This window comes from Lampris incognitus, chromosome 2 (genome assembly GCF_029633865.1).
Source record: "Lampris incognitus isolate fLamInc1 chromosome 2, fLamInc1.hap2, whole genome shotgun sequence".
In the NCBI taxonomy this organism is placed as follows: domain Eukaryota; kingdom Metazoa; phylum Chordata; class Actinopteri; order Lampriformes; family Lampridae; genus Lampris; species Lampris incognitus.
Window position 1 is genome coordinate 40002576 of NC_079212.1, and position 71512 is coordinate 40074087.

Here is a 71512-nt window from a genome sequence, read left to right on the forward strand (position 1 = left end):
TCATGTATTCTGTGTTTACGGGTTTCCGGAGAGAATACATTCTGACCAGGGCACAAACTTTGAGAGCAACCTGATTGCAGAGCTTCTCAGGTTGGCGGGTGTAGCGAAGTCCCACACGACGGCCTACCATCCTATGGGTAATGGCGGGACAGAGCGGTTTAATCGCACGATGGGGAATATGCTCCGTTCCCTTCCGCTTCAGCAGAAGCAACAGTGGCCTCAGCAGATCCATTCTCTCACGCTCGCGTACAATGCCACTGTTCACGAGACCACGGGTTACGCGCCTTTCTTCCTGATGTATGGGCGTGTCCCAAGACTGCCGGTGGATGTTATGTTCAGGCAGGTTTTGCATGACCCTCACGTTGTTGATTATGACTCTTATGCTCAGTCTCTGCTTTCCTGTCTAAGGAGTGCAATGGAGATCGCTCAGAAGCACTCCACGGCTGAGCAGCAGCATCAGGCGCGACAGTACAACAGACATGCCAAGGGCACTGTCCTGTCTGTCGGGGATCGTGTTTTGGTTGCGAACCAGAGTGAGCGAGGGAAGAGAAAGTTGGCTGACAAATGGGAGAACGGAGTGTACACGGTTGTCGGTGTCAACCCCAATATCCACGTCTACAAGATTCAGGATGCAGAGGGGCACACCAGGGTGGTGCACAGGAACCGTTTGTTGGAGGTCAACTTCTTGCCCCTCCCTGAGTTAGATCAGGGTGAGGAGTCCAGTACAACCAGTCAGTTGCTTGACTGCGCAGGGTCCAATGAGGAGGACAGTGCAGATGGCCTGACGGTCTCAGGGGATGCAGTGGGGCTAGCAGTCTCATCACTTGGAGACTCACCTAGATCTGAGTGGGCAGAAGCGGAAGAGTTCATTCCGTCTAGTCTGGTAGTCAGTCCTGTGGGGGCCACTGCTCAGTCTCCACCCAAAACACACGCACCACACAACACACATGCACCACACATAGAGGCATCACACTCACTCGATGTAGGTGTTATATCTCACACTGATTCGCACACAGGGGCACCACCCTCACTCGATACAGATGTTGCAGCTCGCACTGTCTCACGCACACAAGTAGAGAGCGATGGTCGGGTTAGGACACGCACAGGGAGGGTGGTGAGGTCAGTGAACAGGTTAATAGAATCTATGGCTCAGATGCCATTTCTACGGAGTGTGAGGGTTTGAACTTTGATGGAGGTTGGAGTCATTCAAACTAGTTTAATGTGAGTTATTAGGTGTCTATCAGACAGGGTTGTTTTGGGCCAAGTGCATGGTGTGGCGTATCAGGCGTCACATTGATCTAAGGGAATTCTGAGACTTGATCAACCTCATTATTTTCTGGACCTCGTAACCGAGGTAGCTCCTAAGTTGACTGGAGGACTAGGTCCTTCTTTTCACTTGTGCCAGTAGTCAGTGATGGGCTTTTCCTTTCCTCTTTCTCTTTTTATCCTGCTGTCAGGATGTTGGTGAATTTCAGGAGGGGTGAATGTAACCAGGTTAAAATTAATGTTTTTATTTTATTTTGTTTGAGTATGAAATATCACCAAATCCTGTCTGTGTGCTGTTATTTGTGTTTACTACATTTTATTTTATGTCATTATTTACTTTTATGTGTTTTACAACGACCGTCATATACGTGTACTGTCGTTTTAAGAGAGAGGTCTTATGGGTACACGGAAGACGGAACGCGGGAGAGGCCATTTTTGTTTTGTGGGAGGAGTCTCAAGCAGCAATCGAGCCGAGCCACGCGTGTTTCTTACCGTGGGACAGTTTTGCGGGTTGAGGAGAACGTAACCTTGAGTATCCCTGTAAGAAGATACTGCAAGCTGTGGGATAAAATAATTGTTTATCCTTTCTTACATCGGAGTCCCGTGGACGGTTTCTACTTCTAACGCACACGAGTGGAGTCCGGGCAGTGGTTGAACTTCGACCCCCACGTCCGTAAGAAACACCGCTCCTGCTGGAGGACTGGACGGTTGTCGAAGGGTTTGAAACCAAAATAAATGGCAAGGTGAGCCAAATAGAGTCCTGTGTGTCCCCCCTCCTTCCTTGATTATGATGATGATGATGATGATGAGAGACTGAGGGCCCCCCATAACACCTGGGACCCCACCGAAAATAGAACACAACGCAGAGCTGATGATGGAAGTGACGGGCGTGCAGCAGGCTGACCAGCATAGAACAGCATAGGACTGCCCCCGTTACATATATATTGAAGGACTCGTGTGAATAATCTATTGATGTAAACTACAAGACATGTGCATATGTGATTAATCTATTGGTGAATTTGTTGATTGTATGTGATTGTTTCAATCTCTTAGTGCTTTCTAGATTCAATTATTTAAATTAATTGAGCTTTTCACTTTTTTATTTTATTTTTTATTTTATCTGAGTGTTAGAGGTAGGAACATGGCAGAGGGTGGTTCGTACGTAGGTGGGGGTAACATTGCTGATCAGGATCTTTTGGATCGCCAGTGTGCTATGGAGAGGGGGTACCAGTTAGATGTGGGTGGGGGTTTACGGCTAGGTGTAGGTAGGAGTTTCGGGCAGCTCTTAGAGGGCGGGGAACCAGACACCAGAGCACCAGGACCTAGAGACCCGACCACATTTGGCACTCCTCAGTTCACCTCCACACGCTACGTAGAACGGGCCAGGCCAGGTATCAGCGAAGGGGCTGTGCTAGGTAACAGCGAGCAGCCAGTGGGTGAGTTAGCCATGCTCATTACTCAGTTAGCAGAGAAGATAGGAGAGTCAATCACTGCTAAGCTACAGGAAACACAAATGCTTAGAAACACACACACACAGACAGTGCTAGGTCTGCTGAACAGTGTTCGGAGACAGTGCCTAGTGTTAGAGTAGTAATGCAGACAGACGCTAGGAAGCCTCCTATTTTCAGGGGCGATAGCTCTGATAAGTTTACAGTTCATGAGTGGGAGAGCCTTATGACTTTGTATTTGAGGAAGCGAGCCATTCCAGTTAGTGAGCAGTCACATGAGATTCTAGCTAAGTTTATGGGGAAAGCAGGGGACGTGGTGAGGACAAAGCTGCGCAACACATCTGTCGACCACATAGCGAACCCCCACATTATTTTTGATGTACTGAAGCAACACTTTGGTGACCTCACATACTCGAGCATGCCCCTGGCGGACTTTTACAGTACGCTGCCCAAGCCAGGTGGGGACGCTATGGAGTATTGGATTAGGCTTAATAAGACAGTGGAGGTGGCTGACGAATGCTTGAAGTGGCAGGGCCGTAGTACTGAAGAGCCAAGCCACGAGGTAAGCATGATGTTTATCAAACACTGTCCAGATCAGTCTCTTGCCAATGTTTTTAAGTTCAAGTCCGCAGGGAAATGGTCTGCTAGCGAGATCCAAGAGAGGCTTGATGAGCACATGCTGGAGAGGAAGTCCCGTGTTGCTGCAGGTGGACAACGTGAAGCAGGCGCGGTAGAGCGTAGGTTCCATTCACAGGTTCATGTCCCTGTAGTCGACGTGGCTCCCGACTTGAACACGACCGTGCCGGTGGTGCCATCTCCCGTCCCGGCTCATGTGTCATCTCCTACACCATTTTGTGCAAGGTCTCCTACACCGTCTCCTGCACCGTCTCCCGCACCTGTCTCTGGCGGTGATGACTATATGAGGAGTTTGGTGAGCTTGCTAGACCGTTTGGTCACAATGCAGACTCAGGTTCCAGTTAGCGCTGCAGTCCGGACACCGACGCAGACTCAACCGCCAGCTAGCGCCGCAGGGCAGGTGCCAGACGCACCGCAGCGGTTGTGCAGGGTTTGTAAGTCTCCGGATCACTCCACATTTTCCCACTGCAGCCGGGAGAACCGATGTATAAACTGTTTGTCTCCTGGTCATTGGAAGACGGACTGTCCTCACCCTCAGCCGCCCAACCAGCTCCGTTCTCAGCCTGGTGGAAGAGCTGGTCATCTGTCTCGTCCGTTAAACTACTAAACCCACACCTAGAGAGGGATGGTGTGGGTAAAGTAGATGTATCCCTCACTGGTGTCTCCGACCTGGCTCACTTGTATGAAGACAAGTGTGCCAAAGCACCTCAGGGTTCGCGTATGGTCATTCAGGCGACACAGAGGATTCAGGCTTTCAGTGACTTGTTCTATGCTCCTGTTCTTGTCAACCAGAGTGTGCAGCTTAATGGCATGTTGGATACTGGCTCTATGTCATGCAGTATCAGTGAAAATGCAGTGGAGAAGCTCCGCTCTGGGGGTGTTTTACCTGAGAAGCAGCAGCCTGAAGAGAACATTGTCTTGATTGGCTGCAGTGGTCTGGAGACTAGGCCTGATGGTTTTTATGACCTCAACATGCAGCTTTATGGTGTTTCCTTTGTCATACCCACTCTGGTCGTGCCCGGTCAGCATGATGATCTGATAGTCGGCACAAACGTCATTAAACATGTGGCCCATGTACTCAAGAGTGGTACTGAGTACTGGGACATCGCGTCCAGACAGGAACATCCGTCTAGCCCTGACGTTGAACAGTTCTTGTCCGTGTTCACGAATGTAGAGCGCTGGAGGGGTGGTGCAGTTCCTGAGAAGATAGGTACTGTAAAGCTCACCCAGGCCGTGACACTCTTACCGAGGCACGAGCACTTAGTCTGGAGCAGACTTCCTGCTAAGGTGCCTATGTCAGCTGGAAGCACTGTTGTTGTGGAGCCGACAGACTCCAAGGCCATGCCACGCGGTGTCCTCGTAGGTCGACTTGTCACACCGCTCTGGGGTGATAGGTGGGTACCCATGACTGTTGTCAATCCATCTGACAAAGCCATCACACTGAAAAGGAACTGCAAGTTGGCTGATGTGTTTCCATGCTTGGCGATTGAGGACTTTAATGTTTTCCAGGGACTGCAATCAGTTGCAGGGAGGCATGAGTCCAACGCCACAGGCAGTGCCTGTCCCCCTGTCCAGCCGGCTAGGAGTTTGTCAGAGCTCGGACTCAGTGACATTGACCTCAGCTCCTGTCAGGTTAGTGAGGCATGCAAGTCCCAGCTCACTCAGCTGCTCACCGAGTACCATGACATCTTCTCCAGGGACTCTCTGGACTGTGGCGAGGTCACAGGATACACACATCGCATCCATCTGGTGGATGAGCGCCCCTTTCGCTTGCCCTACAGGAGGGTTCCCCCAGCCCACTATCAGAAGTTGAGACAGGTTCTCACTGATATGGAGGAGAAAGGGATTATCCGGAAGTCCTCGAGCGCATACGCTTCACCGCTGGTTATGGTATGGAAGAAGGATGGCGGGCTTCAGATCTGCACTGATTTCAGATGGCTGAATGCTCGGACCTTGAAAGACGCTCATCCCTTGCCACACCAGTCGGACTGTCTTGCCGCGCTGGGTGGTAACTGCCTCTTTAGTACGATGGACCTCACCTCTGGCTTCTTCAACATCCCAATGCATGAAGATGACAAGAAGTACACTGCTTTCACGACTCCCCTTGGGTTGCATGAATACAATCGCATGCCACAGGGCCTTTGTAATAGCCCTGCAGCCTTCATGAGAATGATGATTGGAATCTTTGGGGAGCTGAACTTCACGAAGCTTTTGTGCTATCTTGATGATCTTCTTGTCTTCGCGCCATCAGAGGTTGGGGCTCTGTCGAGGCTCCGCACTGTGTTTCAGAGGTTGAGGGAGAACAACTTGAAACTGGCTCCAAAAAAGTGTCATCTGCTGCAGAAGCAGGTGCGGTTTTTGGGCCACGTGGTTGATGGCGGAGGTGTGTCTGTCGATCCCTCCAAAGTAGAGGTAATCTCCAACATGACAGTGCAGGATCTCATGGAAGGTGATGGGTGCACGCCTTCTGTTCGTAGGATCAAATCTTTCCTTGGTATGGTATTTTACTACCAGCATTTCCTCCCGAACTGCTCCTCCGTGGCTAAGCCCCTGTTCGCCCTTACAGCTGGACAAAGAGGAGGGGGAGGTCAGCTAAGCATAAGAAGCCCCATGGCAGCTTCCATAAGCTTACCTCCGCAGACTGGACGGCGGAATGTGGGGAAGCATTTGATCTGTTGAAGACGATGTTACTGGAGTGTGTGGTGCTTGCCCATCCAGACTTTGAGGTGCCTTTCATTTTGTCGGTCGATGCATCTTTGGACGGACTCGGCGCGGTGCTGTCTCAAGTGCCCCGAGGAGAGTCCAAGGCCAGACCTGTTGGTTTTGCAAGCAAGTCCCTCAGTGCCTCACAGTGGAAGTATCCAGCTCATAGACTGGAGTTCATGGTGCTGAAGTGGAGTGTTTGTGAAAGGTTCAGCCACTGGCTGAAGGGTCAAAGCTTCACCGTTTGGACAGATAATAATCCGCTGACTTATCTCCTAACGAAGCCGAAGCTTGACGCGTGTGAGATCCGCTGGGTGTCTAAGTTGGCGTCTTACACCTTCGATCTCAAACACCTGCCAGGGAAGAAAAACGTGGTGGCGGATGCCTTGAGTCGCGACCCTTTTTCCAAGCCCGTCAGTCAGAGGCTACTTAGGGAGCCCTACCCAGCCCTTGTTCAGGAAGCCGACGGGGTTGAAGGGGACTCCGTGCAGGATGTTTTCAGACTCAGCTGCCAGTCCCAAACAGTGAGTAGTGCGCGATCTGGGTTTGCTTGTGATGCAGCTGAGGTCAGGGCTTTTTGTCAAGCCAAATGTGACTGGCCTGATGCATCAGTATTCACAGCACTCAGTTTGGTCCAGCACGTTCAGCATCTGTCGGGTGGTCAGGATACACTGCCAATGTTATCCACCGAGGAGCTCAGGTTGAGTCAGGAGCAGGACCCCTGCATCTCCAAGGTGTTGCCCTTTGTCGCTGTTCGGAAGCGGCCATCGAGACGTGAGAGGCATGGTGCTGACCAGAAGGTCCTCAGGCTGTTGAAACAGTGGGAGAAGTTGGAAGTCAATGATGGTGTCTTGTACAGGGTGACAAAGGACCCAGTGTCCAAGCAGACGAGGTCTCAGTATGTTTTACCTCTGAGTCTGAAAGACAAGGCACTGTCTGGAATCCACGATCACGCTGGTCATCAGGGCCAGGACCGTACTCTCTCTCTTGCAAGGCAGCGTTTTTATTGGCCTGACATGGAGAGGGATATCAGAGCATATGTCAGATGCTGTCGGAGATGTGTGGTTGGGAAGACCCCAGAGCCAGCTGCTTGCGCGCCCCTGGAGAGCATTAAAACCTCCGCACCGATGCAGCTTGTGTGTGTGGATTTCTGGTCCGCTGAGGACAGTAAGCAGCGATCGGTCGATGTCCTAGTGGTTACTGACCACTTCACTAAGCTTGCTCACGCGTTCCCCTGCGCCAATCAGACAGCGAAGCAGGTCGCCAAGAAACTCTGGGATCATGTATTCTGTGTTTACGGGTTTCCGGAGAGAATACATTCTGACCAGGGCACAAACTTTGAGAGCAACCTGATTGCAGAGCTTCTCAGGTTGGAGGGCGTAGCGAAGTCCCACACGACGGCCTACCATCCTATGGGTAATGGCGGGACAGAGCGGTTTAATCACACGATGGGGAATATGCTCCGTTCCCTTCCGCTTCAGCAGAAGCAACAGTGGCCTCAGCAGATCCATTCTCTCACGCTCGCGTACAATGCCACTGTTCACGAGACCACGGGTTACACGCCTTTCTTCCTGATGTATGGGCGTGTCCCAAGACTGCCGGTGGATGTTATGTTCAGGCAGGTTTTGCATGACCCTCACGTTGTTGACTATGACTCTTATGCTCAGTCTCTGCTTTCCTGTCTAAGGAGTGCAATGGAGATCGCTCAGAAGCACTCCACGGCTGAGCAGCAGAATCAGGCGCAACAGTACAACAGACACGCCAAGGGCACTGTCCTGTCTGTCGGGGATCGTGTTTTGGTTGCGAACCAGAGTGAGCGAGGGAAGAGAAAGTTGGCTGACAAATGGGAGAACGGAGTGTACACGGTTGTCGGTGTCAACCCCAATATCCACGTCTACAAGATTCAGGATGCAGAGGGGCACACCAGGGTGGTGCACAGGAACCGTTTGTTGGAGGTCAACTTCTTGCCCCTTCCTGAGTTAGATCAGGGTAAGGAGTCCAGTACAACCAGTCAGTTGCTTGACTGCGCAGAGTCCGATGAGGAGGACAGTGCAGATGGCCTGACGGTCTCAGGGGATGCAGTGGGGCTAGCAGTCTCATCACTTGGAGACTCGCCTAGATCTGAGTGGGCAGAAGCGGAAGAGTTCATTCCGTCTAGTCTGGTAGTCAGTCCTGTGGGGGCCACTGCTCAGTCTCCACCCAACACACACGCACCACACAACACACATGCACCACACATAGAGGCATCACACTCACTCGATGTAGGTGTTATATCTCACACTGATTCGCACACAGGGGCACCACCCTCACTCGATACAGATGTTGCAGCTCGCACTGTCTCACGCACACAAGTAGAGAGCGATGGTCGGGTTAGGACACGCACAGGGAGGGTGGTGAGGTCAGTGAACAGGTTAATAGAATCTATGGCTCAGATGCCATTTCTACGGAGTGTGAGGGTTTGAACTTTGATGGAGGTTGGAGTCATTCAAACTAGTTTAATGTGAGTTATTAGGTGTCTATCAGACAGGGTTGTTTTGGGCCAAGTGCATGGTGTGGCGTATCAGGCGTCACATTGATCTAAGGGAATTCTGAGACTTGATCAACCTCATTATTTTCTGGACCTCGTAACCGAGGTAGCTCCTAAGTTGACTGGAGGACTAGGTCCTTCTTTTCACTTGTGCCAGTAGTCAGTGATGGGCTTTTCCTTTCCTCTTTCTCTTTTTATCCTGCTGTCAGGATGTTGGTGAATTTCAGGAGGGGTGAATGTAACCAGGTTAAAATTAATGGTTTTATTTTATTGTTTGAGTATGAAATATCACCAAATCCTGTCTGTGTGCTGTTATTTGTGTTTACTACATTTTATTTTATGTCATTATTTACTTTTATGTATGTTTTATAACGACCGTCATATACTTGTACTGTCGCCTTAAGAGAGAGGTCTTGTGGGTACACGGAGGAGGGAACGCGGGAGAGGCCATTTTTGTTTTGTGGGAGGAGTCTCAAGCAGCGATCGAGCCAAGCCACGCGTGTTTCTTACCGTAGCACAGCTTTGCTGATTGAGGAGAACGTAACCTTGAGTATCCCTGTAAGAAGATACTGCAAGCTGTGGGATAAAATACTTGTTTATCCTTTCTTACATCGGAGTCCCGTGGACGGTTTCTCCTTCTAACGCACACGAGTGAAGTCCGGGCAGTGGTTGAGCTTCGACCCCCACGTCCGTAAGAAACACCGCTCCAGCTGGAGGACCGGACGTTTGTCGAAGGGTTTGAAACCAAAATAAATGGCAAGGTGGGCCAAATAGAGTCCTGTGTGTCCCCCCTCCTTCCTTGATCATGATGGTGATGATGATGATGAGAGACTGAGGGCCCCCCACAACAACTGGGGCCCCACCCAAAATAGAACACAACGCAGAGCTAATGATGAGAGTGACGGGCGTGCAGCAGGCTGACCAGCATAGGACTGCCCCGTTACACTTACCAAGCCCGTGTGTTATCCCAGCATCAACGGAGCCCCATCGGTGACCACGGACACCAATTTGGTCACATCCAAGCCATTCTTCTCGAAGAACTGTGTTATTTCATTAAAGGTGATTTCCCAGGGCGCCCCGGTAGTGTGGCGGCCTATTCCGTTGCCTACCAACACGGGGATCACTGGCTCGAAACCCAGTGTTACGCCTCCTCTGGTTGGCCGGTCGATCGGTCGGTCGGGGCACCTGTTCATGGGAGGGGGGACTGGGGGGGGGGATAGCGTGATCCTCCCACACGCTGCGTCCCCCTGGCGAAACTCCTCACTGTCAGGTGAAAAGAAGCAGCTGGCGACTCGACATTGCAGCCCTCCCCTGATGTTATGACAGGTGCATTTGTGCCAATGGGTCGGCACGGACCAGGCATTTTGCTCTAGCGGGACGGACTTCGTCCGCGGGCCGCTTATTGGCGTTCAGCAATCTATGGTAAAGTCCACCTAATAACCTGTTGATGTATGGGACTCATTGGGTCAAGGTTTATAAAATTCTTCAATTTGTGGATAGATCAGAAAATAACCGGGAAAGGGAAGGAGCAAGAAAATAAATTCGCCAGATATGCATTTAAACAGGACAGAGCAGAGGTGGAGGTGTAAATAAGTAAATGTAATGCAAAGTCTTTTATTTAGAAGGTAAGATAGAGAGACGGAAGGAGAGGCGGGAAGGTGAGAAGAATGGCAAGTATTTAACATTCAAAGGAGGATTTGAAAAGGAAGAATAGCAGAAAGGAAGAAAAGGGAAGAAATATTTGATACAAGATTATGATGAACGGAGCACAGTGGGTTGAATAAAACACCTTTTACGATAGGGGACCATGATACAAGGAGATGTGAACGGTGTTAAGAGATGAAGACCGACCGTGGAGCATAAGATAATGCACTATGTAATAAAGGGGGAGAGAGACTTAAAAGCAATCTGAGGGAAAAGAGATGAGATTAAGGTTTTATTACAAAAGGAGTTCATATGGATTTGCAAAGACAAACATGTGTTTGAAATAAGCCTCCAGTACACACCGAGTCAGTGAGTGGCGGTAATGCACCTTTTATGATAGATGCGAACATAAGACTCCTGCAGGAAGCAGAGGAGGAGGAGGATTTTTTTGTTATTATTAACAAGACCACAGATGATACAGGATATATCATCAGACCATTCAACTAACCTTACACCTTTACATTCGATGGTCATAACAAAAGTAAATAAAATGGATCAACTGCAGTACTAACAATAATAATGATAATGTTGATCAAAAACAAAGCACTCTTGCCAGGGGGTAAATGTACAGTGTACATTAAGTGAACGTTTTATTATGTAAGCAAGCATTATATGTTTTGACTGCTTTTCTGTTTGTGCTTCTGGAAATGGTAGCGATATAGTTCTCAATTTCTGTATAAAAGCGGGAAAGACTGGTTTATTTAAAATTTTACTTTTGTGGATGTGAAATTTTGCGAAAAAACAAAAACAAGATTTATTAAGTAAAACGTAGTTACTTTCACTGTTTGTGTCATGGAAACCAAACAATATATATTCCCATTTAAGGGAAAATTTGTCACGGACTTGGACCTAATAGGAGGAGGAAAAGAAGAAGAAGAAGAAGAAGAAGAAGAAGAAGAAGAAGAAGAAGAAGAAGAAGAAGAAGAAGAAGCGGAAGCGGAAGCGCATTATGTTGGTTGCGCAAGCAAGCTAGAGTACGCCATGTCAATGTGTAGTCAGTGCACACGAGCCTCGGTTTTAATGTACAATTACTGCCCTCGTTTACTCGCTCGGACACAGTCAAATGTCTGAATTACAAAACTCCTACGCTTTCAAACAACAATTTATTTTTACTTCAAATGGCTAACGCTTCTTGGTCAGATAAAATGCTCCAACTCCTCCGCCGAATGAATAATTTCCATTCACCAGGTATACAGAAGCTGCTTTCTGCCATTTCATCGCACCTGCTGGGTGTCTTTCGGGCTCAGTTTTACCGTTGATATACATTTGCGCCAGTGTAGGACATCTCGACAAAACTGTCAAAAGACAGGAGGTGGTAATGACTGCGCCAACGTGAGGAGGGGTTTAACTCCTTATGTTGGACACCAGCGCTTTTGTCCCTGTTGTGATTGCTTTCACCAATCTCCCGCAGGCTCGAGCAGGGCGACGTGTCTTCGATTTGAAATCGCCGGAGCCCAAATTGGGTGGATCCCTCCCCACGTTGCTTCGGTCTTGAAGGGCTATCCCGGTGTGTTCAACCGACCACACGGCGGCGCAATTTCACTTTGCCATAATTTGGACTCCTACGGGAGCAGATCGGAGGCTGTGGATAATGTCCTGCAAACTCTTAGAAAAGGCAGGTCTCTGGCTTGTTTAAAGGGATGGAGAGATGAGGTGAGCGCCAAAGAGCAGACCCACATTGCCATTTTTAAGATACGCTTTTTTTTCATATTTATTAGTGTCCGAATACCATTGCCAGTTAAAGATGAATCGACAAGTCCACAGCTGTGCAGGGCTTCCCATGATAACTCAACAAATGTATCTTTTTCAGAAGTATGAGGTGATGGCAAAGTTCTGTGACACTCCTTTAATGAGTATGGAAAGAGCAGCCACAAGTAAGTTTTCCTGCATGTGCTCAGTGCCATATCAACATGTTTCTGCAGCTGTTTTTAACAACAGTGACATTGAGCAGGCCTTTTCGGGGTGAAACGGTATGGAGTTCATATAAATGGATACAGCTGGAGTGAAAATGGAGAGCTCAGGATGTGGCTGGCACGGCGCTCTGCCACCAAACAGACCTACCCAGGACTACTAGACAACCTGGTGAGCCAGCATATCCTGTCCAAATCTACACAAGACTATTATGGGGGAGATGGTCAAAACAATCTTGTTTGTGATAACAGGCAGGGTGTGACTCCAACCTGACATTGGATTAGAGTAGATTGGTAATTAAAAATTTTACCATCCAATTAAATTTCACGGCAGGTATGAAATAGCTTTTATACCTATCAGGCTGGTAGAATGCATGTTAAACTACCTGCTGAAGTAATTTTACAGATTTTTGGAGTCGATCCCTGACGATTGGTCAGTTGAAGAGGTGTGAAAATCAGGAGGGTGTAATATGAATATCATGCTTTATCCTATAAGGCAGCGGGCGGGCTGGCTGCCGGTATTGGCATCAAACCCACCCTGATCAAAGAATGTGAGGAGGAAGCTTGCATCCCAGCAGACATTGCCAAGATGGCCCGTCCCGTTAGCACAGTAAGGTAAACTGCATCCAAGTCATGAGGAATATCAGTCCATTTGGAGCTCTCCTGAGATGGATATTATATACAGTGCATCCGGAAAGTATTCACATCCCTTCACTTTCCCCACATTTTGTTATGTTACAGCCTTATTCCAAAATGGATTAAATTCCTTTTTTTCTCATCAATCTACACACAATACCCCATAATGACAAAGCGAAAAAGGTTTTGTGGAAATTTTTGTAAATTTATTAAAAATAAAAAACTGAAATATTGCATGTACATAAGTATTCACACCCTTTACTCAGTACTTGGTTGAGGCACCCTTGGCAGCGATTACAGCCTCAAGTCTTCTTGGGTACGAAGCTACAAGCTTGGCACACCTATATTTGGGGTATTTCTCCCATTCTTCTCTGGAGATCCTCTCGAGCTCTGTAAGGTTAGATGGGGAGTGTCGCTGCACAGCTATTTTCAAGTCTTTCCAGAGATGTTAATTGGGGTTCAAGTCTGGGCCACTCAAGGACATTCACAGACTTGTCCTGAAGCCACTCCTTCGTTGTCTTGGCTGTGTGCTTAGGGTCGTTGTCGTGTTGAAAGGTAAACGTTCGCCCCAGTCTGAGGTCCTGAGTGCTCTGGAGCAGGTTTACATTAAGGATCTCTCTGTACTTTGCTCCAGTCATCTTTCCCCTCGATCCTGACTAGTCTCCCAGTTCCTGCCGCTGAAAAACATCTCCACAGCATGATGCTGCCACCACCATGCTTCACTGTAGGGATGGTATTAGCAAGGTGATGAGAGGTGCCTGGTTTCCTCCAGACGTGACGTTTGGCATTCAGGCCAAAGAGTTCAATCTTGGTTTCATCAGACCAGAGAATCTTGTTTCTCATGGTCTGAGAGTCCTTTAGGTGCTCTCTGGCAAACTCCAAGTGGGCTGTCATGTGCCTTTTACTGAGCAGAGGCTTCCGTCTGGCCACTCTACCATAAAGGCCTGATTGGTGGAGTGCTGCAGAGATGGTTGTCCTTCTGGAAGGTTCTCCCATCTCCACAGAGGAACGCTGGAGCTCTGCCAGAGTGACCATCGGGTTCTTGGTCACCTCCCTGACCAAGGCCCTTCTCCCCCGATTGCTCAGTTTGGCTGGGCGGCCAGCTCTAGGAAGAGTCCTGGTGGATCCAAACTTCTTCCATTTACGAATGATGGAGACCACTGTGCTCTTCGGGACCTTCAAAGCTGTAGACATTTTTTTGTACCCTTCCCCAGATCTGTGCCTCGATACAATCCTGTCTCGGAGGTCCACAGACAATTCCTTTGACTTTATGGCTTGGTTTCTGCTCTGACATGCACTGTCAACAGTGGGACCTTATATAGACAGGTGTGTGCCTTTCCAAATCATGTCCGATCAGTTGAATTTACCACAGGTGGACTCCAATCAAGATGTAGAAACATCTCAACGATGATCAGTGGAAACAGGATGAACCTGAGCTCAATTTTGAGTGTCATAGCAAAGGGTGTGAATACTTATGTACATGCAATATTTCAGTTTTTTATTTTTAATAAATTTGCAAAAATTTCTACAAAACCTTTTTCACTTTGTCATTATGGGGTATTGTGTGTAGATTGATGAGAAAAAAAGGAATTTAATTCATTTTGGAATAAGGCTGTAACATAACAAAATGTGGGGAAAGTGAAGGGGTGTGAATACTTTCCAGATGCACTGTATATAAGTTACTCCTAATTATTTGTAAATATAACAGTACTGTGTTTGAAAAATGTCCTTTCTAAATTATACACTTAGACAGACCTCAACTTAAAAAAAAAGAATTTTGGTGTTATTAGTCAGATAAAATATATTCTAGACTTTTGTCCGAGTAGTTTTAAGACTTCTCATGACACGTCTAACACATTAGTTGTTACATAATTACTTAAAATGTTATATCTTGGAGTGTTCCTGGACTGAATATTTTATAGGAATGCATAACAAGTTAAATCTCTGTAATACTTTCATTCCATGATTGCCTTATTTTCCAGCTACACCTATGAAGATGAGGAGGGTGTGTTCCCAGAGTGTCAGTTCGTCTTTGACTTGGAACTTCCTACTGAATTCAAACCCAGAATAGGTGATGGAGAGGTGCAAGATTTCTACCTCTTACCAATTCATGAGGTTAGTGCAATATCCTGTGGCTCATGGCTTTATTTTCCTCAGTTCAGTGTATTAAGGTATGCATCCACGTGTCAATCATAATACAAGTTGAGTGTTTTGCTCCAATGGATAATATTGTACAAGTAAAATGTTAAAAGCTGCATCTTGGTTACAGGTGAAACAGCTGCTGGTCTGTGATGAATTCAAACCCAACTGTGCCATGGTTGTTTTAGACTTCCTCATCAGACACTCCTTTATTGAACCAGACACAGGTTGGTTGGTCACATAAATACACTCGGACACAAAAATAATGGCATGTTTCAAAATCACTTGCTAAAATAACTGTTATATGACGCATTTTGTTTCAGAACCCTTTTATCAGGAATTTGTGGCGGGACTCCATCAAACATTGTAGATCCTGAGACCAAGTTGGAGACTGCACAATGTTTAAATCATGTAACATTTCACCAAGCCCATAACAAATGTTTAAATAAGACTTGCTGTGAGAAATCTTCCTGTGTCCAAGTGGAGTATCATGAGCATTAACACATTTGGTCTTTGCCAATTACAATTTATTTCCTTTGTACAATACATTTTTAAAATGAAATTGAAGAGCAAGGAATGGATTTTTATACAAAAGACCTTCGCAGAAAAAAACCAAGGCTTTAAAAGAAGATAATTGTAGTTTACTTTTTATAATTCAACTGATGTTCTTTTCATGAGTATATCTTGAAAAACTGAACTCAATTGCTTTCTAATTTGATTTTGCAAAATGTGCAACTAATACAGAGAAACCTAGTCATGAAAGTTAACATATACAGTGCAAGAGAAAACAAAATGGGGAAAAAATAGTCGTGGCCCCATCATGACTGGACTGGCTGGAATAAAAGAAAAGGTCAAATTGTGAAAATAACTCCCAATAATAGCCTGGTATGCTGACAAAAAAAAAAAATCAGAGAAGTAAGCTAATATGCAAAAGCTTTTACACCTAACCGTATACAAAACCATATCTTTTTTGAGCCCTGTGTGTGAGAGTTCAAATACTCGGCTAAAGTACATTAATACAATACATGAACAAGCTTATATAAAACACTCAATTCAGTTAGTCTCATTACCCAGGTCTGCATTTAATATGTATTTATAATCAAAAGCAAATAAAAACAGCTATTTAAATAAATCAAAACTGCTTGTATCAAATGAACTATAATATTGGACCACTGGTTCATAAAAGAGAAAAACTGGACCACAGAGACAGGTTAGTCTATTTATCCAAAGGGAAAACAAAGTATGGCGTCTACAGAATGAGTCAACAAAAATGAAAGACAAGCATAGACACACTGCAAGCCATGGAGGTCACTGACGAACATTGGGCAGGCATACAGTGTTTTGGATGTAATGATGTCCTTTTAACTATTCCAAAACCTATCAACCAGAACTATATCACTGAGGTTTGGGACCCTAAAAATAATCTTCCATTGTAGCCATATCAGAGGATGAAACAGGCCTCTTTGCAGGCACTACCATGCTTGAGAGATTTTTTTTTCTGTGCTTAGTTGAGGACCCAATTAAAAATCTTAGCCAAGAGACAGTTTTCACTGGAAAGCTGATAGACCTTGGCTTTAAATCTATATACTCCCTTTCCTCTTTATATTTGACCTCCTATCTCTGTTTCCTTTGGCCTGCTTTAATATTTTTTTCTCCCATATCCCTAATCCCCTAGTGAACTCCTGCCCACCATGGCATGAGGGCAGACAGGGAAGAGGGATGCAGAATTTTTTTTTCCTTGGCCTGGTTGCTTTTCCCCTTCCCTCCCGTTCCCATCTCTCCCAAACTCTCTATAGCAGAAGGCAGGCACTCTTCTTGCCCCTTTTCTTGGCCTGAAGCGCTGCCCTGGTGGCCATCTCGAACACCTCCCTCACACCATCTTTTGTTTTGGCCGAGCACTCCAAATAACCAAAGGCGTTGATGCGATTGGCCATCTCCCGCCCGTCCTCTGGCTTCACTGGTTCCTGTTATGAAGGATCATGTAAAAGATGGAACAAAAACCGAACTGAACAAATAGAATGAAAATAAAGACATATTTACAAAAGCAAAAGCACAGGTTTAGTATGTCAAACATAAGAATGTCAAAGTACAAGCAAGTGGGGGGGGCTTTCTCAAAGATAATCAAAAAAGTTCCTTTTGGAGACATGCAGTGTGACATGCGAATCAACAATGTATAGTAGTTAGTGCTTTTGAGAAGAGACTACTGCACTCTTAGTATGACCATATTTTACATAAGGCCTAAACGAGCCCATTTGTCCAACCTCCCCGGAGTGGAATAATTTTGAGGTTAATCAGTATGCTCTATCGACCAATTAATGATAGCCAGATAAATGTCCTCAGAAAGCAGGTGAGCTTCTTGAAAACTCCCTGCATAAACACCAGAGGGGGCTTTAAACAAGCGTAGGTGCTGAACAAAACATCTTGTTGTACACTCAATGGCCACTTTATTAGGTACACCTGCTTATTAACACATTGAAACATGGCTGCAACTCAATATATAAAAATATATAAAATATGTAGACACAATCAGAGGTTCAATTGTTCACCCAGACATTAGAATGGGGAAGATGCGTGATATAAGCTACTTTGGTGACAGTGGAATGATTGATGTGTCAGATGTGGTGGTTCCAGCATCTCAGACACTGCTGACCTCCGAAGATTTTCATGCACATAAGTCCCCCATGTTGACAGAAAAAAAACAAGGAGAGCGAAAATTAAAAACATCCAGTGAGCTGCAGGTCTGTGGGTGAAAGCACTTTGTTATAATGAGAGGTCAGAGAAAGATGGCCAGAGTTGCTCAAGTTGACATGAAGGCCACAAAAACTGCCAAAAAACACTTTACTACAGTTGTGTATAGAAGGACATATGTTGAAGCAGATGGGCTGCAGCAGCAAAAGACCATGCTGGGTTTCACTCTTGATAGCCAAGAACAGGGAGATGAAGCTACAGGGGGTATGGGATCACCAAAACTGGGCGATGGAAGATTGAAAAAGTGTTGCCTTGTCTGGCAAATCCTGATTCCTGATGCGATATGCACAAGGTAGGGTCAGAATTTGAAGTAAACAGCATGAATCCATCCTGCCTTATGTCAATGATATAGACTGGTGGTAGTGATGTAATGGCGTGGAAAAACATTTCTTGGCCCACATTAGGCCCCTTAACAACAACTGAGCATCATTTGAATGCCACAGCATACCTAAGCATTGTTGCTGATCATGTGTATCCCTTATGGCCACAATCTGCCTGTTTTCCAATGTCTTCTTCTAGCAGAATAATGCAGCATGTATCAAAACACATAATCTCAAGCTTGTTGCACCAACATAACAGTGACCGACTTCAGTGTACTCCAGTTGCTTGGATAGTCCCCAGACCTCGGGTCCAATAGAACAATTTTAGGATGAGGGGGAATGGTATGGTCACAGCATGAACGCAAGGCTAATAAATCTTCAGGCACTGTGTGATGCTTAGAGTCAACATGGACCAAAATCCCAAAGGAATATTTCAAGCACATTGTTTAATCCATGCCGCAAAAAATTTGGGCTGTTTTAGAGGCTAAACGGGGTTCTACCCATTACTGGATAGGTGCACCTAATAAAGTGGCCAGTTAATCCCGCACATCAGCGTAAAACAGCTAATCTATTTAGTCATGTAAAGAAGTCCAGCACAATATGTGCATAAAAGGCCAGGCTTACTTCTGCATTCTATCCTCTCCTCTCTTAGTTTACCAACTGTCAGTCAAAGGAAAACTACAGTGTCTCCCTTAAAATTGTTTCCAAGATTGCTAAAGATTAAGAGCTGTACAAATATCAAATAACTGTCGGGTTGCCAATCAGTCCATCTAGTACAAACTGCTGCAATTTGGCCTTGCTTGGTAGGCTTTACATGCATTTTTCTGTATAGCTTTCAAGCTGACAGATTTAACATTTAAAAGCAATTGCACAACCCTTCTTAGAGCCTCTATAGGCTTGAAACGATACAGATTTCAAAAAATTGAAAATAACTAGGTGATACCCAGACTAACCTGTTTCATCTTTGCCAACTCTCGACGTGTATGCTCATCATTTCTCAGGTCTTTCTTGTTACCCACAAGAATGATAGGCACATTAGGACAAAAGTGCTTGACCTCAGGAGTCCACTTCTCTGGAATATTCTCTGTGTCAAATAAATAATTTTGATTCAGAACATGTACTAATCAAAATGAGTAAGAAAACAAATGACAAGAAGAGTGATCAGAATGACCAAGCACCTAAACTGTCAGGGCTATCGATGGAGAAGCACATGAGGATGACATCCGTGTCCGGATAAGAGAGAGGTCTCAGTCTGTCATAGTCCTCTTGACCTGCTGTGTCCCACAGAGCCAATTCCACCTGTACCAAACAAAGAGATAACATCTCATTGAATAGAACTCTCAGCTGTTACAGGGGACAAGTTAGCAAGATTTGGACAGATTGTGTCTTGTATCTTCAGTGCACAGCATTAGTATTATCAGGGGACTTCTGTCTTGAGAACAAAGTTTGAGAACAGCATTTCAGAACAAAGTTTAAAAAAAAAGTAGCATCTTCTTTCTGATCTTTACCTGTTTACCGCTGTTTAACAATGACGTTGGAAATTTTAGAAACGGTGGTAATTTGAGTTGTGTTGCATTTATTTAACCTGAACCCATTCCAAATAATGAAATATGACCCTTTATTATCACAGATTCTTTTGAAGTAGTTTCAGCCCTACTGCACTCATTTTCAACTACTGGCATTTCTGAGATAGGGTTGGGGGGAACAGAAATCAATGTAAACTGCTATAGTTAAATTATGAAATATCAAACTGTATGGGATTGTATGGTACAATGTTGAAAAAGCACTATGTACTACAACACCAGCTATAATGCTCACTGTAGAAGCGAACAGTAATGAAAATAAACAGTGACAAAGTTTTGATATCGCCTCCTGTAAATAACACCGAAATCAGACCACAAATCTGCACTTATTTCAGAAGCATTTAAAAGTGTGGTTTTGGGGTGTTAACGGGGGGGGGGGGGTAAAAAATGGCCTTTTCTTTAAATTTGAGTCCACAACCAACAAAGCTCAGAGACAGACAGCTCCTTTCATTAGTTGTTATTAAATGACTGTAAATGTCAGGAAACAAAGATTAGTCTTCACATTGTACAATTATAAATTATCTTACCTGCTTACAATCCACCTCAATATCAGCCACATAGTTTTCAAACACTGTAGGCACATAAACCTCAGGGAACTGATCCTTGCTGAACACTATGAGAAGACAGGTCTTGCCACAAGCACCATCCCCAACTATAACTAGTTTCTTCCGAATTGCAGCCATCTGAAAGAGAACAACTCAAAATGAGTCCAGCACTTAAAACCATAAACATATAAAAGGATGGGTTAACCTTTTTTGAACCCAGCACCTCATTAAAACATTGTGTCAGACATTTTTAATGTGTTCCACTGAGAAAAGAAGTCACAAAGCATGCTTTATATGAAGTTAAATTACTTTGTTTTGCAATTTCACAAATACATTTTCTTTGCTACATTCAGGCTGGTTTACCATAAAGGGCATAGCTATAGCCAACACTGCTGGGTTACAGGATTTCCTGCTCTCACAAGTGTGAAATTTTACAGATGGCTGGATGCATCAACTTCAAAATGCTGTTCCAAATCAAACTGGATTTTCCGACTATTCAAAAAGTATTCTTAATAAACGTAAAATGAATTAAGGTATGTGTGATTGTACTGTGAGCTTCCGGTTTATGAAAATGAGATATAGCATGGTTTTTGGAGGATTAAAGGGATTGCCCCATTGTACTTGTGCAGAAGCACAGCAAGAAAATTCCGAAAAGTGATAAGTTTATCAGTACTCAAGTGATTAGAAAAGTTTTTGTCCATTTGATTCGAAATGATGCCCAACGATGTTTACATTAAGTCTAGTTTTAAAAATAAGTGAACCTATCCTTTAGAAATACACTGGCTCTTTGCTGTGTTGGGTGACAATCATGTGGAAACCCAGCTTTGATGTTAGAGGTTGGAGTGGATGAGAAAAGGTGTGTTATTGGGATCACCAAGTGGGTGTGTCCCATCACTGATTGATTTTTTTGTTGTTGTATTAAACCCCTAAAACACCCAAATGGATTATAGGCAAATTCTGGCATCTTAGAATCAACACTACCTAACCCACATGTAGGCTAACGCTTTGCACAAAGTTTGCATGAATGCATAAATCCAAAATCACCCATGAAAAGCAAGTTTGGTACCTAATGCAAACATGGTAAACTCAGCCAAGCAATTAGGACTGTACTACAGCCAAGATGTGACATTTATATTGAGGCAAGTGTGTTGGCAAGCACCCTCTAGAGCAGGGGTGGGCAATCTTATCCAGAAAGGGCCAATGTGGGTGAAGGTTTTTGTTCCAACCAAGCAGTTACACACCTGATTCCACTAATCAACCAGTAGAGTTTTTGCTGAGGGACTTGATTAGAAGACAGGTGCATAATTACTTGGTTGAGTGAAACCCAGCAGGACCGTAGCTCCAGGAGCAGGGTTGGTAACCACTGCTCTAGAGTTCAAAAACAGCAGACACACACATACACAGAGTTCACACACTTATGGCCCACATTGCCAAATTATTTTAACCAACTTTTAAACAGTCCAAAACTCATTAATACAGTCAAACTGCTGTTGATATTTTGAAAAGTCTAAATTAAAAACAAGTCCAACAATTTCTCACATCTCATGTGTTGCTATCAACCTTGATTTCTGGTCAAATGGAAGTGGATCTGTGCTGACGTTAAGGACGTTAGTGTTAAGCAACAGGAAACGTTTTTTTGTAATTCCATCAACACCAACTTTATCATAAGACATTACTGATATTAAGAGACGCGCAAGATCATTTTTATAGATCAAAGTGCACCCAGCTTGTGTGTAGATGCAGAAAAGTTTCGCTGACCTGTTGATATATGCAGTGATGCACTTAACTGGCAATCTTGCGACATCTGGTCAGATCTTAGTCACAGCAGCAGCACCCAAAAAGTAGCTCGACGTGTTTCTGAACCATATCTCTCACCTGTGAACTGTGTTGTCAATTTCTGATGTGTAAAGGTTGAGAGCTGGCTGCCCTCTTAACGACACAGGGTAAAGGTTCGGCACTGCATGCATTCTTTATTGACAAGGTATTGGTCTATTTTATTGGTTTCCGATAGCTGACTTACCGTTTCCTTGAATAAAATTAGTTTACACTAGCTAAGTGAGATTAATAAATGTAAGCAAAAAGAGGACAAGTGCACTAAGACAGCGCTGTCTGTTGTTTTGAAAAGGTAAATAAGCTTGCTAGCTGCCGACGCGTAGATTAACTTTGTATTAGAGATCAGGACACCTGATTTCATTGCTAATGCGCTGATTGAGGTTATATTAGCTGTCAATCTGCAGTAACATTAGAGTTGGGAAACTAATGGCTATTGTTTACATTGCGGCTGTGACAGTTACAGACAGCAATTTAACAGTATTTGCCAACTTCTCTACCCAGCATTGCTCCGAGCACTAACTTGTCTTCCCGTCATCCTAGTTAGCTGACCGTTGTTAGCTCCTTCACTTAGCTTGCTCATTCGCTCCGGCTAGTTTCGGTGATCGGCGGGCCTCTTTTTAGACTGTCTGGCCAAGGAACAGCCTCAAGGGCTAATTTTATCGTTTAGCCTTGACACTTACTTAAAACAACAAAACTTAAACAATCAGATACGTATACATGACGAAGTGCTTCACAATATTATTTTACCGTTTTCGTCTGTGCCGTCCTCGCCTTCCTCTTCTTTTCCTGTCCAACCCTTCAGCCCCGCCCCCCACGGTGCCACGCAAATAACATCCGCCCATGCAGGCAGCATCAGACCAATAGAACATCATAAAATTATGATTGGCGGCTGATTAAGCCAATGAACCAACAGATTGAATCGCCTCATCCGGTGCCATTAGCTGGTGCAGGAAACAAGCGGTGACGTCATTTTGTGTCCTTCGGCGTGCATTCGGATCTGGAGCAACTTGGTTTCTCATCAGTGTAAAAATGAATGAGATTTTTGCATCCCGTTTGCCAATGAATGTTGCACATGCTACATGCTGCATCTTTTATGCTTGAATGACATCTGTTTTTTGAAAGGCATTACGCTTGTTGGCAGATGTTAGATGGTAGAGTCAACAGGGACACTTGTGAAATGAATTATGCTGAACTAGGCAACTTTTTAAACTTTTGTTGGACTATTAAGTCCGCCAAAGAAGTGATCTTTTTACAACCAGCCCTATGAACCGTTTCTAGAAAATGTAAATTGTGCTTTTTGAGCAACAGAGATATCGACATTCTGTCTCGTCGATGAAACTTACTAACACTGGACATAAGAGGACAAGTTCCCCTTTTTTATCCCAGACCTAATTAAAACAATGTAAAGCGTCATTCAGAAGCATACGCTACAGACGGAAACTATATGAGTTACCAAAGAGTGGAGATCTTTATCAAGTCGGTTTGTTTTCAATAATTTTTCTTTTCCAAAAAAACTTTATTCCATATTTGCATTCCAAATCATTTTGCATGTTTGTTTTTTCTTGGTTTCAAGCAGTACATCAGGATGTATAATGAAAACCGCAAAACCCTTTTATCAGGGTTTAACGGAAGAGAATTGTGAGCCATCCAGTTTCGTTTTTTGGGGGTTTTTTTTTTTAATGGTGGCTGGACAATAATGTAAAGTGTGGTGAGGTTGCAAAACAAAGGCCATTAGATTAATTGATATGTACAATTGAGCATCTTCAAAAATGAAATTTAATGATTTTTCTAGTCCAATGACACAAAGCACTTAACATGAAATGACTGCATCACATTACAGTATCAGTAAATCGGTGATAAAATATCCAGCCAAAACTAAGGATACTTTGCCCACATAGAAAATATAGTTAAATTAAGATGGGTCTGAGAATGGACCTGACCTCATGTAAAAGTTATAGGGCATCATTTAGAATAGAAAGGACTTCACTGATTGTGTCAGTATTAAGAAACTCACCAGCTTCAACAAAGTCCAATCGCAATAAATATTGATTCACTGAACCCTCAAACACAACTGAAATGGAGTTAATATCCTCAATACTGCTGTTCAAAATGCTGATAACGGCTTTCAAAAAAGGTTAAAAGTTCAAAGAGCAACCATGCAACAATATTAATTATATCTTGATTTTATTGTTGGTTTTCTTCCATACTTGTACAGAGGTCCAACTAGATTGCTGTTGTGCCAATTTCCGATTGCTCAAATACAATGAGATATGTCAATTTGAGTAAATTCTCTCTAGCAATCCAAACGCATACGTTAAATCTGACTAAATATCTGAAAACAAGCTAGCTAACTGGATTTTTCATTTAAGTTCGGGACAAAAAAAAGATTAATTCAGTATTTGATAATCAAATTAAGCTGCTGTTTCAAATGCTTGCTGTCAAAAACAAAAAATCAAAAAACAAAACACACATTTCAAATGGGCACAGCAGACATTTATTACATAATATTGACATAAAAATTACAGTCAAAGCAAAACAATTGCTCCCATTTGAACAGAACCTTTTTACACATCTTTATTCTTCTCCTGCTCCAGGCAACACGATCTTGCTTGGGTCGTAGTAATTCTCATCTATAAGAGGAAGACCCTCTGCTTCTCTGTGCTTCACCAGTCTCTCTGCTTCCCTTCTGGCCCACTGCCGCAAACTGGGACACAGAGTAATGGGAAAAAGATTACACCCTTATGTCTACACTGTTGAGTACTGTAAAAAGACTAAATATTAAACGAGCAACGTGTGCGTGTGCGTGTGTGGCCAGTACAAATATTTTCCATGTGTAAGATATGCACCGCAAAGGTGATCTAAATTTTGAACCGGTATCCATATCCTAAAGTGACCATGCCATTAAGTTAATGTCGCTTCTTTTTTTTTCGGATTTTTTTTAAAATTATTATTTATTTCACTTACATCCAGTATTCATGCTTAGTCCATTTTTTCCCACAACATTATGGAAGCTGTGTCAGACAGGCAATGATAGTGGTGTGATATTTTTCAGCCCTGAACAGATCAAAGGCTCCTTCTGCCTTCACATTGTTACAAAGTTTGAATTGAGTTTTGTTTGGTCTTATCAAAAACACTAGTGCAAGGTATGGGAAATACCTAACAGAGTGTGCTACGTTACCGAACATCTTGGTAATTACAATACTTTCCTCTGCTCCCTGCTTACAGACTATGAACAGACTACAGACTTCTTCTCCTTTTGGCTGCTCCCGTTAGGGGTTGCAAAAGCAGATCATCCGTTTCCATCTCTTCCTGTCCTCTGCATCTTCCTCTGTCACGCCAGCCACCTGCATGTCCTCCCTCACCAAATCCATAAACCTCCTCTTTGGCCTTCCTCTTTTTCTCTTCCCTGGCAGCTCTATATTCAGCATCCTTCTCCCAATATTCCCAAAATCTCTCCTTCGCACATGTCCAAACCATCTCAATATTGCCTCTCTTATTGTCTCCAAACCGTCCAACTTGAGCTGTCCCTCTAATATACTCGTTCCTAATCCTGTCCTTCATCACTCTCAACAAAAAGCTTAGCCTCTTCAGCTCTGCCACCTCCAGTTCCGCCTCCTGTCTTTTCATCAGTATCACCATCTCTAAACCATACAACACAGCTGGTCTCACAACCATCTTGTAAACCTTCCTTTTAACTCTTACTGTTACCCTTCTGTCACAAATCACTCCTGACTCTTCTCCACCCACTCCACCCTGCCTGCACTCTCTTCCACACTCCCCATTACTTTGAACAGTTGACCCCAAGTATCTTAACTCATCCACTTTTGTCACCTCTACTCCTTGCATCCTCACCATTCTGCCATCTTCCCTCTCGTTCACACATACGTATGTATTTCCTCTTGCTCCTACTGACTTTCATTCCTCTTCTCTCCAGTGCATACCTCCACCTCTGCAGGCTTTCCTCAACCTGCTCCCTACTCTCACTACAGATCACAATGTCATCCACCAACATAATAGTCCACGAAGACCCCTGCCTGATCTCGTCCATCAACCTGTCCATCACCATTGCAAACAAGAAAGCGCTCAGAGCCAATCTTTGATGTAATCCCACCTCCACCTTAAACCCATCTGTCATTCCTACCACACACCTCACCACTGTCACACTGCCCTCATACATATCCCGCACCACTCCTACATAGTCCTTCTGACCTTCTCTATACTTCTCAATCAACATTCTCAAAGAAAACATCACATCTGTTGTGCTCTTTCGTGACATGAAACCATATTGCTGCTCGCTAATCATCACCTCTCCTCTTAACCTATCTTCTATTATGCTTTTCCATACCTTCATGCTGTGGCTGATCAGCTTTATACCTCTGTAGCTGCTACAGTCCTGCACATCACCCAACATGGACACACTAAAGACTATTGTTCACAAATACTCACTTTGGAACTACTTTGATGAAGCTTGACCAATTAATCAATTAAATCATACCAGTATTGTTACTGAAACAGTATTCCCAGCTACAGGGCAAATGACAAACAGATTCTATTGAAAGCATAACCCTGAACCTCGGGTGGTTTGGGATCCAGATCATGACTGACATCAACAGTATGAACACCTGAGCTACTGACAGTAGCATGTTTCCGTTAACTTGTTTTTTGTAATTTTTTAAACTGTGAATAAGAAAAACTGAATGGTTACACCAAATCTTTTAAAATTCCTAATAATTAACAGGAAAATAAAGAATTTATGCTCACTTGAGTTCAAAAAGTTTCATCGAACCAAAGGTGTGATAAAGGGAGATGAAAACAGTTTCTGAATAAATTATATTAGAAAGCCATTGCTTCAACTGTTACAACACTGCCCTTTGCTTTTGCTCATCTTTGGACAGCATGAAATACGACCAGGTACAGTTGACATTAGCCCCATATGTGACCCCATCTATTCGTAACCTTCTGTTACTCTGAGACAGGGGTCACATAAGCTTTACTATATATAGACGGCTATGAGAAATAAATCAAAAAGCCATTTCTCCTTATCCATTTTCAATCAGCTACAGCATTTTCAAAGGTTTCATCATAGTCCCCAAGCTCTCCGCATTCCAGCCGGTGTGGTAAAATGTTTAGCTGAGGTGAAATAAATGTTTAAATCAAATATTTCCATTGCGTGTATTGATGATTTTGAGTATGAAAGATGGCTCCGTCTGCTGCTCTAATTTGCTTTACGTTACGGTAACATGCAGCCAAGTTCGAAGGTGGCTCTGTTTGCTGCATCTGCTGCACTTGCATTAACGTAACTTACAGCAAAGAAGTGCAGAAGATACAACCATCTTCGATGATTGTCCAAAAGAAGATCATCATCGTTTTTCAAATGTATAAAACAATGACGTATAAATGAAGAAAAGCCACAGATTTCAGCTTAAAGGTAGGGTGTGAACTACCAAGCCCAGCTACCCCAATGTGGTTATGGTATCAGACCCACTTACCAGCAAACTGGAAAATTCCTGTTCTAGCAGGACTCTGCGCAGAGAAAGCGCTTGAAAAATTGTCAAACTTTGATGTTGTTATGGTCAACCAAAACTTTTGATGAGGTTATGTGTCCATCTATCATATAGAAGACTGCATGTCAGTGGGAATGTAACATGATGTAAAAGAAGATGGGGAAACCAGAAAAAAAAAACTCACCCACGGTCTGGTAAGTAGTGGATAAAGGTGCCCCCAATAACAAGAGCCAAAGAGACGCCAAAAAAGAAGGCCAACCTCATGTTCCACAAATCAACCACAGGATCGTCAGAGAATCCATGGTAATCTGGGTTCTGGCAAAAGAAAAAGAAAAGTTCTTATAAGAGCAGTGCAAACTACAATACATACTAAAACAAGTAATTTTTAACTCAGGGCATCAACATTACCTCTATGACTCAAGATAAAACACAACCCCCCTTTTCAACATACTCTACTCAGTCTTTACAACATGTTTTTCATTAAAAATTGCTATAGTTTTCGTGTGATTTCAATTGGAAGGTTCACAAACTCAGTTTCACTTGTAAACTTACCCGCCTTTGACATGAATGAGAAACTATATAGGTTTATCAATCATGACAGAATAATATTTTGGATCTTTTACAGCTTTATAGTGTGGAAGCACCCAAACATCCTATATCCATGCAAAAACAAATTATCCAAGAGACAGAAAATGCAAACAAATGTATTCTATACTTCATTGACTGGTTTTAGGAGGTGGTGCAATTGCCACCAAGCCATCTGGGTTGTATAACGTGGTGTAATATCATTCAGGAGTAAGCAGCTGCTTCAAAGATGTATCCTGTGCATTTTTTTTAATTGGAAATACAGAGTTTGAGCCCAAGGTGCAACTGTGAGCTAACTCGTCAATGTAAGTGCACTGTAGGTTTGGTAATGTACCTTAGTGCATACTCAAAGACACGGCAGGGAACGGGGGGGGGGGGGTCTATGTTCCCTCAGCCCTATGTTCCCTCAACCCTATTTCATTGAATTTACCTAAACTTAACCTAACCAACCTTAGCCTGACTTAACCTCAACCTCTACCTAACCTGAACCTTAACCCAACACTTACCTTAACCTAATCTTACCGATAGCTAACCCACAGGGCTGAGTGAACCCTGGTGGTTGCTGCAGGAATAAAGAGTACTAGAAGTTTAACTCTAGTTTACTAAAATGCCAGTCATTTGTGATGGCATTGAAACCCTTATCTCTAATATAATGTTGGATGAATCTGTGATGTCATACATTTCTAAATGGGAACTCTTGAAATTTAAATTTTGGGAATTCTCTATACAATTTGAAATATCACTCAGTAAGATCAACAAATTAACAGAACTGAACATCATTAAAGACATTAACACCTGCTGCAATAAGACATCACCCACTGATGGCGATAAACAGAAGTGACAAACTCTGCAAACTAAACTCGATGAAATATAGCTCAGAAAAGCGGAAGGAGCCTACATACGGTCCGGGGCAAAATGAACAGAAGAAGGAGAAAGAAGCACATCATATTTATGTTGGTTGGAAAAGAGAAGGCAGGAAAGAAACTCAATCAAAACCTTAACGATTAATGGCCAAGTTAACACAGAGCCAGTCTCGATTGCCGAAGAAACAGTTTCCGTCTAGTAAATTATATTCCTCAGCCTTTTCTATTGATAACGCTGACTCTTTCTTCAACCATTTCAAAGATCTTATTCCCCGCATAGATGATGAGTTTGCAGAGTTTTGTGATGCTGCTATTACTTCTACTGGATTGGATATAGCAGTTAAAGAGTTTGCCTTTAGACAAATTTCCAGGCAATGATGGTCTTACTGCAAATTTTTATAGAAATTTTTGGGATTTGTTAAAGGACCCATTCTTTTATATGTTACATAAAGCAACTGACATTTCCCTCAACCATGAAACAAGGTGTAATAACTTTAATTCCCAAGCCTGGCAAGGAATTCAAACTACTAGACAATCTTAGACCAATCACATTACCAAATAATGATTGCAAAATGTTAACCCCTATTTATGCCAATAGATTAAAAAAGAACCTAAATAAAATTATAAGTGAATCCCAATCTGGCTTCATGATGGGCAGATCCATTCACAACGATATTCTCTTAGTCCTCGACCTTGTAGATTACAGACATTTAACAGAAGATGATGGTTTAATTTTATTTCTTGACTTTTTACAAAGCATTTGATTCAACTGAGCACCCTTTTATTTTCCATTGTTTAAAGTTATTAGGTTTTGGGGATACATTTTGAAACATTATAGAATCTCTTTATGAAAATACAAATAGTTCAGTCTCTTTACCTGGTGGCACATCGCCCCGATTTACGATCAAACGCAGGGTTGAATAGGGCTGTCCCATTTCTCCATTTCTCTTTACAATAGCTACAGAAATGCTTTCCATCTTAATAAAAAATTCTAACATTGCCCCGTTAGATGCTCTTGGAACACCAGTCATTATTAGCCAGTTAGTGGATGATACAACCATATTTATGAAGCAGTTAACTGAAAGTCCAAAGCTACTACAGTTGATTGACACCTTCTCTAAAGCCTCTGGTCTAAAACTAAATCTGAATAAGTGCGAGTTAATGCCAATTCACCAAAGTCATTTAACGGAGGCATACAACATTCCTATAAAATCCACTGTTCAATAGTTGGGCATACATAGATCCAAACATCCATCTGAGAGTGAAAATATGAATGTGTGGAAAGTAATAGATGAATGCCAAATTAGACTTAACTCATGGTTACTGAGAGATATTAGCTTATTGGGTCAAACCTTTAAACTAAAATGGAAAGTATCTTAAGGTGCATCTACCCAGCATACTCAACTGCTATCCCTTACATAGCCATTAAAAAATCCATTTGGAAGAGGAAAATTCATTATGTTAAGAGAGCAGAGATGACCAAATAATTTAAAGATAGAGGCCTACAAGCCATCGATTTTGATTTTATGAACGGAACCCTGAAAATCAATTGGTTAAAATCGTTTCTGAATAACAACTTTTGTTACCATATTCCAAGAGAAATTTTCAAGAAATTGGGAGGTATAGAATTCTTATTGAAATGCAATTTCACTATTCAAAGACTTCAAGTTAAATTATCACTTTTTCACCAGTAGGCCCCTTTGTATTGGAAACTTTTATACAACCATAATTTCACCCCTCACAACACTCCGATATGGAATAATAGATACATCACGGTTAAAACCAAATTGCTGTACAAGAACTGGATGGAGGAAGGTTATTTGGTCAGTGATTCACTTAGTTGATAGCAGTGGCAGTATCTTGTCATATGAGGATTTCTGCCTTAAATATGATCCGATTGCCACTCGTAACACATTTACATCCATAACTAAAGCAATCCCCAATTCTATCTTATTTATGATTAAAGGAATCTTAACCAACTCCACTTCTATCACCCCTAGTCTTCCAAATCTTTTAGTCGGAGCCTGTGCTTTTAATGGAATCAAACTCCCAAACAAAACAATCAGGAATATGTTTGACTGCATCTCTTACCCCATTATATATTACAGAAACTCAATCTCACATTATTCGAAATGTACTACTCAAAAGTTACACACTAAATGTAACGTGCATGGATAAGTAGACACGTTGGTCCTTGACTAACTGGTCGGACCCTTTAGTCGACTGGTTAATGTTGTCGCTTGTGGTGTGGGAAACACGGGTTCGCGTCCCGTCTGTGGCGGTGCTCCCGAGTGCCCCCCCCCCCCGAATACGCTACATAAATATTCAAAATTCCCCATAACGCCAAAAACAAAGGAAATCCAATTTAAAATTCTGAGTGGAGTGTAGCCATCTAGTGAGTTGTTACGACCGCAATTTGGAATTGAAACTAATAATTGTGTATTCCGTGATGATATCAAAACGACTGATCAGTTATTTTTTTCCACTGTATGCATTCTGAAGCTTTATGGATTGATATACATGACTGGTTGTTGCCAAAAGTTTTTGAACTTGGAAGCTTCTCTCACAAGGACATATTTATGGACTTGTCGTGGACAACAAAGAAAATGACCTTCTTGTTAACACCATTCTCATCCTTGGAAAATTTTATATACATAAGTCAAAGTACATGAAAGTGAAACCCAAGCTTTGTGTGTTTCATAATCAATCAATCAACCAAGTTGCATGAGTTTCTTTCTTACTTAAAAGCCATGAAATTCATGAAAAAGAAGAATGCAATGACACTTTCTAGTATAATAGAAGAGTATGATTTACAAAACAAGCCCTAGCCCTTTAAAGGTATTGTTTTCTGGGGGGGGGGGTTATGTAATATTTCAATCTCTTATCTGTGATGTTTTTCTTTTTTATTGTGCACCTGTTCCCTTTTGTGTACTGTGAAGATCTCAACGACAAGCTGTCTGTATATGCAGTTGTTCAATTAAAAATTTTTTTAAAAAGGGTTCCGAGTTTCCCTAAACGTTCCACTTAACTGCCGAATCGGAAGATGTGACTCGGAAACTAACTTTAGAGTCGTGAGATACGGGTAGATACTTTCGTCGCAGTCGCACAGTTTTTTTTGACGTGTTGTCAGTTAATTAGCATTAGCTCACCTACCAGCCATCGGTGTCGGATCGGGGCAGCTATTCGACAGCGGACATGTCAAGCTGTCTTGCCCGTTAGAAATCAACGCCGCATGCAGTAACGCTGTGAGTGTGTGTATACTCACCTTCACGTACGGGCTGACCTCGGCGTGTCCGTGACTGTCCTTAACGTCAGCGGGCTGCAGGTCCGACACGGCGGCCGAGCCCACGGCGCCCGATGAGCGGGACTGGGAGACCAACCTGAGCCCAAACGCCGGACTAGATGTGAAACGGGGCAAAATTGGCCCCAGCCTGGTTAACCGGCCCAGCATCTCGTTGGCGTTTTGGATGTACACAGAAAATATGACTGACCCGGAACCGGAAGCGGATGCTTGGCCGTGACGTCACGACCTCTTTGTAGAAGGAGCGACATCTGCTGGGCTGTAATGCGATCACGTCTTCTACAAGGAAAGTATGTACTGTACTTTTTTATCAATTATGTAAACTACTAATAAGACACGTTAGTCCCTAGCTAACGGATCTGACCCTTTAGCCGAGCGGTTAGTGATGTCGCCTTGAGCTGCAGTACACCTCGTATCGAATCCCGCACCGGGCAAGAAAATAATCGGTTACAATTATATACCCTTTTCCTCACCTGCGTCCCCTGGACACGAAGCTGGTGGGCATTTTCCAGGTCGGAGTGTTTGCACTCGTCACGCCTGTCTAATTTTGGGAGAGGGAAGGAAAGAGTGAATCTGGAGTTGAACATGCCAAAATAATGAAACCTCGATTCTTGATCTTGGCTCTATATTTTGTCCACTTTGAGCAATACACAATTCATACAAATTGTGTTTTTTTTGTGAGATTCAATGACTTTGCTTGTGTGGTTTTTTTCGTTGTTGGGTGTGCAGTAATGTACCTCAGCTAAAATTAAAAGAATAAATGTGGTCTACCACTTTTTCACTTCCCTGTAGACCCCCCCTCTCTTTTTTTTTTTTTGTACTTGCTCAGTTTTTGGATTGCCTGTAAAGTTGCTTTTCTTTGCATGGAAGTTGTGCCCAAGTTTTTGGTTTATAGAAAGTGTGCCACAATAAAAAGAAAAGTATTTCAGTCCCTCATCTTTTCTCCACCCACATTGAAAAAGTACTTGTAAAAAGTAGACTATGTGCTCCTCGAGAGGAGAGGAAGCCTGTGTCAGGCTTGACTTTAAAGTCATATTTTCTGTCTTCTGTCTTTGTCAACCCATGTTTAGGGACCGGACAGAACAGAGAAATTTAATCTCTCACCTTTTCCCTATTCTGTTTGACTATATGTACATGATCATAATAACTACATAAATAAACCATCACACAAACCTACATCCTACACACAAACCTTATAATCAGCAAGGCAAGCACAGGCCTTCTCATTCCTTCTATAAACCCATTTAACTTGGATAATCCTCATTCCATAGACAGACAGCAAAATATGACAGAGTCACATAATCAAATGCAGAGAGAAATCACAGAGACTCCAAATAATGGATAACAACAAGACATACATTTCTTAAGGGAGGTCAGCAGATGCCAGTTTTCTCCTAAATAAGAAATTGGTGACAACAGCTATTTGTATGGCTCTACCTTTTGTATAGTCTACCCAGTGTCGGGTCAACTTTTGTGGTACCAATCACTTTAGATTTGAATTTTGTAGTTTTCAATACAAAAAAGACACACACACAAAACATCACATCAGGTCAATTCAAGTCAGCTTTATCAGCATAAAAACCTTCGACATTTAATGCACAAGACATCAGAACAGTAACATTAATAGCAAGTGAATTCAGAGATTTTTACAAGTGTTTTAAATCAATAAAGACTTTTTGAAGTCTCTGGGCCATTAGCAAATTTGATACAAGTGATTCATTCAGAGGGGAAACAAACTGCAATATGATGTACCGTATTTCCTGAACACTAAATCGCTATTTTTTTATATTTTATTTTTTTAACTGTCTGGCTGGTCCTGCGATTTATATTCCAAAGCGACGTTTACAATGTAATTTTGTCACACAAAGTCACTGCACGTCAACCAAGGCCACTAGATAGCACTGTTTAATATTGTGACTCAATTGAAAATACTGCACCACCCATAGTAATTGAATAAGAATGGAACGGACATTGAACTGTTTGCTGTGGTCATAAGAGTAGCTCATACGAAAATGGCGATTGTTGTTAGTCATTATAGCGCCAACACACGTCAGTGGGGCCGTAAATGTTCGTACTACTCCACTGCTAGTTTGGTCATTACTGCGAAACCTCGCTTCAGCAAGTCCCTGGCTTAAACAAAAAAAAAAGTCCGCAACTTGCTGCAAGTCGGTTTATGTTTTATACGGAAGTGTAAACTACTAATAAGACACGTTAGCCCCTAGCTAACGGGTCTGACCCTTTAGCCGAGCGGTTAGTGATGTCGCCTTGCGGTGCAGTACACCCCGTATCGAATCCCGCACCGGGCAAGAAAATAACCGGTTACAGAGGTTTATACGGAAGTTAGCTCGCTACAGTCGGAACAAATCGGATTTCTAGAACGCATCGGGCAATGACAGGTGATAGTTCTTTGCAGTGGCACCGGTTCAAATGAAAATGGCCGCCGCTCTGACCGTCCTGCTATGTATGTATGTATGTATTGTAACGTGCATGGATAAATAGACACGTTAGCCCTTGACTAAAGGGTCGAGCGGTTAGCGATGTCGCCTGCGGTGCGGGAGATACGGGTTCGCGTCCCGGCTGCGGCGGTTCCTGTGGTTGCCCCCCGAATTCGCTACATTGGTGTCAGAAGTGGGATGCGCGCGGACGCGCTTCCCGACGGAGGGGGGTAGTGTAACGTGCGTGGATAAGTGGACACGTTAGCTAATGGCTTGGACACTTAAGTCGAGCGGTTAGCGATGTCGCCCGCGGTGCGGGAGATACGGGTTCGCGTCCCGGCTGTGGCGGTTCCTGCGGTTGCCCCCGAATTTGCTACTGTATGTATATCTGTATGTATTGGAATGCCCGTTCTACTGTCATTCAGTTTCTATGGTACCACCATGTAAATGCGACTTATACACCGAAGCGACTTAATTTTGTTTTTTTACTCACAACAACGCGGTTTTGGCTGAGTACGACTTGAACTCCACTGCGATTTGTAGTCCAGGAAATACGGTAGGTCAACAGAAAGGCTAGAATCAACTTACATCATATAAGATTAGCATGAGTGCTTCCTTAATTTTTTATTTTTCATAGGATACCATTTTAATTATGATACCAGATGGTGTTCAAGCCACACCAGCCTATGAATCGATACTGAAAAGCAGAAAAGTGTCACATTTTGGGGGTTTATGGAATTAATAAGTAATCACCTTGGACATCTTGTGGCAAGTATAAGCACCACAGATGCTTTCCACAATCTTTTCCCTTGTGTTTTCTTGTTTCTTGAAATGTTTCATAGGGGGGGCCAAATGGGGCCACTGAAAATCTTGGGGTGGCACACCAAAACCAAAAGCCATGACTGAATTTCGGGAATTCTATGATGCTGTTGTAGTATACGGTATAGCCTATTCGAAAACCGTCAATATGAGAGTTAAGAAAAATATACATTATTGATTCAAATGACCAGCACCTAATGCAAAATATCAGATAAAAGCATATTATGCATAATCAGAAGCATATTCTGCATATGCGACTCGTGGCTGGGGGGGCCAGCGGGGGGCCAGGGATAGTATCAGGGTGGCCGTGGCCACCCCTTGGAGGCGCCACTGCCAGACAGAAGCGCAGTTCGCATTGCGGGAAATCGCCGCGGACGCCACAAAATACTATTGTGTTGTGTTGGCTCTCGGCAGTTCAACAGCAACCAAGCTGGTGAGCCTCCTCAAAAGTCCTCCGTAGCAGGATAAATACGAGACACTCAAGGCTCACCTGTTGAAAACCTTTGAACTTTCTGACGCTGAGCGGGCCGGCCGGCTTTTCTCTCTACAAGGCCTTGACAGTAAGCCGTCTGAACGAATGGACAGGATGCTGGATCTCCTGGGAGAGCACAAGCCCGACTTCCTCTTCATCCCAACTGTTTGCGACAGCTGCCTTCTCAGGCACGGGCTGCTTTAGCCAACACCGCTATCACTAACTGCCGTGCTCTGGCCCGAGGAGGCCGATACATTTTCCCTGGCTGGTCAGCAGCACTGCGCGGCCGCGTTTATTCCTGCCCAAACATTTTCACCACTGCCTGGAGACACAACAGTCGCCGCCGCAGTAGCAGCTCCTCAACGGCGGCAGGATCACAGCCGGTGTTTTTACCACGCAAAGTTTGGACCCAAGGCCAAGCGCGGCGGGTAAACGCCGGGGCCGGCGCTCAGTAGTGGCCATGTGCGTCGGCCGAACTGGCAGGCAGCTTTTCATCAAAGACTCAATTTCTGGACGGCGGTTCCTGTGCGACACGGGCGCGCAGAGGAGCGTCCTGCCCGCATCGAGAGTAGACACCCTGTCCTGTGGATATGCCCCCCATGGAAGCCGCTAACGGCAGCCCCACGTGAAGCTGGGTTTCGGAGGACCGCGGTTCGGTTGGGACTTTGTCACGGCGAAAGTGGCCGTCCCCCTACTCGGCGCGGATTCCCTATGCGCCTATGGAATGCTGGCGGATGTCAAAAACCGCCGCTTGATCGACGCTTTATGTTCGTATGCGCGTGCTCTCAGCGAAGCGGACTCCATTTTGCTCTCTTGCATGCTCTCCGCCGCAGACGAGTTTCTCCGGCTTCTTGCTGAGTTTCCGATCCCCACTTCGCGACACGGCCTCCCACAGTCTCACATCCCTGCAAGTCTGCAGACGGCTGAATATGTTTTCATCCGCCACGACGCTGAACGTGGACGCCTGCAGCCTCCCTACGACGGGCCGTTCCGCGTCCTGGAGACCGGAAACAAGCACTTCGTTGTGGAAGTCGGCAACAAGCCAGAGCGCATTTCAGTAGATCGCTTCAAACCGGCTCACCTGGACTTCGACCGACCTGTTGGAGTTGCCCAAGCCCTCACGGCGGGGGCACCCTCCTACCCTGCCCCCACCCCCCAACAAGCCCCCTAAGGTTCCTCCACTACCCGCCCTACCCCCATGCTGCCGCAGGGTCCTTAAGGCCCCTCTGTAGGCACTCCGGCCTCCGCACCTGTTCCGCGAAGCCGTTGCGGCTGGGACATCCCCCACCCTCCACGTTGACTTTTTTTTTTATTGTGAATTCTTGGGGGGCGTATGTAGCGGACTATATGGGCACAATTCACCATTGGTAGATACGGGCCCTTTAAGAAAGGGTTTCCGGGTTGAGAGGGCGGAGCGAGGACTAGGTTGGTTGGAGCAGCGTGATGTTGCTGAGATGGTGATTTGTACGGAAGAATAAACGTCCGTCTCTGCTTTCCTGCCATTTCCACACTGGTACATTTAATGGCCACATATTTTAAACGGAATTCTCAAAATGAATACATATTTAAGTAAACCATCCTCCCAATGCAGCCCATTAAAATGACTTGCGCTTTTAGTAGGCAACTGTGAAACTTGTGTAAACTACTAATAAGACACGTTAGCCCCAAGCTAACAGATCTGACCCTTTAGCCGAGCGATTAGTGATGTCGCCTTGTGGTGCAGTACACCTCGTATCGAATCCCGCACCGGGCAAGAAAATAACCGATTACACTTGCATTAAGTAATAAGATTAGAAAACAAGGTAACTGTTATCAGTTAGGGTATGTTTTTTTATTTCTACTTTCTTTGTTATTATCATTACATAACAGATTACTTTCAGATATCAAATTATAGCTAAACATTACAGATATAGCCTTTATTGAGAGACACGTGTAACCAAATGCCACCTTCAATCCTTTTTTATGGTATCAGTTCGTTGTGTGTGAAAAGCAGGTAAGGATCTGGGGCAACTGTTCCTGGGCCCTACAAAAGTTTATACACAGTAATGATATACTGTTATTTTGACGCAAAATTCCCTTTGAGATACAAATTGTACATGTTTGGTTTATTGCAAATTATCTCAAACCAAATAACTACATAAGACCTAATTATGACAATTATGATATAAATACAAGCACTACTAACATTTTAAATTATTTCCAATTAAATGCTGCATTCTCTGTCCAATTGTCTACCACCAATGCGAAATTACAGACCTTGACCAAGCACGTTAAAACCTTTTACCAACACTGACCTATAGAAGATTATTGTACTGACCTCTTTAGTTTGTGTTGTCTAAATCAGGAACACCTTCTTCAGAAACACTTTGTCGTTTCACCTCATGTACTTGTGCACATGAAATAAAACGAAATGCCATTTCCACCAGCCCACAGCACCTGCTCCACGGTGGTACTGGGCCGCGGTGCTCAAAGACAGGGACAGCATCTCAAAGGACACCATGCCCCCGGCAAGAGGCACGGCTCAGCCTCCGCCAAAAAACAACCATCGATCACACACCAAACTACAATAAGAACAACCACAACTACAAAATAATCATACAATAAACACAGCAGCAAAAAAAAGGAATAAAAATTTAGGAAAAAGTCAGACTCTCTGCCAAACTCACCACGCTCTTCACCAGAGAGAAAGAGAGAGAGAGAGACTTTGACTTTTTAAATGACTTACAACACAAACTAGAAGTCAGTGCAATCATCAGGTCATTTCTCAGATGGGCGGTACCACATTTTGGGCAAATGTTTCACATCAGCCAGAACTAGAGCAAGTCTTGCTCAACAAGGCCCAGGCTACGACTGGGGGGAGACACATTAGGTAGTGTAGGTTCATGTCATGAAAAAGAAATTCCTTTGAATTTTCGAAGACCGATGACTAGAGAAATTAAAAACAATCAGTGAAATATGTTATCTTGCCAGGTTTAAAAGAAAATTATTGCCAAGGTCAGATTAGACTTACACATTGTACATTTTCCAACCATTCAGTTTGTTTCACATGGTTTCATTCAAACTCAATTAAACATTAAATAACTGGCCACCATTTTAAATGAAAGGTATAGTAATATGCAATTACTATGGCTCATCTAACAAATTCCTTTTGCAAGCCAGTTGCATGGAATATTTATTAGTGTACGAGGTACAATTAAGGATACATTAGTGTGTGGTATGATTAAAAAGTTCATTTTTGTGCACATTTATAATTTCATGAGATAAAGAGGTCTGAGTTTGTACAAATGCACATAATCCTGTTTCAGTCCAGCGGGTTTCATCAATTGAATCTAAATAATTAAATAGGCTTGTTACATACTATTTTACAAAATATGGAGACAAAACAATTTGTAATAGTGGCAATAAATACATGGGTATCTTTGAATACATATTTTAAGTCCTGGGTTCAAACAGAATCGTTTAAAAAGAGAAACAACTGTATATAATTTTTGCATTACAGATGAGATAAAATCAAGACACACACAAAAAAAATCCTCAAAACAAGAATCCTTCAAATAAAAATAAAAATGACCTGCAACATTACATAAGATCCCCAACAGATCATCAAATGGACATCTTGGCTCTGCTGATCATTTGTTTGATCTGCATCCGTATTTGTTATTACAGCCATTAATGGTAATGGATATGGTCAAACAAATACAAAAAAAGGCAAAAATCAAGGCTGCTGGTTCACAATTGGTTAAAGTGAGGCACTTCTCTGGATGTCACACAAAGGCTAATGTTATCCTAATTTCCAATGTATCATAGCATCTTGTCACAGTAAACTGGAGTTTCAGTATTTGTCTTGAGTAAAGAAACATTGATCAAAGTGACCATTAATGCCTAAACATTCACACTGTTGTTCAGAAGTTATTTAAAATGACCTGAACCCAAGGAGTGTTAAAGGATCATATCCTGGTTGCCTGCAGTACATCTTAAGTAACTTTGGGTGAGAAAAGAAGAATCTTGCCTCGTAAAACCAGCATAGTGCAATAAAGAAACTATCTTTGGAATAAAGCAACAACCAAAACTACTGAAATGAGGACATTAGCTCACAATTAAAAACAGAGTTAAGACCCATGATTCAAGGAATTCATGTCAGACTTATATTTGCATGAGAGAAATCTTTCAATAATCACAGGCATACAGCTCACAATCTAAATATCACCCAGTGTAACGTGGCTAGGGAAAAACTATGTGTCTGTTCCAAGATTAAGAACTACCAAATATTTATTAGGCTATGTTTCCTAGCCACGTTAAATCTTTATTTCTAATAATTAAAGGGGAAGATTTATTTGTATTACTGGATGCAACACCCTAAGAACAAGAGATTGTACTAGTGCACTTGACATGTCCTATACCTTTTCTAATAAGTGTGGCAAGCACTATTCAGCCATACTGTCAAGTGATTTGTTGCAGACCTCAAGGAATTTTGCAAGTTTATTACTGACCCAGTTAAACAAACTGCAGGTAATACAAAATAGCCTTTACTAGATGTATTGTGCTCTCTAGGATAGAAGTCATGTATAAATCATCTGGTTCTGAAGCTTAAAAAAGCCCTTTTAGAAACTCATAGGTAAGTACCTTTTTCTTTTTTTTTAGAGCCTAATCTTAAAAATACTAAAGGACACAAAAATGCATGTATTGTTAATGTGTAATGCCTTTTTTTTTAAATAATTCTGACTGATATTTCAACTGCTTTAGATAATACACACTACAAATGCTGAGGCTTGCAGCAGCATATTCACTACCAGGGCCAAAAATCTAGGTCAGGTAACATCCCAAATTCTTAATCCTCTCCTTGTTATCATCCTCGTGACTGTCAAGAAAACAAAATATTTAAAGGTGTCAAACAATTTCATGGGCTGCCAAAAGCATCCTTCATTTGATTATTGGCTCAGTATCAATCGAAAACTAGATGAATTTGAATGAGGCTCTAAAAGATGCAGTGGTACCTGAAAATGGACTGATTCGATTAAGACACATTACTCTGAATAACAAAAACTTGAAGAAAAAAAAAAACGGAATGAAGATGAATTAAATCCATAAATATTTGTTTATAATCACTGGCAAAAATTGTAGAACCAGACATTGTAGACTCCAGCTTTGCAGCTTTGACATCTCCTGCAGATTTAACAAGTTAAAACCTTTGCAAATACTCTGAAAAACTGCTCTCGTATCAGCCAACATATCAGTTAAAGAAGTAATGCCGAGTATGTTGAAAATCTTGCTTCTCTAGCCAAAATCTTCCCATGTTTAATTTAAAACTCAATAGAAAGCACAATTGTAACACAAGGCCTGGTGTTGGAATTTAGCTTTTTTCAAACATTACATACTTTCTTTAGCTACAGTTTAGCTTTAGCTTTCATGTATATATCAAGTACGGAATTTCAGCTGTGATCCTTAACAAGACACTGGGATGACTACATTATTTGAAGCATACATAGCATAAGTATAGTAATAGCCCAATTAAATGTAGGCTTTCAAAAAGGATAAACACCTTCAAACTGATATAAAGAGTCTGTTTATTGAGGATGGGAGGTCAATGACACACAAGGAAATCAGGAAGATTGAGAAACAGGGACTTGAGCAATTGGGGATGGAATTGTGGAAGCCAGGGAATAGGTCGAATTTAGGGATGAAGGCTGAGGCGATGCTAAAGGTGTGAAAATGGGCCTGGCAGAGATCATTGAAGATGGGGAGTGATGAACAACAGAAGCTGCAGTTGGGGAGTCTAAGCTGACTTCATCCCCTTCCTCAGAGTCCCAAACCTCACTCTGCAGATAGTCTGCAAACAAAGCTTTGGCTCGCTGCAAGACCCTACTAAGGTTATGGCGGCGAACAAGGCGGTCAAAGTGCATGGCTAGTTCATTATAATCCAAACTGTTCTTTATGATGTGGTCTCGATGCTCCAGTAGGATGGACAGGCACAGGAACAGCATGAAGGGGTTCCCTTTGCCAAACTCTTGAGGTGGAGGCAGTGAACATGGTTTGATGCTACTACTCTCTGCCTTTGAAGAATTAGGTGTGTTAGCAGTGGTGCTGGGGGACTTGATGCCAGGAGAAGGGAGGTTGTTTGAAAATGGTTTGCCGCCAGACAATGAGGACAAAATGGGAGACAAGCGCAGAGATGGATTTTGAACATGAGATGGAGAGGCAATAGAGGTTTTCACAGTGGGAGTTGTGGGCGAGTTGGTCCCAGTGTTACTTAGCATGGAGGCTGAAGAAGTCAATAGTCTTGGGGATATTCCTGGTGAGGCAACTCTCCCATTGGTTATAGTCGGACATGTGTATTTTGGAGAAGCTGAGTCTGGAGAAACATCTGGCCAACTGGTAGGTGAAGCAGAAGATGTAGGGGATTGAGAGGAGCTGGTTTTCCAGCTTGGTAGGCCACTCAAAAAAAGGGGACCTAAGCATTCTGTTTGCCCATGAGAGGAACTCTTCCCCTCAATCTCAGGAGATAAGCTACTGTCAATGTTCTTTATAAGAGGTGCCCTTTCACCAGGATCGTCCTCACTGTCCACTGTAGACTGTCGACTTGGGATACTTGATACAGGCTGTGAGGCCACAAAGTCAAGAGGTTCCTCAGAAGGCTCTGTGTCCTCCATATAAAAGCTATCCTCATTTCGAGCACAGTAGTATTTAAATTCACCAAAACTAGTTTGCTTCTCAAGAGAAGGAACCGGCGAAATCACCCTTTCTTTTGCCACACCAGGTATATCACAATCATTCTCGCATTCCTTACCAGCTCCTATGTACTGCCTGTCCTTTTCTTCAAAATCAACCTTTCTGCCCGCATCAGGTTCCTCTCTTGAAGGCCTAAGCATGTGCCTCCTGCGTTGTCTCTCTTTTTGGCCCCCATCATTTTCAAGGCACTGCTCTATAACATGATCTTTATCAGTACATGACACTGTGGTGTCTGTCTCCAGAGGTGGTCCCTGAAGTTCAACTTCTGTTTCAGGAGGATCTGGGGGCAGGGAACTCCAAGTAACCTCCAGCATTCTCAAAGCATCATCAAAGGCAAACTCCCGCTTAAGCTCGAGAAGAAGCCAGCGGTAACAGAAAAAGAGATCGTCAGCTCCACGGGAAACCAGATAGGAATAAAATTCTGGGTCTGAGTACTGCAAAAGCAGCTTCAGATGTTGAAATTTAACAGACATGAGTTGCCCATCAGGCCGGAAATTCCCCTCTAAGCGTTTCATTATGCCACAAAAGCAAATGAAAGCATGAGGTTCATTGTCCATTACTGCAAGTATTGGGGAGGCTATGTCACTCATACCCTGGCAGTAGGATATCTGTAAAAAAAAGATGAAAAAACATAGTGTTAGATCAAGACAGCAAGGTAGTACTTTACAAACAGTTTAGTTTACAAAGCGCAACAAACTCAGATGTTTTGAGCAACATAAACAAATGTTTTAGGTCATGAATTTCTTTGTCAATCACTTCACTTCTACATAACCAGCAACAGAACAGAACCATAAATAATATGAATGATGTGGTCAGTGGTTTTAATAAATTCTTTTTAAATTTTGGACCAAATTGGCAGAAAAAAAAATCAATGACCCAGAAACAACCAAAGACGGGACTGATAATGACTATAGTGCTAGAAATCTTAGTTCAATCGTTCTTAGAAGAGTAACAGAAACGGAAATCATGGATATTGTAAGCAAATATAAGATCAAAACTTCTACTGACTGGGATGAAGCTGACAATAGTCAAAAAAGGTCATTGATGATATTGCAAAACCACTAACTCACATTTGTAACTTGTCATTTAAAACTGGTAAATTTCTAGGCAAAATTAAAATTTCAAAAGTTACACCACTATAAAAAACTGAGAACAGACACCATTTCACAAATTACCACCCTTTTTCTTTACTTTCCCAATTCTCAAAGATATTTGAAAAACTCTTCACTGACAGATTAGACAAATTCATCGAGAAGCACAAATTGACAGCCAGTATAGATTCAGAACAAACAGATCAACAACAATGGTGCGAATTGAATTAATAGAAGAAATTACTAATTGTACAGACAAAAAAAGTATGCAGTAAGACCATTTATAGATCTAAAAAAAACTTTTGATACCACTGATCACCTTATATTACTTGATAAATTGGAAAGGTATGGTATCAGAGGAATTATGTTGAATTGATTGAGAAGCTATTTAAGAAACAGGCACCAATTTGTGAAGATAGGTGAGCATAAATCAACATGCATGGATATTATTTGTGGAGTCCCTCAGGGGTCAGTATTAAGCCTGAAATTAGTTATTCTGTACATAAATGATATATGCAGAGTATCAAAAATATAAATATTTGTTCTATTTGCGCACGATACCAATATTTTCTGTTCTGGGGAGAATTTACAGCAGCTTTTGGAGGTTATCATAACAAAAATTTGAAAATTAAAAAGGTGGTTTGACGTAAAAAAAATATAATTAGATTTTAACAAAACAAAGATTATGTTGTTTGGAAATTGTAAAATAAACACCCAAGTACAAATGATGATAGACAATGTCAACATAGAGCATATGAAAATAAATTTCTATGTGTGATAATACATATTCGATAGCACATATTTGGCAATATGTACAGTGTTACATCATGCCAATAAAGCCATTTGAATTTGAATTTGATAATAGAACACAAAATCTGCTGGAAACCTTATATAAATAGGTTTAAGCAAAGCTAGCAAGGAGCATTGAAGTCCTAGGAAAAACAAGGTACATTCTGGATCATAAAGCATTTTACATACTATATTGCTCACTTGTATTGCCATATCTGAATTACTATGGGGTAACACCTACAAAAGCAACCTACATCCATTATGCATAATGCAATAAAGGGTCATAAGAATATTTAACAATGTAGGATTTCATGGACACACTAACATGCTGTTTTTAAAGTCATATGCCTTGATGTTCATGGATCTTTTAGAATTTAACACAGCACAAATAATGCATAAAGCAAGAGATAATTTACTACCAGGTAATATACAAAAAATGTTCTTCGACAGAGATGGGAGTTATAATTTAAGAGGAAAGTTTAATTTAGAGACAGTATATTTGTACAGCTTTGAAGAGTATGTGTATTTCAATCTGTGGGGTGAATTTGTGGAATGATTTGGATGTGGAACTCGGGGAAAGTACAAACATTCAGTTCAAGAAGACATACAAAAAATTATTTTTAACAGGTACAGGGATGAGGAAGGGTTGAGATAACTTGGGCTGTACATATAATTGGGATAATTGGTTATAAATTGTATATAAGATAAAGATTATGAGTTAATTGATGAGTAGTGGAGAAGGGGTAGGAATAAATAAGTGTATACTTTCTCCTACTCCTTTTGAACATGTAATATTTAATTTGTGTTGTTTATGAGAGCCTATCCCGGAGGTTTGCAGATACTATATACAGTGCATCCGGAAAGTATTCACACCCCTTCACTTTCCCCACATTTTGTTATGTTACAGCCTTATTCCAAAATGAATTAAATTCCTTTTTTTCTCATCAATCTACACACAATACCCCATAATGACAAAGTGAAAAAGGTTTTGTAGAAATTTTTGCAAATTTATTAAAAATAACTGAAATATTGCATTTACATAAGTATTCACACCCTTTGCTATGACACTCAAAATTGAGCTCAGGTTCATCCTGTTTCCACTGATCATCCTTGAGATGTTTCTACATCTTGATTGAAGTCCACCCATAGTAAATTCAATTGATCGGACATGATTTGGAAAGGCACACACCTGTCTATATAAGGTCCCACTGTTGACAGTGCATGTCAGAGCAGAAACCAAGCCATGAAGTCAAAGGAATTGTCTGTGGACCTCCAAGACAGGATTGTATTGAGGCACAGATCTGGGGAAAGATACAAAAAAAATTCTACAGCTTTGAAGGTCCCGAAGAGCACAGTGGTCTCCATCATTCATAAATGGAAGCAGTTTGGATCCACCAGGACTCTTCCTAGAGCTGGCCGCCCAGCAAAATTGAGCAATCGGGGGAGAAGGGCCTTGGTCAGGGAGGAGACCAAGAAACCGATGGCCACTCTGACAGAGCTCCAGCGTTCCTCTGTGGAGATGGGAGAACCTTCCAGAAGGACAACCATCTATGCAGCACTCCACCAATCAGGCTTTTATAGTAGAGTGGCCAGATGGAAGCCTCTGCTCAGTAAAAGGCACATGACAGCCCGCTTGGAGTTTGCCAGAAAGCACCTAAAGGACTCTCAGACCATGAGAAACAAGATTCTCTGGTCTGATGAAACCAAGATTGAACTCTTTGGCTTGAATGCCAAACGTCACATCTGGAGGAAACCAGGCACCTCTTATCACCTTGCTAATACCATCCCTACAGTGAAGCATGGTAGTGGTTGCATCATGCTGTGTGGATGTTTTTCAGCAGCAGGAACTGGGAGACTAGTCAGGATTGTGGGAAAGATGAATGGAGCAAAGTACAGAGAGATCCTTGATGAAAACCTGCTCCAGAGCGCTCAGGACCTCAGACTGGGGCGAAGGTTTACCTTTCAACGCGACAACGACCCTAAGCACACAGCCAAGACAACGAAGGAGTGGCTTCGGGACAAGTCTGTGAATGTCCTTAAGTGGCCCAGCCAGAGCCCAGACTTGAACCCCATTGAACATCTCTGGAAAGACCTGAAAATAGCTGTGCAGCGACGCTCCCCATCTAACCTTACAGAGCTCGAGAGGATCTGCAGAGAAGAATGGGAGAAATACCCCAAATATAGGTGTGCCAAGCTTGTAGCTTCATACCCAAGAAGACTTGAGGCTGTAATCGCTGCCAAGGGTGCCTCAACCAAGTACTGAGTGAAGGGTGTGAATACTTATGTACATGCAATATTTCAGTTTTTTTATTTTTAATAAATTTGCAAAAATTTCTACAAAACCTTTTTCACTTTGTCATTATGGGGTATTGTATGTAGATTGATGAGGAAAAAAAAGGAATTTAATCCATTTTGGAATAAGGCTGTAACATAACAAAATGTGGGGAAAGTGAAGGGGTGTGAATACTTTCCGGATGCACTGTATGTGTGTGTGTGTGTGTGTGTGTGTGTGTGGGTGTGTGTGTGTGTGTGCATACACACAGGGTGTTGTGATGCGTCTAGTGCAGCAGTGTGTAGTTGGAGGGAAGGTGCATGTGTTCTTCCAACCCGCTTGTGTCCTTCCTGCCCTTAGCTTGCTGCCGCTGGCTAGCCTTTGTGGTGAATAGGGAAGCATCCTAGCGTGTAAGCCTTCCCTTGCCAGTACATAGCCTCTCCTTCACCAAGACTCCTGCCAGGCCTCCCCGTGGCCACACATGGTAACTGGGGTCTTGCGGCCCCAGGCTAACTTGGCAGGGGATCTCGGAGCAGCAGTGGGCCCCAGAGATATGGTGTGCAGGCCCTGGCACCTATCAACCACTGCCCCGCTGCCTTGTGGGTGAGTCTGGAAGACATAAGGCTAAGGGAGCTTACCCCAACAGAAAAGCAAGCTGTGGCGGCACGCTTCGAGGCGGTTTCCGAAAAACTGGATTTCCGGCAGCCCCCTGCAGTTGTGTGGAGGTGCCGGTCGTCTAGGGATCCCCCTTGCCATCGGAACCATCTCCTCTACAATCAAGTCATGTGGCATTGGGAGAAGCGCACTCCCCATGCCACTTTAAAAACCATCTCTGCGCAGGTATCTTCTGCTATCTGAGTCCTCAAAGGACCCACAAATAGAAGAAAATGGTCATCATCGGGCACGATGGACAACCAGCAAGCAAGTGTGTGTGTATGTATGTGTGTAGGTATACATATTGCATGCGGATATTCAGACCCCTTCACTTTCCCCACATTTTGTTATGTTACAGCCTTATTCCAAAATGGATTAAATTCCTTTTTTTCCTCATCAATCTACACACAATACCCCATAATGTCAAAGTGAAAAAGGTTTTGTAGAAATTTTTGCAAATTTATTAAAAATAACTGAAATATTGCATGTACATAAGTATTCACACCCTTTGCTATGACATTCAAAATTGAGCTCAGGTTCATCCTGTTTCCACTGATCATCCTTGAGATGTTTCTACATCTTGATTGGAGTCCACCTGCAGTAAATTCAACTGATTGGACATGATTTGGAAAGGCACACACCTGTTTATATAAGGTCCCACTATTGACAGTGCATGTCAGAGCAGAAACTAAGCCATGAAGTCAAAAGAATTGTCTGTGGACCTCTGAGACAGGATTGTACCGAAGCACAGATCTGGGGAAGGGTACAAAAAAATGTCTACAGCTTTGAAGGTCCCGAAGAGCACAGTGGTCGCAATCATTCGTAAATGGAAGAAGTTTGGATCCACCAGGACTCTTACTAGAGCTGGCCGCCCAGCCAAACTGAGCAATCGGGGGAGAAGGGCCTTGGTCAGGGAGGTGACCAAGAACCCGATGGTCACTCTGACAGAGCTCCAGCGTTCCTCTGTGGAGATGGGAGAACCTTCCAGAAGGACAACCATCTCTGCAACACTCCACTAATCAGGCTTTTATGGTAGAGTGGCCAGACGGAAGCCTCTGCTCAGTAAAAGGCACATGACAGCCCGCTTGGAGTTTGCCAGAAAGCACCTAAAGGACTCTCAGACCATGAAAAACAAGATTCTCTGGTCTGATGAAACCAAGATTGAACTCTTTGGCCTGAATGCCAAACGTCACATCTGGAGGAAGCCAGGCACCTCTCATCACCTTGCTAATACCATCCCTACAGTGAAGCATGGTAGTGGCAGCATCATGCTGTGGGGATGTTTTTCAGTGGCAGGAACTGGGAGACTAGTCAGGATCGAGGGAAAGATGAATGGAGCAAAGTACAGAGAGATCCTTGATGAAAACCTGCTCCAGAGCGCTCAGGACCTCAGACCAGGGCGAAGGTTTACCTTTCAACAAGACAATGACCCCAAAGCACACAGCCAAGACAATGACGGAGTGGCTTCAGGACAAGTCTGTGAATGTCCTTGAGTGGCCCAGCCAGAGCCCAGACTTGAACCCCATTGAACATCTCTGGAAAGACTTGAAAATAGCTGTGCAGCGACACTCCCCATCTAACCTTACAGAGCTCGAGAGGATCTGCAGAGAAGAATGGGAGAAATACCCCAAATATAGGTGTGCCAAGCTTGTAGCTTCATACCCAAGAAGACTTGAGGCTGTAATCGCTGCCAAGGGTGCCTCAACCAAGTACTGAGTGAAGGGTGTGAATACTTATGTACATGCAATATTTCAGTTTTTTATTTTTAATAAATTTGCAAAAATTTCTACAAAACCTTTTTCACTTTGTCATTATGGGGTATTGTATGTAGATTGATGAGGAAAAAAAAGATTTTAATCCATTTTGGAATAAGGCTGTAACATAACAAAATGGGGGGAAAATGAAGGGGTGTGAATACTTTCCGGTTGCACTGTATGTATGTATGTATGTGTATTATATATATATATATATATATATATATAATGTATGTATATATAAGGATAGCTGTAGGAAAAAAAAACTTTTAACTCATAGCAGTACAAGCCTGTTTTGTGCGTTGTGCACTCATCAGCTGGCTTGTATTGCTATGAATTAAGTTTTTCTCCATCTATCTTAATATTCCGCTCCTCATTTGTTGAGCACTTTCATCAACACCATTGACGGTTTCAGGTTTCAGGAAAAGAAAAAAAAAAACCCGCTATATATATGTATATATATAAACTTAGCACAAAAAGTAAGGAAATTTGTGTTTGGTAGATTATTTCTTTGTTGTAATAATGCTTCTTGGCAATAAATCTTATATCAGGCACCTGATTGTCAGCACCTGAGGTACCAGAAGCTCAAAACAAGAGTCAATAGCAACAGCAAAATAAGCTGTTTGGCATTGGCAGAGAAGATTTGGCAAATTTTTCATGGGCACAACCCACACACTCAGCTCTGCTGCTCATCCCACAAATGCATGTTCCTTACAAATGTGGCACCATTTAAAAGGGAAATAAACAGGCTTTCCATCAGTACAAGATTTATTGCCAAGAAGCATTGTTACAACAAAGAAATAATCTACCAAACACAAATTTCCTTACTTTTTGTGCTAAGTATATATTTAAATATAGGCTCAGGCCCTGTGATGGTCTGGTGACCTGTCCAGGGTGTCTCCCCGCCTGTCGCCCAATGACTTCTGGGATAGGCTCCAGCATCCCCGTGACCCTGACAGCAGGATAAGTGGTATGGATAATGGATGGATGGATGTTTATGAGAATTTTTTTGAGTTGTATAGGTTTATTATTCATTTCATTATTATTATTGTTTTGTTTTTCTGTTTTTTGCTATTATTTATTTTATATTTTTTGAACTTAAGAAAATCGAATCAAAACTAAATTAAATATATATGTGCCATACTCAAACTACCTGAACCTAACTTATCAAGTTCCACTGTTGCTTGCTGTCATGTCATCCTATATTTACAGTTTACAACTTCATTTAGCTGACGTTTTTATCCAAAGCGACGTACATCTCTGTTGTGTTAACTCTCTATATTTGCCTGTGAAAAACAATCCAGCAGAATAAAAAGCTTGACACACCTGTGGATGTGTAATGGCGAATGTTGTGAGGAGGTCTGTGAGGGCAGTGAGATGGGGGCTGTCCTCTGACCCGGCATAGTAAGAGTGTGCACGGTCAGTCCTCAGGACATCCTTTAAAACATTGCCACGGATAAATTCAAGCTCCTCGTGGCTAACCCTGGCAGTCCACTCCCTCTTCAGCTGGTCATACTCTCTTGTCTTCCTCTTCATATAATCCATTCTTTCTTGACCACTCAGCCCATCAGGGTACACATTGAGAAGGTAGCGCCACACAACCTAACATATCGAGAGGCAAGACAGATGTACAAAGAGCATGACCATTCCTTTATTAAAAACATAAAATCTACTTATGACACATGCTCTCCAACCTGTCGATTTTAGCCTGACAGGTCCTGACAATGAGTGAGTTTTGTTTTAAACAACATACAATAAGTTTCTTCTAATGAGAAACATTTACACAGATGAGCACATATTAAAAAACAAATACTGGATAAAGTAAAATACAAAAATTGTATTGTGAATAGGATACTGAAATCAGCAAGCATCACGAAAGAGTTGACGGACAAAATAATACTGACAGACTTTAAATATGGTTCGTTTTCTAACATGAAAATGTTATTCTCAGAGCAATAGCTGTTATTAATTTGATGCAGCAGACATTCTTACTATTTCAGTCGTGCTAACATTATCAATCTGGGCCTGAATGTCACATATGCAAATTCAAATATTCCTGTCTATGTCAACCATGTAGGCAACCAGAATCTGCCGTAGCTAGTGACGAAGGATAGAATGTTTACATTTCCTCTATTTCATCATCATTACACTGCCTTTTCTGGGGTTAAACAACCACACAAGCTTGTCATATTTTGCAAGTGGATAAATAGATTTTTAGCAGCCAACTGTTCTGAGTCCACACATGATAGCCCTTTATAAGCCAAGAAAAACACTGGTGTTTACCTTGCGCAATGATGGCTCCACACCGCCATGGTAGATCCGTAGCCTCAATTCCTCAGGCCGTGTCAACTGGCCCTGCCCATTGAGATAACTGTGAAACTCGGTGTCACTTAGTGGGGGCTTGAAAGGCTTGACCTCTTCCCCATAAGACCAGCTCAAGGCCTGCTGCACTCTAGATAGGGTCCGGCCCATCTGAATACACAAAGGAAAACAGTGAGTTGGTGGTCGATCTCTTGAGTCACAAGGACACAAGCTGCACAACTATGTGAGCAAAGGACCTGACTCAAGGCTGCAGTGAGAGGCTGGTAAAAGAGATGGCTGACTGGATGAGCAAGGTCATCAGTAACCTGGGACAATAGAGACTGCGTGAAGGGAAGAGCAGCAGATGCCAAAGACTTTGCCTTCTCCCCAGGAAGCTGTTCTGAGCCAATCACATCTTTGGGACTTATGATATCCCAATCCTCCATGACAGGACCTGCAGTTGGACAAATAGTGGTAGTTAGTTAGGTCAATCTTGATTAGATCTTATATACTGGATTATGGGCCACATTAGTCAACTTACTATCCTCTGAAGGCTTGATGTCCATCTTCAGTTGTAAATAAGGTTTGGCTGCACTAACAAACGCAGCATCCAAATCCCAGTCAGACAGTAGGGATAAATAGACTTCATCACCATTCCGATCCCGAGACAGGTAACTGATCCCAAAATTCCGTTTTCTAAGAGGGGAAAAAAAAATGTAAGCAATTCATCACACAGCTTCGTATGAGATATCAGGATGGGTGGTTGGGGAGGTCACTCCCCACCCACATACCCACCATGGGGTTCAAAGCTGTCAGAATGACTTAAAGCAAAATATCAACCCCCACCTGCTGGTGGGGTGACATAATTCCTTGGTTATCACTCAGGTGGATCATCTATTTAATTTTAAACCAACTTCCACAGACACCTCAGGTAAAAATAGCCTACATCTAAGCCCAAAACTCACACCTAGCATCAACCAATAAAAAGGAATGACGCTGATCCTCTTTTGCATTGCTACAGCTTCTTTTGAGTGGTCTGATCTAGTCACATTCAGGCTAATATGTCTGCTCCAGCTCACATCCATATGCTGATGTTGCTAACAACAGACAAAATGAAATGTGAAGGACAGTTGTGTGTATTATTAGCCCTATGATGATTCACAGCTTGAACAATGTGCTGAATTTATCCAACTTGTTCACACAGGTTAATGTTATCTTACAATCTGACCAGGAAATTACAAAGCCTCGTAAAATTTTTATTTTCAGTTGCAAACATGAGGACCATGGTATCCTTTCATTAAAAAAAAGGAGGTTAAACAATAGTATTAATTACAGGTAAAAAACTTTTAGATGTTATTTCTTGTATATGCTATGGGACCTTAAAGGATAAAATATTAAATTATTCATATTGTAGCCAAGTAGTAAGCTACAGCAATATTTTGGGGAAAAAAATCCTAAAAATCCAACAGTTCTGCAGTTTAGGCAGATGTGCTTGAACAAACAAACATATTAAGAAGCTTGATACAGAGGAGGAAGAGAGACAGAGTTCTGCAGAAAAGGGGGGAGTACGTATCTGTTGATGATATTGGTGGGCCTTTGGCAGAGAAGACTAAAGGTTAAAACGATTATCATTTACAGCAGATTTTTTTTTATGACAAACACTGGACAAATTTTTTCAAATGTTTTGCTTCCTGAAAAAAAATTAGAGATCATGACAGACAATGTCAAGCTGAACGCAAAAATAATTTCAGATTTGCAGTATCACGTAGGAATTTGGAGAAACATTAAAATAACTTTTATTGAATTTAACATGTTTAATCACATAATGATGCTGACACATTTTGTTAGTTCAACTGAGCTTAAAATGTTTTGCAGCTGATTTTCGTTTGTACTCAGCATCTGGTGCCTCTCATGTCAGTGTCCAACAATAGTCAGCCAGCATTGATGGATTCCAGTTGCCCCGATACCTCTTTTCCATGGTTGCAATGTCCTGGTGAAACCTTTCACCATGTTCCTCACTGACTGCACCAAGATCAGCAGGGAACAAAACTAAGTGTGAATGCAGAAAATGAATTTTTAATGACCTGTTGCACTTCATGGTTTTGTATGCTTTAAGCATGTTGTCAAGCAGCTCAGTGTAGTTTGGTGCTCTGTAGTTGCCAATAAAATTCTCAACAACATCCTTAAACGCCTCCCATGCAATTTTCTCTGGCCCCACTAGCAGATCTTCTAACTTCCTGTCACTGATGACCTGTGATTTGTGGACTAACAAAAATGCCTTCCTTAATCTTGGCATCAGTTATTCTTGGAAAAATCTGTCTCAAATAGCTAAATCCATCACCTTCTTTGTTCATTGCCTTCACAAAATTTTTTATGAATCTGAGTTTTATATGATGAGGAGTCAGAAATATCTTTGTTGGGTTGACAAGTGGTTTATGTTTGACACTTTTCTGCTCTGGAACAAAATGCTTATGGAGCAGCCAGTTCTTTTTAATGTAATGTGAGTCTTTAGCATGGCTATCCCATTCACAAAGGAAACAACAGTACTTTGTGTATCCAAGCTTCATTCCTAGCAGCAGTGCCAATACATTTAGATCACCACAGATTTTCCAGTCGTAGTTATTGTACTGTATGTGTTTCAACAACAGTTCCATGTTATTGTAGGTTTCTTTCATGTATACTACATGGCCAATGGGTACTGAAGGGTGGACATTGCCATTGTGTAACAGGACAGCTTTCAAGCTTAACTTCGATGAATTTACAAAAAGAAGCCATTGTTGTGGGTCATGCACACAACCCAATGCCATGAACAATCCATCAATGTCACTGCAGAAACAGAGATTGTCAACCTGTATAAGAAGTTTGTCCGTGTTCTTGACGGTTCTGAAAGATAGACATTTTTGTACCTAGTGACAGCAAACCCCATCCTTGCAATGTTGAACCAAGGAGTTCTGCTTTACCTTTTGACAAATCTAAGTCTCTGACCAGGTTATTTAATTCTGGCTGTGTTATCAGATGAGGATAACCGCATTTGACATCTGGATCAGTGTCGTTTTCCACATCTGGTTCATGCGTGGTGGCATCTTCATCTGCCTCTTCTAGACTCCATGTCTGTGGTGGCTTTGGTACTGGCAAACTGTTATCATGTGGTACTGTCTCATGGCTGAAGGCAGATTGGGGAATTCAATAGATTTGTTATATTTAGTAGAGAAGCCAGATACATTGGTTAGACAGAAGTAACAGTCCATTGTGTGCTCCTTCTGTTGTCGCCATATCATTGGGACTGTAAATGGCATTGACTTCCGAGTACCTCTGAGCCAAGCTCTCAGGTTGACTGCACATTGCACAACAAATTGTGGAGCCCGGGGTTTCTCTTGGTCACCAATTTTACATCCGAAGTAGAGCTCATAGGCTTTCTTAATAAGTGCAGTCATGGTGCGTCATTGAGCCTTAAGCGTGTACTCGCCACAGATGTAACAGAACGTATTGCAGCTGTTGGAACATTGACGAGACATTTCTGCCGTATAAAATCTTCCTGAAGACAACAAATCGTATTAAGCATACTCACTATGCTATTGGCTGAAGAACATGTGCATCAACATGCGTCCAAGCAGCATCTGTACATGTGAGCAGCTTTTACAGCCTGTCTGCCAGCATCTAACCTGACTAAGCATGCCCAGGCATGCCAAAGACAACATTTGCATAGCACCTACACTGAGTGCATGCCCAGGCATGCTTGGACTGACCAACACAGCTTGCTTTGTGGGCAATATACTAGTAGACTTAAAATATGATAGAGCATCACAAAAACTAGGTTATATCTACAAAACGGTATATGATAGGACAACTGTAAGGGGATTTCGTGATCAGCAGCCCAAAATCCATAACGTACACCCAAAAGTGCTCAGGACGCAAAATCTTCAATGTCCAGTGTTATGTGCATGGACGGGCACAGCCATTCTCGTCAACCACATCATGACTCCATGGATTCAATCAAATTTATAAAATCGCAGGTCATGGCTTTGGAGGGACAGCAAATGTGGGTGCTGAAATATCCAAGAATGAGAAAGTTGTCCTATTTAGGAGCAATGTGGGAAAGAAGCTCAGCAAATTCACTGATAAAAAGCAGTGCCCTGATACCCCTTTTCCATGGTTGTAATGTCCTGGTGAAACCTTTATTGCAGGTTTCTTTCATGTGTACTGCATAGTCAATGGGTACTGAAGGGTGGATATTGCCATTGTGTAACGGGACAGGCTTAAATTTGACAAATCTATAAAAAGACGCCATTGTTGTGGGTCTTGCACACAACCCAATGCCATGAACAATCCATCCATGTCAGGGCAGAAAGAGGTTGTCAACCTGTATAAAGAAGTTTGTCAAATGTTCTTGACAGTTCTGAAAGATAAAAATTGTTGTACCTGGTGACAGCAAACCCCATCCTTGCAATGTTGAACCAAGTAGTTCTGCATAAGTCCCTGACCAGGTTATTTAATCCTGGCTGTGTTATCTGATGATGATAACCAGGCATAAAGGGTTCAACATCTGGATCAGTGTCGTTTTCCACATCTGGTTCATGCGTTGTGGCATCTTCATCTGCCTCATCTAGGCTCCATGTCTCTGGTGGCTTCGGTACTGGCAAACTGTCATCATGTGGCACTGGTCTCATGGCTGAAGGCAGATTGGGGTATTCAATAGATTTTTATATTTAGTAGAGAAGCCAGATACACTGGTCAGACAGAAGTAACAGTCTGTCACGTGAGTCTTCTGTTCTTGCCATATCATTGGGATTGCAAATGACATTGACTTCCAAGTACCTCTGAGCCAAGCTCTAACAAGCATCTAACCCAGCACCTAACCTGACAAGACAACATCTGCATAGCACCTACACTGCATGCATGTCCAGGCATGTTTGGACTGGTCAAAACAGCTTGCTTTGTGGGCAATATACTAGTAGACTTAAAATGTGATAGAACATCAAAAAACTAGGCTATATCTACGAAACGGTATGTGAAAGGAAAATTTTAAGGTGATTTTCGTGACCAGCAGCCCAAAATCCATAAGATACACCAAAAATGTTCAGGAAGACAAATCTTCGTTTTCCAGTGAAATCAGTCCTGATTTGCAAAGGGGGGAGATTGGCATTTCATCCCGGTGTATACATGCATGACTGAATTTCACATTCTTTACAAGCATGATACGGGAATGCATCGACACATTAATCACAGGTCTAAATATTCCAATAACTTTCACACATAGCAAACCATGGGACAAAAATTCACTCGCTACACAGGCTAAATTTTCTGCGGCCTCAGCCCGATCCTGGATAAATTCAGCACATTGTTCAACACGAGCCCTTTAAGGCCAGGGAGAGCACAGATTATCTGGTTGACCCCGTGCTTCAACTAGAAGTCGAGGAGAATTTTGAAATCAGTTCTTCTCATATTGAGGCACTTTTGCCAAACTCTCAATCAATCTTACCCGTTTAAGTCAAATGCTCGGATGAGGATGTGTTGTAGCACTTCCAGCGACGTTATCTGAGGATCAACAGCAAAGGAGCGAAATTCCGCTGGAAGCCCCCAATCGCATTTCTGAAAATTATCCATCGTTCAAACACAATCTCATCGTGCTACAGGGGAAATCCTACGTATTAAACAATGCTACAGCCACCTGACTACTAATGCCGTAGTTTACGTCCAGTCCCACCATCTTTAAATGTCAAGGGAACGCTGGGGCTGAAAGTTAGCGCCAGAAAGAAAAACAAAGCAGCAATAGGAGAAAGTGCAAAATTAGCTACATCAACAATTACGGCAACAGCGATGCTAGCTGGTACCAAAAGCACACGAAAAGCAGAACTCGCAATCTCAAACCTGCACATTATGATGTTAGTTATGTAAGTTATCAACACATCAGGGTTCATCCATTGATGCTAAATTAATGTCACCCCCCCTCCCTCCCACCTCTCCTGAAGCTTCCGGGGCCATCAGGTAAACTATCGGGGTTGCTACCTAGCTTGGGGAAGGCTGTTGCCGTTAGCAGCTGATGTTAGCCAGGCTACCGTTAGCGCTGTCGTTGACAGACTTCCAACACAAACAAGCCGTTGCCGGTTTTACCTTGACTTTGACTCGCACTACCCCCCTCTCCTCCTCGCCTGCCATGTTGAAGGCTCTGCTTGGGGAAACACGGTCGTGGGATTTGACTGTTTTCTCCTTACAGCGACATCGTGATTTTAACAGGGGAATAGATGCGGCAAGCTCATATTTTCCCCTGACGTAAACGGAGACCACACTCGTACTAACCAGTCGGTGAAAGCACTTGGCGCCCCTGGTGGTCAAATAGACGTATGTCATGAGAACGACGAAGACGATAAACAGCGAATTGAGCTTTATTAATGAGCACGTGCAATGTGGCCATGTGAGTGTAAAAAATTATCAGATTCTGTCTTAATTAAAATCGTTGTTTTGTCCACAGTCAAACAAATAATTAGTTTACGCCCAATAATATCAGAACTGCTGGGGTAGGCTCCACCATCCCCGCCACCCTGACAGCATGATAAGCGGTTTGGCTAATGGATGGATGGATATCAGTACTTGACTTGGTTTCGAGGAGCATCCGCTATAAAGGTCGTCATACTCCAAAACACATAAATTTTACTGTGATGTTCGAAATTAAAAACTCCCCATTTAGAATTCACATGTCATCGGTATTGATTGGCACAATCAATGCAGGCGGCCCTGTGATGGCCTGGCGGCCTGTCCAGGGTGTCCCCCTGCCTGCCACCCAATGACTGCTGGGATAGGCTCCAGCATCTCCGCAACCCTGACAGCATGATAAGCGGTTTGGATAATGGATGGATGGATGGATGAATGGCACAAGGAAAGACTTGTTCCTTACAAGTTTTATATACCAAACAAAATATGAAAATTTAACTTTATGATTTCAAGACTGTGCAGCATAACCAAACCCCAAACAAATCTATTCAAAATACACTATAATGGTTCCAAAGCAGAAACCAAGTTTTCTTATTCTAGTTACCAGTGTCTGATGTAAAGGCACTACTCTGTTATATTCTTATTAGGGAAATACCAAGCTTCTTATCAATTGAACCTTATGAGTTGAACCTTTTTAGCAACTTAATATACAGTAGATATAAGAGTCTACACACCCGTTAGAATGGTGGGTTTTTTTTAATCAATCAGACTATTTATATAGCACTTTTCATACAAAAAATGTTAACACTTTCACACAATAAAACAAAAAATGAAATTACAATACCCTGGTTGCATAAGTGTGCACACCCCTAAACTAATACTTTGTTGAAGCACCTTTTGATTTTATTACAGCAGTCTTTTGGAGTCGTCTATAAGCTTGGCATATTTTGACTTGGCAATATTTTCCCACTCTTCCTTGCAAAAATATTCTCGATCCATCAAATTGAGAAGGCATCTCCTGTGCACAGCCCTTTTCAGGTAACCCGACAGACTTTCAATTGGCTTCAGATCTGGGCTCTGGCTGGGCCATTCCAAAACATTGATGTTCTTTTGGTGACGCTGTCCTTTTGTTGATTTGGATGTATGCTTTGGGTGGTTGTCATGCTGAAAGGTGAGATTCCTCTTCATCTATAGCTTTCTGGCAGATGCATGAAGGATTTGCACCAAAATTAACTGGTATTTCGAGCTACTCATAATTCCCTCCACATTGACTAAAGCCCCAGTTCTGACTGAAGAAATGCAATCCAATGGCATGTTGCCACCACCACCATTCTTCACTGTGGGTATGGTGTTCTTTTGGTGAAGTGCCATGTTGTTTTTGTACCTTTTGGATCTATGGCCACACGGTTCACCTTTGTCTCATCAGACCACAACACACTTTTCTACATGGTTTTGTGAGATTTGTGTTACGGGACACTCAGGTAGGACTCAGGCGCAGACAAAACTTGCTTCCAAAAGGAGAATATCAGTCAATCAGCAGGTTCAAAAATACAGACAAAAATATTTGTGCGAGCAAGGGCTGGATGCAGTACACTGACAGATCAGACGCTACGATCTGGCAGGGTGAAAGTGGCAGTGCTGGTCTTTTATAGCAGGTTGACTTGATTATGGAATGGGTTGCAGCTGGTGAGGCTCTGCTCACCTATCTCCACTCACACACAAACACAGAGAGACTGACCCTCGGGGAGTGGCTCATGTTAAGCAGCTTTTGAGGTGGAGGGTGTGGAAGGAGGGACGGATGTAACAGTATCCCCCCCTCTAGGGGCGCCAGGTGGCGCCCGACTAGGCATGCCGGGGTGCTGGACGTGAAACTCAGACGAGGAAGTATCCAGGATGTGGCGGCGGGGAACCCAACAGCGCTCCTCAGGGCCATATCCTTCCCAATCCACCGGATATTGCAATCCTCGACCCCTTTTGCGCACATCCAACAGCCGCCGGACAGTGTAAACAGGATGGTCATCAATAATCCGGGGTGGTGCAGGAGCTGCTGCTGGGAGGTATAAGGGACTGGAACGAACAGATTTGATATGAGACACGTGAAAGGTGGGATGGATGCGAAGGGAAGCAAGGAGTTTCAACTGGACTACAGAGGGATTAATGACACGGTCTATCTCAAATGGTCCTAGAAATCACAGGGGAAGCTTACGGGACTCCACTCTGTGGAATGTCCCGGAATGAGAGCCATACCTTCTGGCCAGGGGTGTATATAGGGGCTGGAATACGGCGACGGTTGGTCTGGGTTTGGGCTCTGGTGGAGGATCTCAGTAGAGCTGCACGGGCTCTCTTCCAGGTGCGATGGCAACGGCGCAAGTGGTCCTGGACAGAGGGAACTGTAACCTCCTCTTCCTGGGCCGGGAATAATGGAGGTTGATAGCCAAGGCCGCATTCAAAGGGTGACATACCTGATGAGGCATTTGTGGACATACTCCACCCATGGCAACTCTGAACTCCAGTGGGATGGGTTAGCAGAAACCATACACCGTAATGCCGCCTCCAGCGCCTAGTTTGCCCGCTCGGTCTGGCCATTAGTCTGGGGATGAAAACCAGACGAGAGACTGACAGTGGCACCAAGAGCAGAACAGAAAGATTTCCAAACCTGGGAAATGAACTCGGGTCCTCGGTCGGACACTATCAGAAGGTATGCCATGTAACCGGAACACCCGATTAACCAAAAGACCTGCAGTCTCCCTGGAAGATGGGAGTTTGGGTAGGGGAATGAAGCGAGCAGATTTGGAAAATCTGTCAATGATTGTGAGAATAACTATTACTGCTGGAAGGAGGAAGTCCAGTAACGAAGTCCAAGGCTATGTGGGACCAGGGACGGCTAGGCACTGGTAATGGAAGAAGTAACCCGGAGGTTGGCCTGGTAGACGTCTTGTTTTGGGCGCAGACCAAGCAGGCAGCGACAAAGTCTCTGGTGTCCCTCTCCATGGTGGGCCACCAGAAGCGTCGACGGAGGAAGGTAAGTGTCCGATTGACAGATAAGTCTGGTCGAGTGCCCCCACTGAAGAACATCAGAGCGGACAGAGTTCGGGACAAACAGGAGTTTAGGTGGACTGTTACCTGGATCGGCCTGATGTTGTTGGGCCTGGGGGACACGTGACTCAACGGCAGCAATGACGCAGGAAGACGGCAGGATGGCATCTGGTTCTGAGCTGGTCTCCGCGGTGAATTGACGAGAGAGGGCATCAGATTTGATGTTCCTAGAGCCGGGACGATGTGTTGATGTAAAGTTGAACCTGCCAAAAAAGATCCCACCTGGCTTAACGGGAGTTCAACCTCTTGGCTGTTTGGATGTACTCTAGATTTTTGTGATCGGTCCAAACGACGAAGGGGTGTTTGGTGCCCTCCAGCCAGTGGCGCCACTCTTCCAGGGCCAGTTTCACCGCCAGAAGTTCCCGGTTGCCAATGTCGTAGTTTCTCTCTGCTGGCGAGAGCTTACGTGAAAAGAGGGCACAGGGGTGCAGTTTAAGATCAGTTGTAGAGCGTTGAGAGAGTACAGCACCTACCCCGTTATCCGATGCATCCCCCTCAACGATGAACTGAGCCTCCGGGTCTGGTTGAATGAGAACAGGAGCCGTAGTGAAGCGCCGTTTGAGTTCCTGGAATGCGGTCCAACGGAACGGAGGTGGAAATGAGAGCCATGAGGGCTGCTGCCAGGCGACTGTAGTTGCGGATAAAAAGCCTATAAAAGTTGGCAAATCCCAAAAATCGCTGCAGCTGCTTCAGCCTGGTAGGGGTTGGCCACTCAGTGACGGCAGTGACTTTTGCCGGGTCCATCTGTAACTGGCCCTCTGAAATCACGTAGCCTATAGGAAAGAGATGGTTGCAGAGTGAAATTCGCACTTTTCTGCTTTGACATAGTTTGTTCCCCCACAACTGTTGGAGTACCTGACGAACTTGCAGCTGGTGAGTGTCGAGGGAGTAGATGAGGATATCATCCAAGTAAACAAAGACGAAGCGTCCGATCATGTCTCTCAGCACATCATTCACCAAAGCCTGGAAGACAGCGGGGGCATTAGTAAGGCCGAATGGCATGACCAGATATTCAAAATGGCCCAGAGGTGTCTTAAAGGCTGTCTTCCACTCATTCCCCTCTCTGATGCGGACGAGGTGGTAAGCATTCCGGAGGTCAAGCTTGTGTGACAGGGGCAACTATAAGCCCCTGACCGCAAATAGGGCAAAGCCAACCTGGAATTCCACCCAGGGGATGCCCTTGATATACCGGTTCTTATATTTAATAAAAAGGAGCAGGAGACATGAGCTTCCAATTAAAATAGGCTTACTTTATTACAATCAATTTTAATATCAGCTAAAAGATACCACTCGATTAAAATAGTTATCAGCACAGGAGGGGAATCACCACCACCAGGAGAGATGAGGGCTAGGTCACACACAAACTGTAAAACAAAAGCAGACAAATTAATCGGAAAAGACCACAAGCTACGCAAAATTAGGAAAACACAGCAACCAAGCATGCAAATAAACCCCCCAAAAAAGAAAGGGGAGCCCTCCACCAATGTGACCCACCACCTGCAAGCCACTAACAGCCCACCTGTACTGGTAATTAAATAAAAAACAAAACAACAGTCACCTGAGATCCCCGAGGCTAACTCACAGATTTCCACTACCAACTTAGTAACAGGACAAATCACACAAAAAAAGACCAAAATGATACACCAATCAGGAGAACAAAGGGGACAAAAACAGCAGATAGCCCGAGCTCCTCCTCGGCAGGTACAGTAGCGAGTTCACTTGTTTGCCAACATGGTTCTCTTTTTCGTTCCTGGGAGTGGCACGTTGTGTAGCCGAAACCCTTCGTTGGCCAGTGGTCCCAACCGCAGAGCACCACATGTAATGATCTGTGCCCTCTGGCTATGTTAACTTATAACATTAATAAAGCAAGGACGACTTCTCTCGTGCTGGGTGTTTATTCACCGACCGTATTCCCACTGACGTTGTTACGTACATCACGTGACTTTGTTGTGGCGCTACGGAAAGCCGTAAGGGACATTAGCAAATCAAACATTACTAGCAAATATTACATCTCCCTTTTTCTGAAAAGTGCTGCTTTCTCTGCAGAGATACAGACCACGTTGAGCACGTTTATAAGCGAATACAATCTTAAGAAAGAATATGAAAGTGGAACTCTTATATAACTGGACTGCAACAAAGTAGTGTAAAACATTTCCTTCACTGTCTAAATGTGACACCGTAATAACATTTCATCTTTTTTTTCATTTCATTACTGGTAACTGCAAACAGCAGGTAGGTACACAAGGTAAGTGAACGCTGTAAATATTTCTTTTCAAAACATAGCAGGTATAGTACAGGTTGGTGTACAATTCTCTTTTTTTTTCCATTCATGAGTCAAGGATTTGTCTTGGTTTGATCGTGCGACCTGACCTCGTGGTGTAACCAGGCTGTGTGTCTGGTTGTCGCTGATTGTTCGTGTCTGGAGGTTCAGCATGCTCTTGCTGATGGGCTTGTGTGTTGTTGTTAGCGCTGGTAACAGTCTGCTGTGAAGTGTGTGTGTGTGTAGTGTGAGTGTTCACTCTGCTTTGTCGCAGGTGTTGACGGTTGCGTTGGTAGATCTGACCTTCTTTGGTTTGGATGTGGTAGCTCCTGTCTGTGTTCGCTGGTCTTTCCACAGTTGCAGGTCTCCAGGATCCATCCTCCTGCCTGAAGCGGATTGGTGTGCCTGCGGGCAGGTGGGGCAGAGGTTTGGCTGTTCGGTTGTAGTATGCCTGCTGGCGCTGTTGACATACCTCTCTCCTTTTGTGAACATCCTCCTGACTGGCGATCTGTGGCTGCAGGTGTTTTGCTGTTGATGGGAGAATGGACCGCAGCCTCCGACTCATCAGTAGCTGTGCCGGTGATTTCAGGTTGTCCACCGGTGTGTTGCGATACTCCAGTAAGCTCATGTAGGGGTCTTTGTTCTCAACTTTGGCTTTGTCCAGAATGCGTTTGGCCGTCTGGACAGTCTTCTCGGAGAGGCCGTTGCTCTGTGGGTAGTGGGGGCTTGTGGTGGTGTGTGAGAAACCCCATGTCTGTGAGAAGTTGCGGAACTCACCAGAGCTGTAGCACGGACCGTTGTCGCTGATGATAGTCTCGGGGATTCTGTGTCGAGCCATTGCTGCTTTCAGCTTCATGATGACGGCAGATGAGGTGCAGCTGTAAAGTCTCTCTAGCTCGAAGAATCTGGAGTAGTAGTCCACAGTGACTATGAAGTCCTGTGAGTTCCATGTGAATAGGTCTGTGCCTATCACTTGCCACGGCCGCTCGGGTATGGCGTGTGACATCATTGGTTCCTTTGCATTTGCGCTGCGCCGTTCTTGGCATATGCTGCAGTCTGCTACCGCATCCTCGATCTGTTTCCCCATGCCAGGCCAGAACAGTAAGTCTCTTGCTCGGCATTTGCTTTTTTCCACGCCAAGGTGGCTGGCATGGATGCGCTGTATCATGTCCTTGCGAAGCTTTTGGGGGACAATGATTCTCTCACCTTTGAACAGGATACCGTCCATTTCTGAGATTTCTGCTCTGTGGTTCCAGTATTCCTGGATGCTGGGCGGGCACTTTTTCTTTGTGTCTGGCCAGCCAGTGAGTGTGGCTCGTCTGAGTGCGGTGAGCTGTGGATCTTGCGCTGTTTCCTGCTTGATTTCTGTGAGTCTTGTGTCGCTCACAGGGATGTTGCTGAGGACTGTGTGCACTTGGGCCTCCATCCCTTCCTGTAGGTCACTGTCGTGGTGTTCTATTGACTTGCGTGACAGTGTGTCGGCCACCGGTATGTCCTTACCGGGGCGGTGGATGATTTGGATGTCGTATTTTTGGAGCGCCAGGATCATCCGTTGCAGCCGGGGTGGTGCTGCTGCCAGTGGCTTTTTTAGTATTGCCTCCAGAGGCTTGTGGTCTGACTCCATAATCACTTTTCGTCCGTACATGTACTCGTGGAACCTCTTGCAGCCGAAGACCACAGCGTAGAGCTCCTTCTCTAACTGTGCGTAGTTTTCTTCAGTGCTGTTGAGTGACTTGGACGCATAGGCAATTGGTTTGCCATCTTGGAGCATGACAGCCCCAAGGCCACTTTTGGATGCATCCACTTGGAGTCGCAGCTCTTTCTGCGGGTCAAAATATGAGAGTACTGGACCTGGGTGCTGTGTAATGAGATTCTTCATCTCTTGGAACGCCTTGTCATGGACTGCATCCCACACAAACTCACTGTCCTGTTTCAGAAGCTGTCTGAGGGGTGAGTTTATCTGTGAGAGGTGTGGAGCGAATCTGGCGAGGTAGTTGATCATCCCGAGGACTGTCTCCAGCTCTGCTTTGTTCTGTGGGGGTTGCATGTCCTTGACCGCCTTCACCTTGTGTGGGTCTGGTTTGATGCCTTCGTGTAAGAGCGTGTGGCCGAAGTAGCTTACCTCGGACACGCATATGTGACACTTGTCGGGGTTGAGCCTCACCCCTCGCTCCCTTGTGCGCTTCAGCATCGCTCTGAGACGCTGGTCATGTTCCTCTTTAGTCTTGCCGAACACTAGTATGTCGTCCACTATGGCCGTCACACCGTCCAATTCTTCATATGTTTCATCCACGTGTCTCTGGAACTCGTCTTGAGCGGACACGATTTCGAATGGCAGTCTGAGGAAACGATACCTGCCAAACACTGTGTTAAATGTCGTCAACCTTGAGGATTCAGTACTCAGTTTGATGGCCCAATAGCCTGACCGCGCGTCTAACACGCTAAAGTACTCAGCTCCAGCGAGCTTTGTGGTGGCGTCCTCCAGCGTGGGGAGGGGGTAGTGAGGTCGTTGTATCACTTTGTTAAGAGCTCTGGGGTCTAAACACACTCTAAGTTTGCCTGTCTTTGGCTTCTCAACAATGACGAGTGCGTTCACCCATTCTGTGGGTTCTGTTATCTTACAGATTATGTCGCCTTTCTCCATGCTGTCAAGCTCGTCCCTCAGTTTGCTGCGTAGGGCGATGGGGATTCTGCGTGGTGGGCAGACGACCGGCATTGCATCTGGTGTGACGCGGAAGGTGCACTCGCCTGGGAACTCTCCTATTCCCTGGAAAACATCTGCATACTCATCCATTATGCTCCGTGATGTGACATTGTTTTCCTCGCTCACAGCCATCACTATTTTTACCAAGTTTAGGTCACGGCATGTTTTCATTGCCATGACTGGTGGGGCGTTTGTGTCAATGACGTAAAAGTCCAGCATCATTGCATTGTCTCTGTACTTACATTTGAGTTTGCATGTGCCTTTCACGCTCAGCGCGCCTCCTCCATATTCAGTGAGTCTGTGTATTGCTGGTTTCAGTGTCACATTTTTGAACAGCGCCTGGAACAGGTTGGTGGGAATAGTATTGGCCTGTGCCCCAGTGTCTAGTTTAAACTTTACCCTCTGTGGAGGTGTGCCAATTCCAACCTCTACGTAAGCCTGCTCGTTGCTTTTTCCGTTGTTCTCTATTGAGATGCAGTCTATGTACAGCTCTGTCTGTTCTCCCACAGCGGTGTTCTCCACTGTAATGTTGTCGAAGTACAGTTCTTCCTGCTCTCTGTCAGTGGTGTACTCTTCTGGGTTCTCTCCGACGGCATGTACTGTGCCGCGGTAGTACTTTGTCTGTCCCTGGGAGCTAGACTTGCATACTTTAGCAAAATGATTGAGCTTCTTGCATTTAATGCATTGTTTACCCTTAGCTGGGCAAGTGGCTTTAGCGCCGTGTAGCCCTCCACAATAGCTACACGCCCTAGTGGCGGTGCTAACGTTACCTTCCCTTTGTCTGAAGTTAGCGTTAGCTGCTTTGGGTGCGTTCGGTTTGTAAGTCTTTCTGCCTATTGCGTGCACCGTTTCATGCGTGCTGCCCTGGCCCATAGACTTTAGCTGTTGCTTTGTTAGCTCGTGTGAGCGGGCTACATCTACGGCTTTTTCTAGCGTTAGCTCAGCTCCCTGGCTAAGTAGCTTTTCTCTCACTCTGGGTGAGTTGGTGGCAAAAACGATGCGGTCCCTTACCATCTCGTCGGCATTTGGGTAGCCACAGTCTTTGACTAGGAGCTTTAGCTCAGTTACAAATCGTTCGAAGGATTCACTCTCTCCCTGCATCTTTTCATGAAATTTATATCTGGCATAAATCGGGTTTGCTTTGGGGGTGATGTACTCAGTGTACTTATCGTAGTACGTTTCTAGCTTCTTGGCTTGTTCCCCGCTGAGTGTCCAAGTGTTGTGCACATCGCGCCCTTTTTCCCCTATCCAGAGCAGGAGGTAGCTGCATTTCTCCTCTTCGTTCTTCCCGCGCAGGGGGCCCTTGAACATTAGCTCCGTTGTTTGTCGAAATCGTCTCCATGCTTCAGGTAAGTTCGCCGATTCCCAGTCCATCCGTGGAGCTGGAACGCCGTACGAATCCATATTGGGTATTTAAACTCCGCTACTCTGACACCATGTAATGATCTGTGCCCTCTGGCTATGTTAACTTATAACATTAATAAAGCAAGGACGACTTCTCTCGTGCTGGGTGTTTATTCACCGACCGTATTCCCACTGACGTTGTTACGTACATCACGTGACTTTGTTGTGGCGCTACGGAAAGCCGTAAGGGACATTAGCAAATCAAATATTACTAGCAAATATTACACCACACACGCCCGTATTAAACAGCACCAGGAGAGGAGGAAACTGCCACCACGTTTGTCTAATGCACACCATAACTGGATATTAACATCCCTCGAACTGCGGGGTCAAGACAACGTGAGGCAAGCCTGCTGCTGGCTGCTCACGGCTATATTTAAGGGGACGCCAGGATAATTAAACCTCACCTGTTGTCATTCGGGATGATTGTGAGGCGTGGCTGGACCCGGAAGAAGGGGCGAGAGCTCTGCTCATCACACTTGGAAAACACTTTTGCTCCATGGAGAGGGGAGAAAGCGGAGGTGATGAGTGGCAGGGGATATTTATTTTTTTTGATGGTGATATTGTTCATACCCCGGAAGTCAATGCACGGTCTCAAAGTCCCATCTTTTTTTCCCCACAAAAAAGAATCCAGCACCCACCGGGGAGGACGAAGGCCTGATACCTGCAGCCAGGGAATCCTGGATGTACGTCTCCATGCCTGTTGTTCTGGGCGAGAGAGATTGTACAACCGGCTGCTGGGAAGGGGAGCTCCTGGCTGAAGGTCGATGGCACAGTCATAGGGCCGGTGGGGACGTAATGACAGGGCCTGATGTTTGCTGAACACAGGAGCAAAGTCGTGATAAACTGCGGGTACCGAAGACATGTCTGGTGGCTCTGAAACAGGTGAAGGAACAAACAAGGCAGGAGCAAGGGCAGAACGAAGACAGTTAGCATGACAGGATGAACTCCAAGATATTACCTTTCCAGCAGCCCAGTCTATGGAGAACCAACCAGGGATGACCGAGGACAAGAGGAGAACCAGGGCAGTCAAAGACATGGAAACTAATCATCTCCCGATGATTACCAGAGACACGAAGGCTGACTGGCTCTGTTCTCTCGGTTACACGGGCGAGGAGTTGTCCGTTGAGGGCTCTGGCAGTGAGGGGTCTTTCCAGTGGAATGCTCTCCATTGCCAATTGGGTCACAACATTTCGGTCCAAAAAACTCTCATCGGCCCCTGAGTCAACAAAAGCCGATAGTAGGAGCGTCTGATTCAGCCAAGAGAGGGTGGCATCTAGTGGAATTCTTGGGGAAGAGGAATCAGAGGTCTGGCCCAACAATATCTCTCCCACTACTGTTGAGCCCCCCCTTCTGCTGGGCGTAAGGGACAGGTGGAGAGGAAATGGCCAGTCTGACCACAATACAGACCGCTCCAGGTGCTTAACCGGCGTTGCCTTTCCTCTGGGGTGAGATTAGCTCGGCCTAACTGCATAGGCTCGGACTCTGGAAGAGACCGACGGTGGAGAAGGACGAGGTAGGGTGTTAGCAGAGGCTATCTTACCCGTTCTCTCCTTCCGACGCTCCCTAAGGCGGTTGTCCACCTCGATAGCTAGGTCAATAAGCCGATCGAGTCCGTCAGGCTCTTCCCGGGATGCCAACTCGTCCTTTATGGTGTCACAGAGTGTTATGGAAAGCTTCCTGGAGCGCCTCCTCATTCCAGCCACTCTCAGCTGCAAGGCAGCGGAATTCAACTGCTAATTCAGCCACTGAGCGAGAGCGCTGACGAAGGGAAAGCATTCTCTTGGCGGCCTGTTTACCTCGAACCGGGTGGTCAAAGATTTTCCCCATCTCCTCCTAAAAGTTGGGAGTATGAGGAACAGATCGGGGACTGTTTTTCCCAAACTGCCGTAGCCCAGCTGTGTGCCGGACTACGGAGGTAGCCAATCAGGTAGGAAATCCTAGCTCTGTCAGTGGAATAGGTACGGGGCTGTTGGTCAAAAACTAATGAACATTGAATTAAAAAGTCTCTACGGGTTCCCAAATTGCCATCATATGGCTCTGGAGGTGGCACATATGGTTCGCGTGGTGGGGGAGAGGGGCTGCGGACCAACTGGGCAGGCAGGACTGGTTGGGAGGGGTTCAGGGCGGAGAGTTGTTGCTGCAGGCTAGCCAGGGCCTGGGCCATCTCCGTAACCTGTGAGGACAACGTTTGCAAAACCTGATTATGTTATGCAAGCAGAATACCCTGGCTGGCGATGGCTTGATGAAGGGGATCTGTGTCTGCTGAGTCCATCTTTGGCCAGATCGTACCGTTACGGGACACTCAGGCGCAGACACAAAACTTGCTTCCCAAAGGAGCATATCAGTCAATCAGCAGATTCAAAAACAGATTTGCGAGCAAGGGCTGGATGCAGTACACTGACGGATCAGAGGCTACGATTTGGCAGGGTGGAAGTGGCAGTGCTGGTCTTTTATAGCAGGTTGGCTTGATTATGGAATGAGTTGCAGCTGGTGAGGCCCTGCTCACCTATCTCCACTCACACACAAACAGAGAGAGAGAGAGAGAGAGAGAGAGAGAGAGAGAGAGAGAGAGAGAGAGAGAGAGAGAGAGAGACTGACACTCGGGGAGTGGCTCAGGTTAAGTAGCTTTTGAGGTTGAGGGTGTGAAAGGAGAGACAGATGTAACAATTGGATTTGTTTTTGCAAAATTTAGCTAGGTTAAACTGCTTCTTTATCATTGAGTCATGGCTTACCCCTGATGACCTCTCCCCTCTTATTGAAGCCACTCCTTCAGGCTACTCTCATTTTCATCAACCCAGTTTACATGTGCAAGGTGGTGGGGTTGCCTTAATTCACAAAAATGCCATCAAGTGCTCTATTATTTCTATACGCCCTTTTTCATCTTTTGAATTTTTAGCTTTTGTGATAGATGGCACCCTGCCAGTCTTCTCCTTACTAGCATACAGACCCCCAAAGCCCAATAGAAAGAAAGACAGTAAATTTGTCATTGTAAGCAAGCATATGAAATTCATCCTCTGCTTTAACCCATCCTATGGTATAGGAGCAGTGGGCAGCTGTAGTGCAGCACCCAGGGACCAACTCCAGTTCTTCTTTCCATTGCCTTGGTCAGGGGCACAGACAGTATTAACCCTAGCATACACTGTTTTGGTGGTGGGAGGAAACTAGAGCACCCGGCAGAAACCCATGCAGACATGGGGAGAACATGCAAACTCCACACAAAAAGGGTCTGGGACAGCCTGGGGTTTGAACCCAGGACCTGCTTGCTGGGAGGCAATAGTGCTGATCACTGGGCCATCATGCTGCCCACCAAGTTTGAATATTGATTTTATCAGTGAATTCTCTGATCTTCTTTCCCACATTGTTCCAAAATAGGACAACTTTCTCATTCTTGGATATTTCAACATCCACATTTGCTGTCCCTCCAAAGCCATGTCTTGTGATTTTATAAATTTTCTTGAATCTGTGGAGTCATGTGATGTGGTTGACAAGAATGGCTGTGCCCGTCCGTGCACATAACACTGGACAATGAAGATTTTGCTTCCTGAACACTTTTGGGTTTATTTTATGGATCTTGGGCTGCTGATCATGGAAATCACCCTAAAATTTTCCTATCACACAGTTTTGTAGCTATAACCTATGTTTTGTGATTTCCCATTATATTTTAAGTTTACTAGTATATTGCCCACAAAGCAAGCTGTTTTGGTCAGTCCAAGCATACCTGGGCATGCACTCAGTGTAGGTGCTATGCAAATGTTGTCTTTGGCATGCCTGGGCATGCTTAGTCAGGTTAGATGCTGGCAGACAGGCTGTAAAAGCTGCTCACATGTACAGATGCTGCTTGGATGCATGTTGATGCACATGTTCTTCAGGCAATAACATAGTGAGTATACTTACCAATAAGATCTATTGTCTTCAGGAAGATCTTATACAGCAGAAATGTCTCATCAATGTTCCAACAGCTGTAATACATTCTGTTACGAATGTGGTAACCAAGAGAAACCCTGGGCTCCTCACATTTGTTGTACAACATGTGAAGTCAACCTGACAGCTTG

The 71512-nt window shown here is 43.9% G+C and overlaps 4 protein-coding genes across 4 annotated transcripts; 1 reads left to right on the forward strand and 3 right to left on the reverse strand.

The window, feature by feature from the left end:
• The first annotated feature begins 11283 nt into the window (after window positions 1-11283).
• tpk2 (thiamin pyrophosphokinase 2) lies at window positions 11284-15427 on the forward strand. Its single transcript, XM_056274068.1, has 8 exons — window positions 11284-11472; window positions 11696-11937; window positions 12095-12158; window positions 12236-12366; window positions 12691-12809; window positions 14813-14945; window positions 15100-15196; window positions 15293-15427. The coding sequence occupies exons 1-8, from the start codon at window positions 11403-11405 to the stop codon at window positions 15337-15339; spliced, it is 903 nt and encodes a 300-aa protein (XP_056130043.1). The 5' UTR covers window positions 11284-11402; the 3' UTR covers window positions 15340-15427.
• A 28-nt stretch (window positions 15428-15455) lies between these two features.
• Window positions 15456-22805, reverse strand: rhoaa (ras homolog gene family, member Aa). Its single transcript, XM_056274069.1, has 5 exons — window positions 22746-22805; window positions 20148-20303; window positions 19216-19336; window positions 18991-19121; window positions 15456-16933 (listed from the first exon to the last, which is right to left on the reverse strand). Exons 2-5 carry the CDS (start codon window positions 20301-20303, stop codon window positions 16760-16762), a joined length of 582 nt encoding a protein of 193 aa, XP_056130044.1. The 5' UTR covers window positions 22746-22805; the 3' UTR covers window positions 15456-16759.
• Window positions 22806-23756: 951 nt separating this feature from the next.
• On the reverse strand, window positions 23757-32453 carry ndufb11 (NADH:ubiquinone oxidoreductase subunit B11). The gene is made up of 3 exons (XM_056274071.1): window positions 32216-32453; window positions 27687-27817; window positions 23757-24702 (listed from the first exon to the last, which is right to left on the reverse strand). Exons 1-3 carry the CDS (start codon window positions 32399-32401, stop codon window positions 24573-24575), a joined length of 447 nt encoding a protein of 148 aa, XP_056130046.1. The 5' UTR covers window positions 32402-32453; the 3' UTR covers window positions 23757-24572.
• Window positions 32454-40663: 8210 nt separating this feature from the next.
• tbc1d25 (TBC1 domain family, member 25) lies at window positions 40664-57804 on the reverse strand. Its single transcript, XM_056273979.1, has 7 exons — window positions 57676-57804; window positions 57044-57153; window positions 52106-52260; window positions 51891-52018; window positions 51547-51735; window positions 50590-50865; window positions 40664-43311 (listed from the first exon to the last, which is right to left on the reverse strand). Exons 1-7 carry the CDS (start codon window positions 57718-57720, stop codon window positions 41578-41580), a joined length of 2637 nt encoding a protein of 878 aa, XP_056129954.1. The 5' UTR covers window positions 57721-57804; the 3' UTR covers window positions 40664-41577.
• Window positions 57805-71512: the final 13708 nt, after the last annotated feature.

Bases quoted from the DNA above. Each gene is read 5' to 3' on its own strand.
- rhoaa (XM_056274069.1), bottom strand. From the start codon at position 20,303: ATGGCTGCAATTCGGAAGAAACTAGTTATAGTTGGGGATGGTGCTTGT. The intron at 19,337-20,147 runs GTAAGATAATTT...TGTTTGGTACAG, and splicing joins TTGAGGTGGATTGTAAGCAG to GTGGAATTGGCTCTGTGGGA. The intron at 19,122-19,215 runs GTGCTTGGTCAT...TATTTGACACAG, and splicing joins CGATAGCCCTGACAGTTTAG to AGAATATTCCAGAGAAGTGG.
- ndufb11 (XM_056274071.1), bottom strand. From the start codon at position 32,401: ATGCTGGGCCGGTTAACCAGGCTGGGGCCAATTTTGCCCCGTTTCACA. The intron at 27,818-32,215 runs GTGAGTATACAC...TTCTTTTGCCAG, and splicing joins AGGTCAGCCCGTACGTGAAG to AACCCAGATTACCATGGATT. The intron at 24,703-27,686 runs GTGAGTTTTTTT...TCTGTGTCCCAG, and splicing joins CACTACTTACCAGACCGTGG to TTTGCGGCAGTGGGCCAGAA.
- tpk2 (XM_056274068.1), top strand. From the start codon at position 11,403: ATGGCTAACGCTTCTTGGTCAGATAAAATGCTCCAACTCCTCCGCCGA. The intron at 11,473-11,695 runs GTATACAGAAGC...AATCTCCCGCAG, and splicing joins GAATAATTTCCATTCACCAG to GCTCGAGCAGGGCGACGTGT. The intron at 14,946-15,099 runs GTTAGTGCAATA...TCTTGGTTACAG, and splicing joins ACCTCTTACCAATTCATGAG to GTGAAACAGCTGCTGGTCTG.
- tbc1d25 (XM_056273979.1), bottom strand. From the start codon at position 57,720: ATGGCAGGCGAGGAGGAGAGGGGGGTAGTGCGAGTCAAAGTCAAG. The intron at 51,736-51,890 runs GTTACTGATGAC...TTGTGTATTCAG, and splicing joins CGCAGTCTCTATTGTCCCAG to ATGGGCCGGACCCTATCTAG. The intron at 50,866-51,546 runs GTAAACACCAGT...TCGATATGTTAG, and splicing joins TGGAGCCATCATTGCGCAAG to GTTGTGTGGCGCTACCTTCT.